This window comes from Pyrus communis, chromosome 16 (assembly GCF_041283825.1).
Source record: "Pyrus communis isolate YQ-2024b chromosome 16, ASM4128382v1, whole genome shotgun sequence".
Lineage (NCBI taxonomy): Eukaryota > Viridiplantae > Streptophyta > Magnoliopsida > Rosales > Rosaceae > Pyrus > Pyrus communis.
Window position 1 is genome coordinate 13,164,698 of NC_142580.1, and position 63,434 is coordinate 13,228,131.

Here is a 63,434-nt window from a genome sequence, read left to right on the forward strand (position 1 = left end):
GAATACCTTACCCCCAATTTTCAAGATCATGCAAAACAATGTGACATTGCCTCTCTGTTTATCTTAACATTGCGCCTCTGTTTTTGGTATCTTTGTTTATCTCTATGAGAGATGAGTGCATGGTTGTCACATAATCACATTACATGTTTCTTTATCAAGCTGTATACGATTTCTGATTCTTTCACGTCTCAGACAATATAAGGATCTTGAACCCGAAATGTTTACCTGGACTCCGAATTGAGTTGTGCTAGCCGACACCAAGAAGGTGATGAAACCATAAGTGTAGTGATAAGGAAAATGTGAGTAAATTTAAAGAGATAGTTTAGTTGCGGTCCTTGATTCCTAACTGTTATAGACTCAAACCTTATGCATTTTAGGTTTTTTATTGAAGTCTCTCTCTTGCCACGTAAATGAGATAATAATAAAAGAGATGCAATAATACTAATAAATACTCAACTGTTTTTTGGCTTTCATTTACACTACCAATTCAATTATTCAAATTTGCTTATGGGTTTTGATTAAAAAAATAACAATAATTGCTTATGGGTGCATTCTAGATTTAAAAAAAAAAAAGGGATTTTATTTTATTTTTTTAAAATATGAGTACATGTATATGATAAAATTTGGCTACATTTTACATATAAAAAATTTGGTACATTTATATAAAAATGTGGGTACATTTTACATACCAAATTGATACATTTAATACAAAAAAAGGTGTACGTTTTATATAACAAAAAATGGTTACAATTTATATAAAAAACAATGGGTTGTTGTAGGCCTATTTGATTGAACTAATCTAGGGGATTAGAGAGAGAGAGGGGGCCGGCGGCAATTAGAGAAAAAAGAGAGTGATTTACTTATGAGGTGTGTTTGAGTCACCCCATTGTGCTTTTATTTGTACTAGTAGGATAGGCAAAAACCTTTCCATTTAGGATTACAACTCTTAATAGGTAATCACTCCTAATAGGAATATAAGATACATTCTCATATCTAATAGGATTTACACAATCACATTCTTATTCTAAATATGATTGCAACATGGGTACATTTTATATAAAAAAATCAACGGTACATTTTAGATTAAAAAAATAAATAGATTTACATTAAAAAAAATGGGTACATTTTACATAAAAAATGGTATTTACAAAAAAAAAAAAAAAAAAAAGGAATACATTTTGCGTATAAAAAAGTGGTACATTTGTAAAGCAAAATGGGTACATTATAAATAAATTATGGGTACAAATAAAAGGTTAAAAAATTATGATTACAAATAAAAGTGTAAAAAATAAGGGACAAAAAGAAATTAATATATGGGTACAAATTAAAATTTAAAAGAAAATTGGTACAATTTAAAAAAAGGGTTGCAAATTAAAAATGGGTACAAACTAGAAATAGAAATATATGATAAAAAGTTTAGCCATAAATATAAATATACCTAATGAAATGGTTCGAACACTAAATGAATACATTTAAAAATAAAATTTAATTATCTTGATGTGACATCCCACATCGCTCAGGGGAGTGATCCTTAAATGTATATTCTCATCCCTACCTAGCACGAGGCCTTTTGGGAGCTCACTGGCTTCGGGTTCCGTAGGAACTCCGAAGTTAAGCGAGAAGAGGGCTAGAGCAATCCCATGATGGGTGACCCACTGGGAAGTTGCTCGTGAGTTCCCAAAAACAAAACCGTGAGGGAATGGTAAGCCCAAAGCGGACAATATCGTGCTACGGTGGTGGAGCGGGCCCGGAAAGTGATCCGTCCCGGGCCGGGATGCGACAAATTGGTATCAGAGCCTAACCCTGGCCGCGTGTGTGCCGACGAGGACGTCGGGCCCCTAAGGGGGGTGGATTGTGACATCCCACATCGCCCAGGGGAGCGATCCTTAAATGTATATTCCCATCCCTACCTAGCACGAGGCCTTTTGGGAGCTCACTGGCTTCGGGTTCCGTATGAACTCCGAAGTTAAGCGAGAAGGGGGCTATGGCTTCAGGTTCCGTAGGAACTCCGAAGTTAAGCGAGAAGGGGGCTAGAGCAATCCCATGATGGGTGACCCACTGAGAAGTTGCTCGTGAGTTCCCAAAAACAAAACTGTGAGGGAATGGTAAGCCCAAAGCGGACAATATCGTGCTACGGTGGTGGAGCGGGCCCGGGAAGTGATCCGTCCCGGGCCGGGATGTGACACTTGACATGGAAATTTTTATTTTTGAAATAATTAATGATGTTTATTAAAACTCAAAGACCTTGATCAAAAATTAAAAATGAATAAGGTTTTAATCAATGGAGTAGAAAAAATAGGGATGTGAACCTAATTTCTCCAAATTTAAACCTATAAGTGACTAAATGTAAGAGTGCGTATGTGAGCGGGATTGAACCCAATTTACACTTGATGTTAGAGCAAAAGTAAACTACAGTAAAGGTAGGATAAAAATTATACCATCGAAGGTAATCTCCTAAAGCAACATTTGCCAAGAATCCTCATAGACACAAAAGCTCTGCCACTAAAACCTAGAGGGGCGAAAAACAAGGGTGAGTGAGCCGAAAAATAAAGCTTTGTAAAAAATTTTCAAAAATGTAATAACCCCTCGCCATAAAACAAGTATAGTTTCCAAAATAGTATATTTCATATAGTATGAAAATACTTACTATAAACCGTAATATCTCAAGAATGCAATACTTCACAATATTTCGTAATAAACACATAACATCCGGTAATCACAATATCTCGCATAAATGAATATTTCACATCGAGTGCTCATCGACATATGCTGACACACGAGTTCATGCAGAGATATTTTGTCGTGAACATGATTGGTGTAATAATGATTTACGCTCTAGTACTACAATCACATGAAGACGCACTACGCATCACATATGTGTCTTAATTGCCTATAGCAATCTAGGACAGGACTGACACCTACAATGGATCCAAAGTGAACGTACGATGCGATGTGAACATATACGTGAAGACTGAACCTAGCTCGAGCGAGTACTAACACCAATGTAGCACACGATAAGCTAATAATGTAAATATGATCATGCAACGATAAATTGATAAGTCTAGTCGACATAATATTATTCATGGCCGTAAATATAATTAAGGTGTCTCGTAGGATTTACAATGATCTCATAATCTCATCACTACAACATTTCTTATAAACATTAGTTTATTTATGGCATCACGTAGAAAGTGCATTATTAATATGTGTGGAAACTAAATAAATTTATATACTATATAAAAGAAAAGACCCACTCACAAATACTTGCAAGATCATATCCATTCGAGCTAGGAAAGCCAGAGTCTCCAATAGTAATTGCACCTAAGTATAATATTGGGTCTCATTAGTAGAACTCAATTAAAATGTTTAAATTTAAAAAAAAAAAAATGACAGCAGATTCGGAATCAGGGCATTGAAATACGCTAAGAATGGTCCCGACAAAATTTTGTAAAAAGTCACGGAAGTCAACAATCAACCAAAAAGTCAACTGAGCCGCCCAGGCGGTCAACTACGTTAAAATTTTAGAATTTCACTAAATGGATACCAAAAATGGACTCGGGGCATCGAAATTAGCTTAGGAAGGTTTTCGACAAAATTTCGAAAAAGTTAACTAATGGTCAACAGTTAACTTTAACGGAATATTCAATCCTCAAACAGAATATTTTGTTAAATTAATAGGTCCGAGTTTGGATTGAGTCAACGGATTGGATCCCGAATTGGATCCGGGTTTTAGGCTATTGGGTCAGGTCAACTCGTTTGGGCTCGTGAGTTGGACCCGTCGAACCTAGTGAAGAAGAAGACTAGATTTCGTAGGGATTTGGCCGGGAAACTTCCCGAGCTCCGTTATGGGTCCAAACCCAACCTTTTTCAACATACTATATATGGATTTGAAAAGCTATGGAAGAGTAGATTAGGAATATACCAATATGGGAATGAGTGGTGGCCGAAAACAGCTAGGAAATGGCCTGCAAAACTCGTGGACTTAAAATAATTTCCCCGACTTGGTTCTGCGTTCAAACATCACTAAAAATCCTTAGAGATACTAGTAAACGTACACTAAAACATGATCCAAGAAGATTTAGGTTAGTTTCGAGGCTCACCATTGTCGAAAACTTGAGAACTCGTCGGAAGAAAATATGAACAGTGGCGGTGCCACTATGCAGAGAGAGACCTCAGCCTGGTCTAGGATCGTGATTATGAGGGTCTTAAGGTAGTGGTTAGTGGTGAAGATGCTTGCTAGAGTAGCGAGTAAGGTTGGAGATGATGCTGCCAGTGTTGCAGTAAAGGAGAAGAACAGGTGATGAGAGAGAGACGAGAGTGCTGAGGGAAGATAAAGTTCGAGAGAGTGGGGAGAGGGACATGCGGCAGGGAGGGGAAAAAGGAGAATGGGGTGTGGGCCCCACAGCCACAAAAATCCTACCTAAAAAAATATATATATATATATATATATATATATATATATAAAATACTAAAATAATTAAATAATTAAAAAAGTAATTTTACAAAAATATCAGATTCGTAGTTCTATCAAATCTTCGTTGTAACTCTAATTTCAGTTCTACTTACGCCCACACATTCGTAGTGACGAGTACTGCAATAATATGCTAAGAGAATGGTTCATACATGTTACGATACGATGGTAAAAAAAAGTCAAAATCCTCGCCTCTAGGGGCATTTTGGTAATTTCACACTTTTAATATTAAAACATCATAAAAATTAGGGATGGGTCCTAACAGTCTACCCCCCTTAAGAAAATTATTTCCTCGAAATTTGCGATAACTTGTTGTACTTATAATACTCAAGAGGTAGGAAGAAATATATATATATATATATATATATATATATATATATATATATATATATATATATATAAAGAAGAGATTGAGTTAGAGCGGTTGCATAAAAGATAATGCCACTTCGTCGCGATCGGATTGTAATGATTCCTCTTTCATGCCTCTAAACTCAAACTTTCCTCCTCCTTCAATACAATACTATAACATAATACCTTTATAAAACATAAAGTCAATATATATATATATATATATATATATATATATATTTATATAACATCAAAATACATATACAATAACATAAAATTAAATAATTATACTAAAATTAAACCGAAAATAGAAATGATTTTCACCTACACATATATTCTCCGAGGATATGTGTGTATTATCTTTGTGTCAAGCCCAAACAACAAATAAAATACTAACGTGTACAGGCTTACTTGTCTACTTGCTTAATGAACCCAACGAATAAGTCATCGATATTACAATCTGCAATCCACAATACTGACAACTCACTGTTGTCTCGATAAGCAAGTAATAAATTCTTGAGAGTGCAATATTACCATCTTGTCCCTCGTTGGGAAATACACATAAATCGTCTAATTAGTGCCTCGATCGCACTCACGTATTACCCTTTCGGGCGACATCGTCAATAGTACATAATTTACTACATCGTAATCTCGACCCTTCGAATACCTGTTCGTAATACTCTTATGTCAATCATGTACTGTGCATAGAATTTCTATACAACGTCTCAATGGTACCATAGTCAAACTGAAATAATAATCGTCATTGTATGCGACTCTAACAAAGATAAGTGTCTATTACAACCATGCTAAAATTGCATTATAGACAACACACAACATGTCCACTAAGGTCTGGATAATTCGTTCAGACTGGCCATTAGTCTGAAGGTGATATGTGGTATTGGATAACAATTTAGTACCCATGACTTTCAAGAAGACTTCCGAAGATTTGGAAGTGAAATGACATCACGATAAGATACAATAGTGACATGCACACCATGTACCCGAACAATATGGTACACAAATACCTCAGTGAGCAGATCCATTATGAATTTCTCTCGAATTTCGCGAAAACTACGCCAAGAAGGCTAAAAGAACAATAAAAAATTTGAGGGTCAAAACAAGTCCATCAAATCTAGAATACAAGGTAACTGGATTGAATGCATAACATCTTGCTACAGCGATAGCTTCGGGAGATTCAATCACCAACGGTAAAGATTTGTTCAACAGAGTACTTGTTGGGTGATTGAAGAATTTACGGTCACAACTAAAATTTAAATGTTTGAGCTCCAAAACAGTCACAACTAAAATTTAAATGTCCAATTCTTCTCCACACGCTCCAAAATTCTAACATGAGCATCCCCTGCACACGTCACCAATGTCATCATGATCAATCACAGATTGTAAGACGGGGTCCTCTTTGCCTTCACAATGTGCCAAGGGCAATCGAAGAGGTCTTAAGTATTAATAATTATTTTTAAAAAGCTTTTTTTATTTTTAAAATGTATTTTCTTAAATTGGTTATTATTATGTTTATGTTTATGAAGTTTTTATTTTTATTTTTTAAAGTAATTAATAATGATGACAAATTTGTCTTTAAGAAAATATTTTAAGGTGATCTCAGCCCTAAAAGGTTATGTGAAAGTGAATTAGAACCTTAGTAGGTGTTAGTGTAATCCTTTTTACGTGAGGGGGTTATGTGAAAAAACGATAAACCTCAAAGGGTTTAGTGTAATTAATCCCAAATTTGATTTAGATCAATAAGTATTTTTATATTCGGATTTAGCCTACAAATAAAGATGACTGGAGCCTCCAAATCTTAGACACAATGGACAAAATTTTCCACATACCACTAGCACTCTTTTTTGTTATGCAGTCCACAACTCCCTTCAAGTCACTCTCAATGATCACTTCAGGAAAAGTGCGAGGATATGTAGGGGGAATTCCTTCATCTCTTGCAGGAAGGGTGGGGCTAACAAAACATGAGTAATCTCACTAAAAAGAGAGGAGCTTCTCTGCAAAACTCGAGCAGGGGAAGGATCTAGTCCATTGAAAGGCATGACACCTCTCTTTCCAAATCTCCCAACCATTAAACTGAGAAATTTAGAAAAGTGAAGGTGTAGGATTTTCGTGTTTACAGAGGGTTCGACAAAGAAGGCTTTGTACCATACCTAAGAACCACGAACCCAATGTTGTAACTAGTTGAGGATTAGGCTTGTAGTTTAACAAAGAGCCAAACCAAACACACATCACTCAGGGGCATAAAAGCAGCACGCGTTCGATAGATTCCTCAAACATTTTACAAAAGGGCAAAGAGGATTTGAGGCAACCTTGCGAGAAAAAATGAGAAAGCTTTGTACGATGGCATTGGTTATCGCTCTCCACAGAAAATCGTTCACCACTGGGACCGCTCTGATGTTCCAAATCAATTTCCATACCTTGTTGTCAATTTGATGAAATGAATGCATCGCGACCCAGCTCGACAAAAATTTGGTTAAATTTGATGAGATGAATGCATCGAGACCCACCTTTATCAATACTAGTCAAAATTTGACCTCAGATACTGGATCCACTATATCCCTCGAAATTCAGGTGGATTTAAACTTCCCAAAGAAATTTCATTTGTTGAGGTTTTCCTTGAGCACTACCAGAATGGTAGTGTTGGTGCTGTTGTTTTAGACTATCAGTTAGCTTTTCGAGTATCCTTCCAACATTCTCTCCCCTAGCAGAATTGTAAGGACTGCTTCCAGTAACTACATCTCTACACTCATTAGGTTCTCCCATTTCCATAAGAAAGCAGTAATGGGGGCGATGGGGTCAGTTAAAAACTTCTTTAATGAAATAGCAAAATTGACATAAACCCAAAAGCAATAACGTATTTAAGGCAAAATCAAAAAAATTGAAGTTTTCAAATTAAACCTTTTGACTATTTTTTTACGTAAGCAACTTAACTTATATTTTTGTTGATAGACTGTCTTACAGTTGCTATTAAATTAATAAATTTTGTCCTTCTCCTTACTTTTTGTTTTGATTTAATGTTCTTCAACAAAAGAGTTTTTTTTTTTTTTTTTTTTTTTTATCCTTTTGAAATGTGATGAACCATGCTATATTACTCTTTTCTCAAGTGAATCACAACACTTTCATTTCTAGCAAGCCATCTGATGTTTTCATTCATCAATCCACAAGTTATCTAACAAGTAGGTATAATACAATATAGGTTCATATACAAGTGGATGACAAGTAATGAGAATTTGGCAGGAAAGAAAAAATAATAGGGCAGAGGGTCACACAGATGGCTGCAATATGGTGTAATCATTCCATGGCTAATATTTTGCTAAAAAGTGACTACACAACTCATCTTTTCATTGTGGGAGGGTCCAACGACTCCATTGTTGCTTGCTTGCAGGCATGTAGAAAGGCTAAGAGGGTTCCAAAAACAATGCACAGCTATCATCAGCCCCTATCCTTTTAAATTATGTAAGCATCAAAGCTTTGACATCAAGAAACCTTGAAAGAACAGACCCACGCACCCATTTCTATGGCGGAAAGAGAGAATATTTGCATCAGCACCCTATGCAAACCCAAAGTTTGGCCAATTAGCACTTTACACGTGGCTCGTGCCAGTCCGCCAGAACCAAGTGTCCTTCCCTTCTAATCATTTCCCCCTAATCTCATAATCTGGATGTTCACACAATTTCTAGTTGATAGAATGTTTTCCAAGAGTTCTTTACATGTCCCAATGTTCATTCCGAAAAAGTAGTGCTGGCAAGCACAATATGAATATAAGACGAGCTGTAAACTTAAGTATACTAAATTCCGACCACCGTCACGTATGTGAAACATATGCAGTTTGTTGTGATTGGATGTATTTGAAATCAACTGTCTAAAATGTGAAAAAGAAAATGGCACAAGTACAAAACATAGTTGATTCTAATATAGTGTTAGTGTTGTGTCACTAGATTGCACAACACAAAGCCGCGTATGAACGCCTCATCCGGAATTTGAGCAGCATCCATTTAAACGCCGCTTGTTTGTTTGCGCGGCGCATCTACAAATCTGGTTGCTAAAAAAACTTAATTAGCTAGGTTAATTAGCGTCCTTAAGATAACATAGCCTAGACTTTTGAATAAACAACAATTTAAATATTAATTAAACATTTGGCACAACATAATCATAGTGGCAGGTCAAGAAAAACTAGTGAAGTAGGAGTGGTATGTTTTATCAAGTGCTACACCCTGGAAGGGCAACTTAATAGAATTAAATTACGTTCTTCTCAAATGTTAATAGCAGTTTGCAAGTGAATACATCATTCCATATGGTATTAGAACTTAGACTCAGATTTTCAATTGAATTCCTCTCTATCCGACAATAGTCGAGAGGATTCGTAATGTTTGCATTGCTTGTACTGCAGGATTTGGATTAGTTGATCATGGGAAATGAGATGGGTAACAACAACACATCAGGTTTGAGAGGTATGCATGCATGGCAGTTTGAAGTTTTTGAAAACATTTTATTTGTTTTGTGTTTTGTTGATTCATATATCTTGAGATTTGCAATTACATTCTCCTGCAGATGAAGAGAACACAACAGTTGGTGAAGTTGCCGATAAACCTTTGGCAGAAACTATTCTTGCAAATGACATGAAAGAAGAAAATGGAGTAGTACCGGAAGATGAAGGAAAAGATTTTCATGAAAATATTACCGACTTGGCTTCCGATGATCCAAAGAGAATACAAGATGCTTGTGTTGATGATCAGACATCAGACAGAACAGGTTAGCTACTTTCTTAATACTGAATTGCTGATTAGAAAAACTATTGTCACTTAACATTTGGTCTTCTGTCCATAGAGCAAGAAGCTATTGAAGTTAATCCTCTTGATGAACCATTAAAAGTTCAACTCGAATCGAATGAAGCAGGTGAAGAAGACGGTAAAATGCAACTAAATCCATCAATTAACAATTCGGGATATGAGAAGCCGGTAGAGCGAGAAATAGAGGAGAAAGATCTGCAAGGAACGATCGAGCATCATTTTGAGAAACAGGCTTCTTTCAACAAAGGTACGTCTCCATTGTACTAGTTGAATAGTTTCTTAGATATTTCAGTAATTAGTCTTAGTACAAGTAATATATCTATTTGAATTATTTCTGTACTTTTAATTGAACTTTAATTCTATGCATTTCTGAATAAAATTTGACTATATATTTAAATGAGAAGGAGAAAAAAAATCCCAACATAATACTTATATGCTATAAACTGCAACAGAGGAAGAGGGAACAATGTCCACTTCACATGATCCAGAACCTAAAGAATCCACACATTTGGAGTTAAATCATCATGAAATGGCTACAGTTGATGCTGATGACCGCACTGTAGAAGATGTCAGTGGATCATTAGAAGGAGGAAGTGAAGACTCTCTGGGATCAAATCCTGATTTTGAGGTGAATGGCCACCTCTCGGATGCTGAGGCGTTGGAAATTGTGGGTGAAAGTGTTGATTCTAACACTGATCCAGTTATGGAGAAGCAAAGGGATGACTTATTACTGGAGCAGAAGGCATCCCAAGAACAATTTGAATCCTTCGAAGATAAGTCTGAAACTACACATGTCGGTGGATCTTTAGAAGGAGGAAGTGAAGACTCTCTAGGATCAAATCCTGATTTTGAGGTGAATGGTCACCTCTCGGACGCTGAGGCGTTGGCAATTGTGGGTGAAAGTGTTGATTCTAACACTGGTCCAGTTATGGAGAAGCAAAGGGATGACTTATTACTGGAGCCGAAGGCATCCCAAGAACAATTTGAATCCTTCGAAGAGAAGTCTGAAACTACAGACGGAGGTAAGGTTGAATGTGGATTCAGCATCTTTACAGCAATAGCATCCAATGGTGGTCTGAGTGGTTTAGGACACGAAAGTCATGAGGAGTTTCCAAATGAGATGGATTTGATTGGAAATTCTTGCTCTGAATTAGAACAGGAAGCCTTTAAGTCCCCAAACTCCCATCTAGAAGCTCCTGAACCCGAAGACAAATGCATGATTGTAGAAGAGGAAATCATACTAATCGAAAAAGAGTTGGAAAATGGAGAGAACAACCATGATGGTAACACAATCCAATCTTCTGGAGAACCGGTGATAGAACCAGATTCTTTCAACTCAACTGAGCTTCAATCTGAAGCTGCAATGATTGTCTCTATACTTAAAAGTGGTGAAAGGGTAAGTGTAATTAATCCTTTAAGTGACAGAGATTGTCGAATAGAGGAGACAAAAGTTGATGAGAATGGCAACCTAGTTGTCATGTGTGTTGGAAACCAAAGTGAGGATTCTGAGTACCAATTCTCGGACTTGGAAGAAAAAGTTGAGTTGTTTCCTGAACTTGTTATGGTTCCAGTGGAGTTAACTGTCGCGCTTTGCAAGGACGATGAAGAGGAGGCAACAGAGAAGACAGCTGTTGAAGAAAATGGGAATAAAACTGAACCCTTGTGTGCAATTGCAGTTGATCATGATCAAGCAGAAGCTCTGCCCCCTCAAAGCACCGACTCAATTCTAAATTCTAAGCAAGAGAATTGTGGTGAGTTCTTTGCTATGAAAGCTTCCACTGTTGATTTTAATAACTGGATAGCCGAAGCATTAGACTCCATGAACAAGTTGGCACTTGATATGCCTGGTCAGCACGTTATAAAACATACTAAATCATCTCAAACAGAAGCAAAGGCAGAACCAGAAACTAAAGTTGCAGCCAGCCAATCCAATGGACAATGTGAAAAAGTTGAAACATCTGAATCTGTAAGCTGTTATTTTGAAACACAAGAAAATATGAGAAGGTTCAGCACTGAATCAGATGCTGATAACCTGAATGTTTGTGCTCAGATACAAAAATCTCCAAGCTTTAGCCTTGACCTCCAAAATGAAGCGAGAACTGAGGAATCAGATTCTACCCCTTTGCTGTATCATGACAAGGCTGCAATAGGAGGCTCAACAAGCCAAGGTGATGATGTTACTCTTGGAAGCTTTATCGAGTACACTGGATATGATCAAGAGGTTTCGCAGTACCAAGCAATGCCGGTGGAAGAGAAAGTCATCGCATTAGAAGCAAGTAACTCAGAGAAGTCAAATATTCCATTCATAGGATTCTTGAAGGAAGAGGAAGAAGCACGTACTGTTGTTACACCACAAGAAGATGATAAGCATTCGACTGCTGAAAATTCAACCAAGAATTTATTGGACTCACATACCAAAGAAGCTGCTAGGGCTCCAACTACTTCATCAAAAGGTAAAGCGAAGCGCAGGCAGCGGTCTTCGCTCTTTACCAACTGCATGTGTTGTGCAACTGTGACTAACTGAATGCCTATTAATTCATATATATATTGGTTTTTCTTGGTGATTTTATTTTCTAATTAATTTGAGTTTTCTGGGAAATGGAGTTCTGATCAAGAGTGTTTGTTTTCACTTGTTCCTTCTGTTTATTTATTTCATTGCCTTAAAACTTATATTACCTTGTCATGTAAGTTATCCTTTAATGTAATTCCATCTATTTATATGATTGAGAGATAATTAATTTGTATGGTTTTGGAGGGAATTGTATTATATATGCTGCTTCTGATTGTAATATTTGTTCATTTTTATTCATATTTTATAATGGCATTGATATTGAGGGTTTATTCCTCATCAACTTAATATTGAGGTTAGTCACAAATGTCTCCATTTTGTTATAATTATTGCGGTCTAAACTTTTGATGATGCATCGTGATGATATGAGCTAAATTGTCAACCATTGCCATCAGAACTTCTAGTATGACCGTCGAACAGAATCTTAGATATCACTAGTTATATACAACTATGAGTTTCTCTCTTATCATTTTTTTCACTATTGTTTTGAGAATGATATGACAAATTTTCTTCATGAAAACACTGCAAGGTTACTCAGTGCAGTTATTGAGGAAACATCAAAGCTCCCCATACTCATAATTGAGCCACTTTTAATTCTGGATTCTAATAGAACTATGGTTGGCCTAAGCAAACTGGGGCCAGGTCATTAGGGCAGACCAGGATAGACAGACGTGATGCGCTTGACCCATACCACCTAGCCCAACCCTATGTTGCTTCACATAAGACAATAAAAGGCCCTATCTAATTTTAAATCTTTCACGATACATTAAGTTTCTTTATCGATGCAAGTGATATTTTATTTTAATAGAGATGAAGATTTAAATTCAGATGCATAAGAAGGAGCATATTTGCTACGGTTAATATGGCTATTTCGGGTCTGCAGAGAAAGTCTTTGGAGGGATAAGACATCGTCAAAGAAGATCATTCGCAATGTAGGTTTTGGGCATATAGAGACACAGAGGAAAATTTCCACATTCCACGCGGTTTTGAGGACGGTCTAAAGTTTGATCCTTTGAAGATATAGCAAAGAAAACATGAAATTCAATTCATATTGGAAACCACATTTCCAACCTTTGATCTTCGGTCAAAGTCAGACTTCACAACCAAAAAGGTTGGAGAAACTTCAAATCAAGAAACCCCTCTTATGAGTTGGAAGATAATCTTAAAAAATACCCAAAAATTGAAAAAGAAAAAAGAGAAACGACTTCCACGTCATTATTTTCTTTTTGTACATTTCTATTTTTTTTTTAACAAAAATATCATCTACACTAAAGGATAAAGAATGGGTTAAGCCTCACAATGAGCTAGCAATAATGTGGTTTAAATTCGCATTTGTCTAGAATCGAACTTAAGAGCTCTCACTTATCAATGAAAGGAATATCACTAGATCGCAATATTAAGTGACTGTATATTTCTACTTTTGAATTGAGTAAATCAAAAGAAAATCTATAAAATAAATATAAAGGAGTGTACAGAAGAGAAAAATTGGGCATAAATCATTCTAAAATTGGAATGAAATGAATACAAAACAGACGTAGATAAATATATCCCATAGAACAAAGATTTTGATACATCATCACATTGAAACACACCATGATATTGAATAAGTAGAAATTGAAAAAGAATTACAATGTGGAATTGAACAAATCAAAGGGTACAAGTCAAGTCCTCCTACATTTTTGGTCATTTGACAACACGAATACAAGTTTATATTGCCTGAGGGCTAGTGAGGATGAATTTGAATGAGAGAATTTTGTTTAAATGTATCATCCAATGGTCATCATCATCTTCACAAATTCATCGTAATTCACTTGTCCATCACCGTCCAAATCTGCTTCCTTGATCATCTGCTCGACCTCTTCGTCCGTCAATTTTTCCCCTAGATTGATCATCACATGCCTCAGCTAAAAAAAAGCAAGAACAAGAACAAACACGACATGTGAAGGGTTACATTATGTTGGCAATAAAATGTCCACGTGGAAAATAATATAAACATTGTCTAATGAAGGTTTGGTTGGGAAAAAGGTACAGGGAATCAAGATACGGATGGATCCTCAGAATGAGAATTTTTTTTATGACGGAAATATAAGTGGTACACCATGTGTTTTTATGTAAGTGGTAGAAAATCTTATTTTTTAAGTTATTAACTTTTTAACATACATATTTCATCATTTGTATAATAACATGTGATATAACATCTTGTATGCCAATCATACTGAAAAATTTCTTTCGAAAGAACTTGGGTTAAAAGGATGTGATTTACTTGGATTAAATATTGGGAATTATTTCACGAATACCCAAATAAAACATTTTATAAGCAAGCATTAGCATCACTTAAGCTATATGATTCTCCCCAGTATTTTTCTAAGTGCATCTTATCAGAAACCATGCTGGCAATCCCTGCTACCAATGCTAGAAATTTAAAGTCAGTGCAGTGAAGCCATCACTCATTCTGAATTTGGAGGTGGCCTCTCACTGCTCAATAGCTGAAAGCTTGTTTAGGCCACTAGTTGGTATTATTAATATTGTTTATTGAGATAACAGAATTTAAATGCAGAGGTAAACGCTATTAACTGCTTGCTTGCTTGAGTTATAAACTCCAAGCAAGTAATTGTCCTTTAGAAACCAATGTAACCTTGTCTTCATATGTGACAGTTTCTTCAATATATGTTTTTTGAGTCTCATAACTATGTCTTGGTGCTAATATGTTCTAAATTCTAGTGCAACACTATGAATAATCATTTCAAACAAATGAAAAACATGTTTTGTTTTGTGAGCAAAATTGACAACCGTCTTATTGACAAGTGCATTTTATTTGATAAATGCAAATTAAGCTGATAAAAATTAACCCTTCATCCAGTTAATTAACTTTTTGTAGAGAAAATGTTGCTAAAAATTTAATTAATCAGTGAAATTTTTATTATGTTTACCTCAGTAGCTGAAATATAACCATTCTGATCCTTGTCAAATACTTTGAAGGCCTCTTTGAGCTCCTCCTCTGCATCAGTTTCCTATTGAAAAAAAAATCATACAAACATAATTCAGAACATTTAAATAACATTTCAGCCTAATTAATTTTTATATAGTCAAATTATATGTATCTGCAATGCCATGCGCATATATTATATACCTTCATTTTGTTTGCCATTAAGCTCAAGAACTCTGCAAACTCTATGGTTCCATTTCCGTCAACGTCCACTTCGCTTATCATGTCCTGAAGCTCCTTCTCCGTCGGATTCTGATCCAGAGACCGAATCACCGTGGCCAGTTCATCCACAGTAATGCAACCTAATAAAACACATATTCAAAAATATTTTCCGTCAATGCCGGTTCATGGTTATTAAACGAGTGCTTAGTTTTTGTGCATACACTGCCAAATCTGAGAAGGTAAAAAAAACTATATATAGCTGTCTAATGCTATAACATGCTATATGTGTGTATATATTACAGAGAATAAATACCAACCAAGAATGGAGGATATGATTGTAGGAAACTCACCATCTCCATCCTTGTCAAATAGACAAAATGCTTCTTTAAACTCAACAATCTGTTCTTCGCTTAGTACGTCTGCCATCTTCTTCTTCTTCAAGTTATACAACCAACCTCCCAAGTCTAGAGAGATAACGAAAGAGCTCTAGAGAAGAGTTTTAGAGAGAGAGAGAGAGAGAGAGAATGTTGAGTATAGCTCAATCTTAGCTGGGTTTAAGTAGGAAGAAGTCCTCCTCCATTGGGGTATTTAATAGGCAACTGAAAGCACATTTTTATTTTTTGAGATTTAATAAACTAATATCTAACAATAATATGTAAGAAGAAGAAGAAAGTGAAATTAAAGAAAAAGGTGGTCAAATCAATGCTTATATATGCATGACTGGAATTTGTTGTTATATTCATGGCTTTATTGAAAAGAATCATACGACTTTTAAATCTTTGGCTTAGTTAGAGGGAGGGAAAAAACACAAGTATATATAAATATGGGGTTCCATATTTTAAAAATCCAATCGTTTAATTTTATTTAATTTAATTTTTTTTAGCTTTCTAAAGATCATGTCTACTTAATATCATTCATATCTGAAATCATATTACGTTGAATTAAATGATAGTCGTTTTAGTATTTATTTACAATACTGTATTCGCTTATTTTCTTCATTATAAATGAAGATATCGATTATTTTGAATTTGTCTAATTTTTTACGAAAATAATTTATAGTAATGAATTAAACTATAAACTGTTGGAATCTTTGAAAATTTTAAACAGTATATATAGGTATAGAAACTTTTAGGGCAGAAATGGTAGTTGCTTGACTGTAAATGCAGATGAATAAATATAAGGATGGACAGCTGTACGGGTTTGATGTTTGGGAGACAAGGGGCATTCAAAGAGCATGACGCTAAAGGGTATGGAGAGGTGTGTACATTGCTCCCACATTCACATTTTCAACCCCAAAAAGCACGCTGCGTTGCTTGCTTGCACGAGGAGGCCAGGACTAACAACTTCTTACTTGTATTCATATGTCGTACCACAATTCCAACTGGTTGATTTTTATTTAAATGAATTAGTTTCACATTTATTTTAAATTTTTTCAAAGTTAATATTTAAATTACGTAAATTATAAACATTTTGAATTATCGTGATATTGGAGGATGAGAATAAACACTAAAAAAGAAAAAAACGAAAATGGGCGAGCCGAAAGGTCGCTAGCACCCTTAGATTTCGAATACATAATACAATAATATTGGTTGGTATTTTCAACGCGTTTATATAGATGGTGTCTGCATTTTGCAAGTACGTTTTGCCTTTAGAAAAGGACCAATAGGTTTTCCAAAACTGCAAAGGACAAAAAATATGGAACATGCTTCATTAAATAAAGGAAATGAAAGCTTAGCATTCAACATAACACTTATCGTGGTTCACACCATAAATGTCACTCCTTTATCAATGAATTAATATATATATATATATATATATATATATTTTTTTTTTTTTTGCTTGCGAACCAAATCATGGTATGGCAAATTGAAAATCAGAACATCGGATGCAGTGGTGAATGCTTTTATCTGCTTGAGCTAAAACACCTTGAAAATTTTCATATCGACTAGATGCACTTATTTACTATCACATAAGGCCTACATTTACGTAGAACTTAAAATTTGGGGTTGAATGTTTCTTTGTTAGTTTTTCTATCGTGTTATTAGAGAACTCAAATTTTGATTACCTGTAAAACCAACTTCCATTGACTCTTCTAGTACTTGAAACCCACGAACACTTCAATTTTGTTCATCATCTTCCGGCTAAAAAGCATTGACACATTCCAACTTTGCCAAAGACTACCACAGTCAAGTCACCTTCATGTAAAATTACAAATCACCCTGTCATTAGTAAAACCTGGTGAAATAACATGCTCCTTGCTTCGATAGAAATGTAGAGTAACGAACCCGATTCTACAAGGTCCCAAGTCTTCGAACCAAAACCGACTCCTCAAGACTTACCAGGACTCCACCATCCCACAGAATCTGTTCAATGGCATCCACTGTTTCATTGGCAATCAGATCACGGCTAACATTTCATTAAGGAAAACAAAAATTACGGCTAACATAAAAACTAATAAGTAGGTCAGGAGCAAGGAAATTTGTTCCTTAAATTTATCCCATTTCTACAGCGTGAATGGATTGACGGCGTTACAAAACCAGTGAAATGAAATGTGTTGACATAAAAAACGACGACACTGTGGATCAAGTAAGTCACTTGTACTACGCAGTTCCAAAAAACTTAAGCAGTAAAGGTGCATCCCCGCAGCACAAATGCCTAGAGGCATGTATGTCATATGGAATAGATTATCTTAACTGGCTAGCTTCACAGCAAACGGGGGAAAGATGGATGCAAACTGTAGGAATTGCTGACAATCCCTTCACATTTTGTAACTCCCGTTTCAGATAGGTTGGCCTTGTGGAACGACTTGATCTTTAATCCACATGTAAATTGGAACCAGCACATAGTAAGCTCCCGCAGTTGCACCGAGAATGAGCCGAAAAAGAAACACCAAGGGATTCACAGGCTTCCTTACGTCCTCCACCTTTGGACCAAGCTGCACCAAGGAAAACATCGTAAAATGTGACAAGCGAATGTATCAAAGTGAAAACAAGCTTCCTAATATAAATCTACAGCATCTTCTGCTGCAAGTTGAACTGATAATCATCTAGGTACGTGTGTAAAACTAAAACCTCAATAGCACAGTTGAGCAACTTCTGATTAAATGGTCCTTACCTGTAACTACTCACAAAAAGAAGTGTCCTCAAATTTTCTTTTGAACTAAATCTAGTATGCGCCACATCTTCATTGTAGACCGTCATATGATCTCAATCCTAAAATCTTAGATTGTATTAAGTCGCATTGCTTCTTCCTGTTTTCTGTAATTGTGTTTAAAATCAACCAAAACCAGCGTTGTCACCACCAGCACCACTACTATTTACCAGTTGTTGCCAAATACCTTTACCACAGCCACTAGAAAACCCCCACCAACATCACTTTTTCCGCTAATTCAAGCACCATCGTGACTGCCCCAAAGTCACATCTGACATTACGATTTCCTCCAGTATCACCATTTATGTCACAATCACCACCATTGTCACACACTGACACTCGTAGCTAAGCTAGTACAAGAACTGACCACCATAACCTCCACGACCAAACAACAATTTCTATGGTTGTGTTTAAATTCCCACATATTTACTGTTTCCGGTAGAATTTTGAAACAATTATGAAGAAATAGGAGATAAAAAAAACTCCAATGACATTCTTGCAGCCACCTCCACCTCCATGGCCAATTGCTTCTTGTACCACAACCGACCACTATAGTCGTGTTTAATTTCCAAACACATCTAGTTTCCAAAACAATTTGGACACAAATATTAAAACAAAAAAGCATTAAGTTTTAAGAAAACAAGAACATGGAAAGACAAATGTATGCAAACATGCTATCAGGGTAATATGCAGAATCCATGTCATATCACCTTCTGGGGAACAAACTTCATTCTTAAGGTGCCAGCTCGAAAATAGAATATTGCCGCCTCTAGACAAAATATTTCAAGAGTATAGCAACAAGCAAGTCTCTAATTTGAATTGGAAGAAATATATTACCTGAAGAGGGGAGTCCCCACTTAAGGGCTTCACACCTGTCACGGAGCAACCCATAATCAAGCCATGGCGGCGGACACCACGGTACCATTTTGGACCAATCCTTTTCAGTTGAACATCTTTGAAACCAGCATTTTTGAACCACTCAATGTACTCCTCCTCCTTTGGGAAGAGCATCCACACATCTGCAAAGAAACGAGACAGCCAAAAGGTTGGGTACACGGGGCCTATGAGGCAAGCCTTTCCTCCTATTTTTAGTACCCTGTATGCTTCCTTGATTCCACGCTGGGGGTCGGGCCAGTACTCAATACTGAGGAACAAAATAATGAAATGGTATAAGATAAACAGAACCAACAGCAGCATGTAGACTACACATTTTGTATAGTATTACAGCACCATCACTGTAAACATATGCTTTGTATTGGAATACACCAAGTTTTAAGAAATGTAAAACGTAATATTCCCTTCGATTTTTCTTTGCAATAAGTACTAATCCTTCCATTAATTAAGATTAACCACATAACCAGTATATAATCCTTCTCGGTCACCTCAATGAAATCTGATATAAGCAATAATAATCTTGGCTACATTTAGGATAAGATCGAAGTTCCAATCACAAAACTCATCTGAAGTTCACACAAATAACTCCATTGCTCAAAACCCCACTTGAAATTGCTTTAAATGGCAACAGAAGACACAGATTACAGGAAGCAAAACAAGCAGAAGTGTTACCTTCCAGCAGAGACATATCGATCTGCATAATCGGTTGGGAACGGCAGATCCTCCGCATCCCCTTCAATGATCTTACATTCTTTCAAGGGCTCCTTCTCCTTAGCCTTGGCAAGCTGGTGCGGCGATTGGTCGAGAATGGTCACATTCTTGGCATCCACATGCTTAACAATGCCAAGAGTCGTAAACCCAGTTCCACCTCCAACATCCACCACCACCATATTCCTATCGTAAAGATCCGCGGGCTCGAGCGCGTCATTCCGCATATCCTCAGTCCAATGCCCCGGGTTTATAACATGATCATACACTATAGACAAAAACCTATAGAACCAGAAAGCCTCCTGCTTGTGCTGGATGAACCTAGGCTGGGAAGCAGGCCTCGACGATGACACACTGCATATGGGTCCCACCAAAGTTCTGGTCTTTTGACTCCTGCAGCCATAGCTCACTAAACCCTTGTGCGAAAAACCCCCATAAGGGTAATTTTTCCCACCAGAACCTAAGCCGTTTGGTGCTACTGCTACTATTCCATTGACAAGCTTGAGATTCTGAGGTCCGTAGAGCATCGAAATCGCCATTTTCCGATAAAAGAAGGAAAACCCACAATTTTGAACAGGTAAATTTACACTTGTTGTCACTGATTACTGGAAACTAAGGTGAAAAGTTGCAGTGAGGATTGAGATTTAAAGTGAAGTGGGCATGCGAGCAGCAAACGTTGTGGACTGCTGGTAATTGGAACGGTGGGGATTCATATATGCCAGGATCGAGAAGGGAAAGGATTGGGAAATTGGAAGGGTTACAGGCAGAGAGTGTGTATGTGTGACTCTAGGTCCGACGCGCGCCACATGTTGCGGCACTACTGCTGTTGCCCATCGTTATCAGGTGAACGGCCAATACGGCGACGTATTATTCAATCAGTATGGGACAAAGCGTTTAGTGCTTCATTGGGGTAGTTGTCAGTCATGTGACATTTGCATAGGGACCAATCTTCACTCTAGCAATTTATTTTCAAGTGACATTTGCATAGGGACCAATCTTCACTCTAGCAATTTATTTTCAAGTGACATGATAGGATAAAATTGACTTGTCCCGTTAATTTTGTTGAAAAAGTGAGAGAGTTTAATTCTTCTTGTTTAATTGCAAGGACTAGTAAATTACGCATGGTGTAAATCGGAACGATTGAAATTTTGTAGAACCAAGTGAAACTTAAACCGCATGACCAGAATCATACTCGGGCCTTTGTAAGCAATTCCTTCAAACAATACCCAGAATCACAACTCTCTTCTGAGATTAGATATGCAGTGGAAGTGGAACCAAACAATACCTTCAGAGTAAAGCTTACAAGTGATATCACACTATATTATAACTCCATTCATTATTTAGGTAAGGGGACCCTACGATTGTGTATATAGGCGGCCTTCGCAGTTAGCACAGATGCCAGTCTATGACATCTCGGATGGCTTTGGAACTTCCCGCAGCTTGACTGAGTTTTCGAAGCAGTGGTAGAACCCGAAGTGGGGGAATCTCTCATACCATGTGTCTTGCTGCTCATGTGTATCCCAGTGCTCGCCGCTGCTGCTCTTCCCATACTTGTGAACCCACCCACTACCATTGTGGCCCTCGCCCCATGTCCGGTTCCAGCGCTCTCCAAACTTACCTTCCCACCATGTTTCCCCCTGCTTCACGCCGTGACCATTTGGATCAAAATGTTCATCCCATTTGTCACCCCATTTTGCCCAGCCATCACCCTCACAGCGCTCAGCCCATTTGTCAGTGTATTTTTCGCTGCCACCATGTCCATCATACTTTTCGCCCCACCTGCAACAGATGCAAAGCATGTCAAGATAAGAGCACGTTGATTGACATATCTGCAGGAATATTACAATTTCTTGAAATCTACTGCCATGCGGAAACAATTTGACCGGACGGCACGAATAAATGAGACAATGTTACTGGGGACATGGCATCAAACAGTTAATCAATTTAATTTCAGGGAGTTTGGTACCTTTCATGCCAGATGTGAGCATGACCAGCCTCAAGGGGTGTGTTTGGGTCAATACTACACCACTTATGAGCCCATTTCTCTGCCTGGCCTGAGGCATCATAGTGTTCCTTCCATTTCTCATGCCACTCATCGCCTCTACCATTCTTTCCCCACTTGTCTGCAGTTTTCTCCATATGCACAAGTCCACAATTCTGCAATCAAATCAAAACTTTCTGTTCAGTTTGTTCTAAGATTTGTAACATTCATATTCTCATCAGACGAAACTAACATGCCCAAAAATGATAACACGACAAGAGATGACAGCTTTCCATGAAAATCATTAAAAATAGACTATGCCTACAGAGATGCAGACAGATAGAGGGCCAGGGTTCTAAAACACATTGAAGACGGTTCGCGTACATTCAATATGTGCGGCCAGTTGGTGCAGGGAATAGGCATCCTCCCACAATCATGAAAGCATGAGGGTTTTCGGTGTAAAACAACATTTTTTAACCAAAACATTTCATCGCCAAATCAAACCTAGCACAATTTATCTCATAAATTCATTTGGAAAATGAGTTAATAGACTCTAGGACCACTCTCTGAAAAATAATATCAACTCTGTTAGCAATAGCAAAATTGTTGTTGAGAAGTCAATGGTACGACAAATAAACTAATTGCTACATAAAACTTCTTATGGCAATCCTGTTGATGGAACACAGCATTTCTAAGGGGCATTTCCTCGCTTTTATGAACAGGAGCCTGCATTTACATAGATTAATATAATTTATAGCTCAAAAACTACACAAATTGAAACAAATTCTAAAAGTATGTCGAGGAAGCAATTTAGACTTGCAATCACAGCAGAAGCTAGGTAGGGTTGTTTCTGACTGGAAAGCAAAGCTAAAATCCATTAAGATTGTGATATTGAAAAAGAAGGGGAGAAACATTTAAATTTAGTTTGAAGTAGCAGTGTGTGTGGAATAACCTGCCACATAGATTCCGTCCAAAACTCACGCCAGACATTTCCAGTTGCATCACGACCCAATTTTTCTGAACCAAGCTCCTTGTGACCAAACTCATCCGCAGCCTCCCAGTACTTATCTTGCCATTCAGTAACTTGGTCAGCACTAACACCTCTGGTCATTGTCCATTTGCAAATCACCCCATCAGGCCTTTGCTCAATTCCAGATTCCTTCCACCACTTAGATCCATCTGTATTCACTCCATATGATGACACCTCATCCACCGCATCAAGAGCTTGAGCTGCCTCTGCTGCATGTGCTGAAAACTCATCACCAAGTTCATGTTCCTCTTTCGGGGAAAGTGCCCCAGAGACGTCCACTTTCTCAACCTCCATCAGTGACTGGAGAGGAGGAAGAGGAGGGTTTCGATTGGGTTCATGAAGCTTACTCTCTAAGGGAATTGAGAGATAATCCACAGATCGCTCTTTCTCCAACACAGGATTGCTGACATTTAGCTGTGCTGAAGTTTTCATTGCTGTTGGCAAGTCAATGACATCGTCTGAAACTTTATCACTACCCTGAGGGGGTTCCCAGGACCAAAAATCAGGACCTGGAGTCCAGGTTCCTGAAATTTCCGATTGAGGCACTGGCACAACTACACTCCTAATCTGTGCTCCTGTTGAAATTAAATTTTTTTGATAACGAAATGCTCAAATTACTGACATGCAAGTTATAAGAAACAAAAACAAAAAGTATTCAATTCAATTGATCACAAAATTCAGATGCTCATCCACTACCTTCTAAAAAAATACCGACATATGTTACAAATTCACAACTCTAACTTTTACAAAGCCATTTACAATTTGATATAATGCGATCTCCGTGAAACAATAATCCCATCAGCATCCAAAACATATGCAGGATATCAAACTCTAACTTTTTTGTTCTTGGAAATTCTGGACTTTAATTAACAAATAAAACAGTGATCAATATTTCTCGATAGCATCAAATGTACCTCAAAACTATACCTATCTTTATCTTCATTATCCCAAATCAAATTCCCATATTTAAACAAACAATCAGAAATTCAAATTGCCTAATTAAAAATAAAAAAACAATGTCCAAATCTTTACCTTCTTGACGAGCCCCAATTGTTCCGTCACCACCCCCGCCACTCCCACCACCGGAACCTCCGCGATCCCCCGCCTCAGTCCTCAACTCCTTATTCTTGTCCTCCAAAATGGCGCGAGCAGCCGCGATCGCGGCCGCAGCTCGATCAACAACCTGCATTCGCTGAACCCGGTCCCTTTCCTCCTTCGAAACCTCCAGAATCTTTTGGAACTCCTCGCTCTTCTTCTCCAATTCCTCAACAGGCTCCACACTCTGATCATCAACATCGATTTTTGCAGAGTTCTCAACGATCCTTTCGAACTCGGCGACCTTCTTGTCATTCTCGACGGCCTTCTTCCACATGCCGAGGTACGAGTCCCCACCATCGGAAACCCTAATCCGCAAACTTTCCCTGCCTGTAATTTTGGCTCTCCCAAACGGCGCCATTTTGAGGGATTCTAGCGGAAGAATGAGCGGGTGTTTGTGCTTGTGGAGGTAGAAATGGGCGGCCCGTGGAGCACAGGCGCCGAGCTGAGACGCCATTTCGTGCGGTGGCGGGAAAAGCGGTTGCCTGTTGGCGGAGAGAGTGGAGAGAGTGGAGCGAGCGAGCGAGGAGATTTGAGTTACTGGAGAAGAAGAGACAAGTGGCGGTGGATATTTCAAGTGTTTATTTTATTTTATTTTATTATTATTATTATTATTATTTTTTTCCTGCTTTTTCAAAAAAAGGGGAAAAGGTGCCGTGAGATTGGAGGAAGGTTTTGGGTGCGTTTAATTGATAGTACGTGGACACGTGGCGGGAACGGGAGAGAGATAAGGACGGTGAGTGACGGAAAAGGATGGTGGCGTTGGATTCAAAATCCGGAGAGTCTCGGACCGTCCACAACTTGGATCCTGAGGCAAATTGAGATAAGGAAAAAATTTGTAACTTAAATGATCTGTAAATAATAAAAATAAATACATTTATTCAAAATTAAGTAATAATTATATTTTTGAAGCAAATACGATATTCAATAAAGTAAACAGAATACGTACAAAATAAGAATAGTGTGTTAGTTCTTTGGTACCTTGACATTTATCCAATAAAATTAAGTAATAATTTAATTATTAGTATTTACGTTATTTAGTAACAAATTTTATAATGAGCTTAATTTTTCTAACATTATCGACAAATAGTATGCTCAATTATTAGTTGATTGTTATGTCCAATCAATAAAAATAGCATGATGACAGAATAGGCCTTAATGTTAAATTACAAGAAAAGTTGATGTCGGCAAAATAATGGGATTTCAAATGTTTTAATATTCTGATCAATTAGACATTGATCAAAGTAAGAAAAGTTGATGTCGACAAATAGTATGCTCAATTGTACACTGATCGTTATAATGCATCTTCTACTTTTAATAATCTGATCAAAATTCAAATGTTTTATTCACTTGTTTCACGATTCAATCCAATATTAAGTAATCAATTCAAAAAAAAAAAAAAAAAAAAAAAGGGATCAATTCAACTATATTGTATGTTGTTTCATTTGTTGTTTTAAGATTACAAAAAGAGTGGTAATTCAACAAGGCATATATTCTTCACATCAAATTTATCGATAGAGCATATATAAGGGTTACGCCAATTTGCAGCAAACTCCTCTACCCGTAAGTTAATTACAGTCTAAATTTGCAAGGGCTCCAACTCCTTGATACCGCAATCTAATCTACCAAGGCTCACATACGTATTCTGATTGAACATATGAAATTTTGGAGCAACACACAATTATTTGTATTGTGTAAAAGTTGAGCAACATCAAACGATCTTCATTACCTCTTGTTGAGTAATTCCCAAGATATCTATTCCATTCTTCCAATTACTCATGCAAAATCAAGTAAGCAACTTTCCGCTACCAGAATTTGAACCAAAAACTCAAATTTCAATTTTTACATTGGCTCATAGATAAATTTGTCGACTATTAAGAAAAATAAAACATACATACCATTATATGGTCTCAACTCTCAACCAGTGTTAATCTCACTTGAAGACAACAAGTGGCTCAATTACATATTGGTTAAGGAGTGTATTCTCACTCACCACTCTCAAGTGATGGTAATGCTCACAACCCTATTTATTTCCATTGGATGAGCATATATAAGTCCAGAAAGGATGATATTGGCGTCCAAGTACTCCACATTCGCTAAACATTTGAATTCAGTTTTAGACCTAACTTCTTTCACAAAACACATTTCTATAGTAGTTTTTAATGGCCAGGTCGATTTGAGTGGTTCGACATATACCAAGATATTCAACAAGGAAATAAGTGTAGTGAGTGTTGCTGGGAAATATTTCCTATCGGGCCATGCAAGTTAAGCTGGGAGCATGACAAGAAATGGTGCCAATGACGATTTCCATAAGTGGAATGATCAAGCAAACTGATTATTTTATTACTTTTATGTTCACAAGTAATGAATTGTCTTGATAGTTACGATCTTTCCACTCAATTCACCGCTTCTTGGATTCTAACCTTCTCCCTATTCATAATTTAGAATATCCCTCGTAATAAATTAAAAAAAAAAAAGGTATCTTCAATAAATTAATTTAAGGGGTTTTCGAAATTCGATAGTTGTTTCCAAATCCAAATGAAGATATTATCTTTGATGTGTTAACAAAGTTATAAACAAAGGTTCTCGTAATAATAAAAACTTAAAAGTAGCTCGGAAAAAGGATTTTGGGTTTGATGATGAGGAAGAAGAAACTTAACAAAGTTTTAGGCAACTTATCACAACTGGTGCTCTTGTTGTTTTAGTTGATTTTAATTGTTTTTCTTCAAATTTATCGAGATCCTATTGGTGGTCACAATTATCCATGTGAGTGTTGGAACTCTTTGTCAGTATGAAAATATTTTTGGAAGCTTTGAGTAGGCATTAGGCTCTTTTAAATGAGTTATTTGTTATCGTCACGCGTGCCACTATTAGCCAAAATCATCATAAAGGTTAAACAATTTTATTCTTAGATTGTGAACTTGCCCCACAAATAAATTGAGCTTCTAATCAGAAGATTGTGTATAGATGTGTTAAATTTTTGTTAAGTTCTTTTCCATGCCTTGTTAAGGCAAGGACTTTAATTATTTTCTTTGTGTATGCCAAGTGATAATCATAAACTGATCGAGTCTTGGTTCAACTCAGTATGCAATTTTTGTCACATCCCGGCCCGGGATGGATCACTTCCCGTGTGCGCTCCACCACCGTAGCACGATATTGTCCGCTTTGGGCTTACCATTCCCTCACGGTTTTGTTTTTGGGAACTCACGAGCAACTTCTCAGTGGGTCACCCATCATGGGATTGCTCTAGCCTCCTTCTCGCTTAACTTCGGAGTTCCTACGGAACCCGAAGCCAGTGAGCTCCCAAAATGCCTCGTGCTAGGTAGGGATGAGAATATACATTTAAGGATCACTCCCCTGGGCAATGTGGGATGTCACAATCTACCCCCCTTAGGCGCTCGGCGTCCTCGTCGGCACATCACGGCCAGAGTTAGGCTCTAATACCAATCTGTCACATCCCGGCCCGGGGCAGATCACTTCCCGGGCCCGCTCCACCACCGTAGCACGATATTGTCCGCTTTGGGCTTACCATTCCCTCACGGTTTTGTTTTTGGGAACTCACGAGCAACTTCCCAGTGGGTCACCCATGATGGGATTGCTCTAGCCTCCTTCTCGCTTAACTTCGGAGTTCCTATGGAACCCGAAGCCAGTGAGCTCCCGAAAGGCCTCATGCTAGGTAAGGATGGGAATATACATTTAAGGATCACTCCCCTGGGCGATGTGGGATGTCACAATTCTCATATAAATGTAAGAGCAAGATTTATGACAAGTTATACGAAAATGAAAATGCATGAAGAAAAGGGAGTTACATACTTATCAAATATTCAATGACGAAGTAATAACTTGAAAGGAAATGCAAAATGCAAGCGATTAAGAAAAGATTAAACCTACTCGGGCAAGTTCCTACTACTACTCGGGCAAGTTTTTTCTAGTAACTAAAGTGCTTTGAAATGAAGTTTTTATATAGGAAATCGATAATACATGCAATGTACAAGAGATTGTAAAAAAAGAAGGCTGCATAGCTTTAAAGTCTTTTTCATGTGAAGAGTTTGGTGTCTTTGTCTTCTGCCTTTCTGCTGTTTTTTTATAAAATAGACTTTCCTTCTAGTTTAAGCCTTTCCTTCTTTGATTAATCTGATTTTAACCCAGTTGCTTATGTGACTCTTGTTGGAGAATAAGAATTTACATTGAAACTTAGCTTTTATCCACCATGAACTGCCAAAAAAATGCTATCGGAAAGCACTTTTGTTCTATAAAATCGACAAAGTCAACTTTGAAGAGGGTCCTGTTACCCATAAATACCCATTAGTACCTTCAACTGAGAAATACCCATTACTGTGAAAGAGGGTATTGTCACCCATAAATGTCATGTGTAAAGTACTTGGAAATCTTCGAGCATGCACATCGTTCATTTTGTGTAAAAATAAATACTCAATAGTTCCTTGAATTAAGAAATAAATGGATTGGACCTTGGTCAGACCCAATGCTCAAGTTCTTTCCAATAACCATTATCAAAGCACTCAATCTAGCCGCTGCAGAACGTAACTGCACTGGTGCAGGGCTTGCACCACAAATCTTTTTCACTCGTAGAGAGATTTTTCATTGTGTTCATATCCAGAGTAAAGGACGGTATGTCTTATGTTATTATGCAAGTGGAGAAAAGTTTTTTTTTTCAAACATCTCTCCACTTGCATAATAATATATGACATATGTGCACGTGTTCCAAGCACATTGAAAAAACATTTTCGATTCCAAGTAAACATTACGCTACCATCTGTGCTCAAAATTATGTCTATAAACATATTACTTTCCAAAACAATAATAAAACTTTGTTAGAAGTCGAATAATGCCACCGTCTACTGAACCATCTTTTTGCCCACGTACCACATCATGACTAACATAATAACCTGCAAAAGTCGCCGTTGCGATATTACCACTGCAAGGCTAACAAGTTTTCCAATTGATGAGGGCAAAACATTGATGGCAGTGTCGGATAGATCCAAGTTTGTTAAGCATTCCATAATAGTCCCAATCCGGGGAAATACTGGAACATTCTACAACCCCCAAGATTTATATATTTTGCAGATTTCAAATTGATGACTTTTGGAAACCTACAAAGGTTACGGCATCCTTTAATACTCAAGGCAGCAAGATTACTAAGGTTTCCAACAGATTCATGAACCTCAACTAAACTTGTATAGTAGTTTAGATTCAAATCCTCTAAATTTGGGAATCCAGAGGCGTCGGGGAATTTTTCTAGCATTTCACAAAATTCCATATTGATATATTTCAGATTTTTCAACCCCTGTAATGAAAAAAAAAAAAATTGTAAATATTTGGAAACTAAAGGATCACATGATAAAGTCTTTATCATAAAGATCAAAGAAAACCACAACCTAGTTCCGAAGTATGTGTGTGTGTGTGTGTAATGTCTTGACATAAAAAAGGATGAAAACATATTTAAAACAATACCTTGAATCTATCCCCCAGTTCTGACATGCGGTTGTGAGGCATATTGAGTTCAACAAGCTTCTTTGGATGAAGATTTAGTGGCAAAGATTGGAATGGGAATTTCGGCCAATCAATAAACCTTAACTCACTTGGTAGGTCGCCAATGTCTCCAGAAAAGTGTGCATTGCTGTTTATAAACATTTTAAAAGTTCTCATCTCTGAGAAGGTTGAAGTAGTTGCACTCAATGATGTCCCATCAAGATCGGGAAACTTTACAATGATGCTCTTAATTTTTCTAGTTCCCTAATAAAAAAAAACAGTAGTAGAACAAAGAAAATTCTATATCAAATAAAAAAACAAGTTTTCCATAATCTTAATAACAAAGAAAATTTTGTGTAAGTTGCTGCTTCTAGAAATATATATGTATAGAAATGTAGATACTTACTGTGTCTGCCATTAGAGCTTGATATATGTCCTCGTGAAACAACAATCTGCTACGTTCTTCGGGTTCATCTGGCAACTCTTGGCGAACTACTTCTTTACTCATTTCTTCTATTAAGTCATGCATCCATATATGATTTTCTTCATTAATTTTTAAGAGTGCCTTTTCTTTGAGTATTCTGATACCATTCTTGGGGTTCAGGCAACAACCTTCTAGTATTTGTATCACATGGTCCTTATTTTCACCTTTAGAGAAGCACGCGATGTCAAGAAAAACTTCTTTCACTGGATTTTCCAATGAATTATAACTTATCTTCAGAGTTTCTTGAATGCTTGCATTTGGAACTTTTTTGTAACCATCTAATGCATCTTGCCATTCCTCTGTACTTCCACAACAGAAAACTGAACCTAAAATTGATAGAAGAATGTTAGGTAATTTGACTAGCCCACCATGCTGGATTGATTCTTCTCTAACATTTTCCAGAAAACAACTACCTTCAAACCTATTGGCCACCAAATTATAAACAGCTCTAACTATGGTTGTCTTACCTATTCCACCGATGCCCCATATGCCTACCATACAAACATCATTTTTCTCAGCCCTTAAAAGATTGTCCACATCATGCACACGAGACTTGATTCCAACTGGGTACTTTGCCACATTAAGATCGGTAAGATTTAATAAATGTACTGAAATCTCTTCAATGATTTTATCAATGAATTTAGATTCGTATCTGTAATTTAAAAGAAGACAAAACATTTAGTTCACAGAACTTTTGTATATACTTGTTTACAAATTGCAAAGAGTATAAAAAAGTATCAGGATTAAAAAAAAAATTTAGTTCAAGGAATTTTTGTATGTGCTTATTTAAAAATGTAAAGAGTACGAAGAAACAAAAAAAATACAAAAATACAAAAAAAAAAAAAAATCTAAAAAGAAAAAGGCTAATAGTGAACTTCCAAAACATCATAATATATTCTCTAATAGCGAACTTTCAAAAGGATACAAAACAAACCAAACAAACCATCGTAATATACATCCTCTAATTCTTTCAAACAAATTAGATAAAATACTGTACCACCAAATAGTTGCTAGTGAACTTCCAAATTATAATAATTAAACAAAATCTAAATAAAATAAAATGTCAATTTCATGTCAATCACTTGAGGCTTGGCTTTAATTACAACCGCACCACCTAATTTCAAGAGTGTGATCTCCACGTTTCAGAAAAAGGGTTAAATTCGTATGAAAATATGCTATTGCAATAGAGGTAATTAGTTGAAGAAGCAAAGCTAAAGTTTTCCCTAATAATAAATGGCTCATAATAAAGTTTAAAAGCCACAAGAAATATACCCGCCCACGAAGTGACACCCATGTATATTTGTTGTCTTTGTAAGAGCTGCTTTCTATCTCAGTGATAATTATGAGATTTTTACTATGGAGAAATGCAGAGAAAGCAAGAGAGAATTCGAAGAGAAGAAGTAGTGAGAGAAACTGTGACTTTTCATATATCTAAACTATTACATCATTTGCCTTTTATAAATACAACCACACATAACTAACTTCTAGAGTCACCAATACACTTGAGACACATGGCAATACCTAACAACTCTATCAACTAACAATACATCATTTATTCTAACATTCCCCCTCAATCTTATTCTGGACATTCCCAAGCTTAAGATTGGAACAATGAGAACTAAACAATAGAAAGCATAAACCCTTGGTAAGGATATCAACAAACTGTTCTGATGATAACAAACTGCAACAAAATTGTTCCTTGCTGAACCCTTTCACGCACAAAATGACAGTCTATTTCAATGTATTTAGCTTGAGAATGCAAAATGGGATTAGTTGCTAGAACCATGCCAGATATATTGTCACAATGAAGCAATGGTGTAACTAAAGAAGAAAAAGACAGATCCTTGAGTAATTGTTGAAGTCATACCACCTCAACAGTTGTAGTTGCCATTGCTCTATACTCTGCCTCAGTAGAAGAATGACTAACAATATGTTGTTTCTTCGAACTCCAAGAAATGAGCTTGTTACCTAAAAACACAACGAAACCAATTGTTAACCTTCTGTCATTGAGATCCTCAACCCATTCAGCATCTGTGTAAGCTCTAATATCCAAATTGCCAGGTTTAAAACACAATACAAGATGCATAGTCCCTTTGAGATACCTCAACATTTTCTTGACAACAACAAAATGACTTTTAAGGGGAGAATGCATGACTTGACGGACTTGATTAACTGAATAGGCTATATCAAGTCTAGTAAAAGTCAAATACTGTAATGCACCAACTACACTTCTGTAAATACCTGGATCAGGAACTGAAGGACTACCATAAGTTAAGTGTTTTTTTATTAGGATGACAATGAGTTGTACAAGGCTTACTGTCTAGCATATTTGTCTTGTGTAGCAAGTCCTTGATATATTTGGACTAATGAATAAGTAATCCCTGAGATTGATACTCAATTTGCAGACCAAGGAAATAGTGTAGAATTCCTAAATCCTTTATACCAAACTCCCTGGTTAACTGGTTTATTATAGATTGGACATGGGAATCATCATCTCCACTAAGAACAATGTCATCAACATACAACAACAATACAACAATTGAATGACCATTATTTTTTATGTCACATCACAGCCCGAGCACCTACCATATCCCGGGCTCGACTCTACCGTAGCACGATATTGTTTGCTTTGGGCCCTGACCACGTCTTCACGGTTTTGTTTCTCGGAACTCACACGAGAACTTCCCAATGGGTCACCTATCATGGGATTGCTCTTGCACAAACTCTACTTCAAAGTTCCGATGAACTCCGAAGCCAGTGAGCTTCCAAAAGGCCTCGTACTAGGTAGAGATGGGAATATACATATAAGGCTTACATGATCCACTCCCTTGGGTGATGTGGGATGTAATAATCCACCCCCCTTAGGGGCCCGACGTCCTCGTCGACATACTCGCACCGTACGACAGAGTGGCTCCCAAAAGGCCTGGTGCTAGGTAGAGATGAGAATATACATATAAGGCTTACAAGATCCACTACCTTGGGCGATATGGGATGTAACATTTGACATATAAAGATGGATCAGCATATGATGCTTTGAAACCCAAACTAAGAAGGAATCTGGATAACCTTTCATTCCACACTCAGGGAGCCTGTTTAAGTCCATACAAAGACTTTTCTAGTTTGTGCACAAACTCTGGATGATCCTTGTCAATAAACCCTTGTGGTTGAGACATATATACTTCTTCATCTAGAAATCCATGCAAAAAAACATTTTTGACATTTAATTGTTTAAGTTTCTACCCCTTTGTAGTAGCCAATGATAACATCAATCTAACTATAGTATGTTTAACTATAGGACTAAAAGTCTCATAATAATCAAGACCAATTTCCTGAGAGAACCCCTTGGCCACTAAACGAGCCTTATACCTTGCAATAGAGCCATCAAGATGTCTTTTCACCTTATAAATCCACTTACAACCCACTAAGTTCTTGTGAGGTGGAAGATGAACTAAGGTCTATGTTTTCTGTTTAATAAGAGCCTTTATCTCCTCATTCATTGCCTGTTTCCACTGAGAACACTTTGAAGCAGCATTGAAAGACTAAGGCTCTTTATCCAGAGAGGAACCAATTAGAAAGGTAGCTGAAAATGCCTTCTTTTTAGAGATCCCAAACTTGGACCTTGTTTGCATTGGATGCTTGTTAATATTGATCAGAGGAACTTGTTGCAGATCTGGAACTTGAGAGGTAGTCACATCAGGATGGTTTCAGATGACACCAATGAAGATGTAAAATCTGAGGTAATTGAACCTTCAATAGAGACAAGATCACCAAGTGTCTAAGAGTAGGACTGAGTAACAGGGATTTGAGAAGAGGATGATAGATGTGGGAATGGTATTGGTATGATTGGAGGATGATGAAAAGTATTAGAGTGACTAATCGAGATTGAGAGTGGTTTAGTGGATAGATCGGACTTGAGACAAGAAATGGACAACCCATTTGCACTAGGAAAAACAATTTCATCAAACAAGACATGCCTAGACACAGTAAGCTTGTTATCCCTTATAACATAGCATATATAGCCCTTATATTGAGTAGCATACCCCAAGAAGATGCATTGTGTTGTTTTAGGTTCTAGTTTATGATGTCTATAAGGTTTCAAGGAAGGGTAACAAGCACAACCAAAAATCCTTAAATGCTCAAGTCGAGGTGGAGATTTAAACAACATCTCAAATGGAGACTGCATCTTTAACATAGAAGTAGGCATTCTATTAATAAGGTAGGTAGTTGTAGCATAGGCATGTAACCAAAAATTAGGTGAAAGGAAAGCTTTTGAAGCAATGTAATAGCAATTTCAACAAGATGCCTATTCTTTCTCTTAGCTAGACCATTCTGCTCAGTAATGTATGGACAAGACTTTTGGTGTACAATGCCTTTGGATTTGAGAAAATTTTGAAATAGAATACTAGTATACTCCCCGCCACCATCACTCTGTAGTACTTTAATATATGCAGAAAAATAGGTGTGAATATAAGCTTGAAATTGTACAAATATCTAAAGAACAACAGCTTTATTAGTCATGGGAAATATCCATGTATATCGTGTACATTCATCGATAAACAACACATAATAGCTATACCCTTCTAAAGACTTAGTAGGAGAAGGACTCCATACATCAGTGTGGATGACTTCAAAAGGAACAAAAGACTTTGAAGCCACTATGGGAAAAGGTAACTTGGTAAACTTGCCTTGTAAGCAATCAATACAAGTGTGAGGAGTAGAATCACAGGGAAAATGAATATCTGACTTACTAAGAGCTACTTGAGTTACAGAGTTGGTTGGATGACCCAATCTGCAATGCCAAAGAGATGCATTGATTTTCTGTCCAAGAAATGCTGCAAGAGTTAGCTTTGGTTGTTTGAGAATGGGAAGTGGATAGACAACTTGGTTACTTAGTCCTTGATAGAGTACCTTGTTGGTGACCTTGTCCTGTATACACACAAAAAACTCATCAACAATACACCTACAATTGTTGTCTTTGCACAACTGATACATAGACAATAAGTGTTGGGATGAGTATGGAACATGTAACACATATTTTAACTCAAGTTTATGAGATGAAGTAGATAAACTAGCTTGACCAATGTGTGAAATTTGTAAACCTTCACCACTAGCACTAGTAACAGTCTCTGATGAAGAATAATGAGTAGCAGCTTGCAAATTGGACAGATTAGAGGTCATATGATTGGTTTCTCCAGAATCCAGTAACCAATACTCTCGTTGTGGTGCTGTTGAGGAGAAATTGGTTCTTGTAGTAAAGGCACCAATTGAACCATGTTGAGGAGAGAACATCCCATTTGAATACTGAGAGTAAGACATCATATTAGGGTTCTGCACTTGAGATTGAAATGGATTTGGAGATTGAAACTAACTGTGGAGTAGTAAGGTAAAATGGATGTTGCTGAGTCACAATACGAGATTGAGAGAAGTTCTAAGATTGAGGCACAGAAATAGGTGCAGAATTGAGTCTGTCGAAATAGGTTGCAGCAATATGTCATTTCTGTGACATATTTAACAGCCATTCTGAAAACAGTTTAAAGCTACATGTCCCTTTTTATCACATATTTGACAGATGAGTAAAGGTTGCAATGATTGGCCTGAAACTATCTGAGAGCCAGGATTCTAAAACTGAGACTGAGGTTGGAAGCTAGGTTGTGTAGAACCTTGATATCCAGAAGGTTGATGAAAAAAATTTCCCAAACGGAATAATCCTAAGCTACATATTACATACTAGAATATATATATATATATATATATATATATATATATATATATATATATTAGGTCAATGAAAATTAGGTCACCTCAATGAAAATTAGGTCCTTGAACTATCACCTCAATGAAAATTAGGTCACCGAATTATTTTTTTGGGTAATAAAGTCCCAAAATTCGTTAAAATTGCTAATTTCATACATACTATTATATTCAAAGCTATTTTATCAAATTTTTCAACAACTTAAATCACCTGACACACTTTAGAGTGTAATACCATCATTTTCTCGCCTATAAGCCCTTAGCATTTCCTATAGGTTGTGAATCTAACATCTAATTTACCCTCCAAAGTTAACTCCATACACTATTTCTTTATGAAAAATTACTAATCTAACTTGCAATGTGTATCACATACAAGTAACGTGACTTAAATTGACGGAAAATTGAATATAGCAGTTTCGAGTCTAATATTAGGGATGTAATTGGCAAATTTTTATAATTCAAGGACTAATTTTTCAGCAAAAAAAAAAAAAAACAAAGAAAAAGTTTAGGGACCTAATTTTCATTCAGGTGATAATTTAGGAACTAAATTGACAATTCACCCACACACACACTAACTAATTGCGAAGATACTCCATGCTAGAAACTCTCCTATAAATTCATCACATGGCGTACAATCATATTGATAGAGATCATATAAAATAAATATGATGAAACACACTAGTCTTACAAAGAAGAGGCTCACCGCCACCACCAGTTACAGGGCGTCTTAAAAAATCCTAACTTGAGCATATAAAGGCTTCATGCCGAATGTCTTTACTCCAAATGGCAGACATTCACATATAAGTGATTAAAAGTAACAGGATGTACCTTTACATAAAATGACTTAGACTTTGTACTCTTCAAGATCCATCCACTTTGTAGATTACTACTCATCATAGGGCATCCACCAGTTTGGCTACAACCAAAACACCAAATGCCATAAATTTTCTGTAAGAACTATATAATCTAAACAACATTTATGCAAATATATTTTCATATATCAAGTCTATTGGTTATATAGATTTAGCCATAACATAATCATTTACTGAACAATATTTCATTTAGAGAATGGAGCTCAAAGATTGAACTACGAACTGATTGTGTGAACATATCCTATCTTGATATGTCAAAATAATTTCCTAGTTTGTGTTTAGGTCTAAATGAAATACAATTGATTCCAACCATTTTTCAGGGAAAAGAAAAAAAGAACAGAAACAAGTTTATGGGCTCTAGTTAAGGAAAAACTTTGCTTAAACATACACAATTGATCCCAACCTTCACATTTGCTATAAGTTCAGATGAACTAAAAGGGTGCGTTTGTTGCACCGGATTGTCTCGGACTGGACTAGCTGCAGAGACTAAGCTGGATTGGCTTAGACTAGACTAAGTTGGACTAATTTAGTGAAGCGTTTGGTGCAGTTTCGGACTAAGAAACAGGATAATGAAAACAGTACTGTTCACCAGATTTGTGTTTGCTTAGACTAGGACTACATTATTGTTCTATTTTAATAGCTCCAATACATGTGCCCAATGCCCTAAAAATTGGAGGATTTGGAATTGGAATTAGGGTTGGCATAGGTGTAGCAGCATTGAAATTGAAATGGGAGTAGCAATCTTACAAATTACTACAAATATTTAGGCACATTGCCCTGAGTTTAATCTCCTGAATTGTTATTGTAATCAATCCACAACTTTCCCTTAAGTTGATTTAATTTGTTTTCTTATCACACATTAAACGTCATTAGCCATCAAATACTTATATCAACATAACTTGATCCAAGGATTTCTTAGTCCGACAAATGCAAGTACATAAGAAGATACTTGTGACAAGTCAATCTTTGCCATTGATTGACTCTTAAAACATCATTCACTAAACTTTCATCTAGGATATTTTACAAAATGCCAGTTAACTATAGTATAGCATTCCAAAGTAGATCTCCATAATTTACAAAATCCTAGTTAACATTAGCCAAAATACCTCATAGTGCAAAGCTAAGTTAGAAGCCATAACCTAAGATTGTACGATTAATAAAATACATCCATGTCAAAGGGCACCACATAATATACTCATCCGCTTGCTTTGTCGCTTAAAAGCCTTTGGACGAACACTTTCTTGAGTTCCGAATTGATTGCCCTAAACACTCCCACATTTTGTGGTTTTTCCAAAATAAGAGTCAATGCATCAATTTGATCCATAGGAGAAAGACCCATTGCTTCAAGTTCGTTAGCTATGTCAGTATGATTTGCAGTACCTTGAACTAAAGCTTCAGTTACCATTTGCATCCTCTTCCCACTTTCAACATAAAATTCTTTCAGTCCACTAATAATTGCCTCAGTTCCATCACTTGAACTTCCCATAGCTCTTTTCCTCTTTCTCTAGCTATTTTCAGATAGGGTGCTTTGTTGGCTTTGTTGATTCATTGAAGATGCAACATTTTCACCTCCAATACCACTTGCACCAACCTGATCATGACTTTATTCCTTCATCATTTCAGCAGGGGTTTCGGCTACATTACCTGTATCCCGATCTTTTCCAAACATATATGCAAATCTATCGTACAGTGAAAAGGTTTGCTTTTCCATCCATCGGCTTGTTTATTTTTCTAAGATTATATCAACATAACAAAACTAAAATTTAGCATGCATAACAAATGTAGCAGCAAGAATATAACTAATTTATTAATAAAATAGGATATGAACTTGCACATAAGTTTGCCATGCGTCATCACTGTCAACTTCAACGCACTTTTTGACATCATTCCATGCAAATCCACTTGTGTTTATCATGTCAAGGACCAAACTATATGTTTTTTTTCCATTTCTTCAACTTTGACTCAATATGTGGAGTTGCCTTTATATTTGAATTAGGACATAAAACATTGACAGCTTTAGCTATTTCAATCAAAGTACCTTGTTTGAAAGCACATGTGTCACACCGTTGCTTCCAAGCAACAAAATCCTCAAGAACGGATAGTAATACTTCTTCCTCAAATGCTTCCTATTTATGCCTTCTTCCTTTTGGCTCTTGAGCAACATTCAAATTATTGTGGTTATCCATACCTGAACAAAAAATATTTGAATGTACTAAAATACAATACAAAGAATAAATTTGCATAATATCCAATTAATTTGCATACCATCCAATCAATAAATCAAATGACATTCATTGATGAGCAATGTAATCATTTTGCTAATATCCAACATATGCGTGATAAAAAAGAAAACTAAAATAAAATGTTATCATTAACACATATAGCTAGTTCGGTTGCTGGTTCCTAATTGTTCTCCACTCATTATACATTTCCTGAGCCATGGCATTCCTCATTGCAGTCCACTGGTCAGATGTTTCAACACTACCAACATATTCACCCTCTTCTGTATTTTGTCCATCTTCTATTATTGACACATTCTCCATTGGATCTACAGACATCTCTTGCCTAATAAGATTGTGTAGTAGGCAACAAGCCGTAATTATTTGACCTTGTGTCCTTATCGGATAGAAAGATGGACTCCTTGGTATCCCCCACCTTCCTTTTAGCAAGCCAAAACAACATTCAATTACATTCCTTGCATTAGAATGCTTCATGTTAAAATATTCTTCCTTATTAAAAGGTGTTTGTCCCTCCCATTCAGATGAATGACAAGGTATTCCCCTATAGGGTGCAAGGAATCCTTCACCATTTGTATAACCACCATCTACAAGGTAATAATAACCTAATAAAAAAAAGACCTTATATTAGTATTTCGTAGTTCACAAACAAAATTAGACTTAACTTACAAAGTTGAGACTAACTAATAGTCTTACCCGCTGGTACCTTAAAACCATTAGGCTTAGTAATTGCATCATGTAGCACTCTAGAGTCTGATGCGGAACCCTCCTACCTCGGAAACACATATAGGAACTGCATATCTCCTGAACACACACCTAATACATTAGTTGCGACTCGACCCTTTCTAGTTCGGTATCTTGGTTTGTCAATTTCAGGTACATGCACATCAATGTGTGTTCCATCTAATGCTCCGAAGCAATTCTAAACAAAAAAAAATAAGCTTTTGTTAATTTATACAAAGGGAATGAAGAGTTGAGTTAAAGCTTAGGGAAAATGAAAATAATTATCAACATACCTTAAAACATCACCACCTAGGATCTGTAGAATCAATAGGCACATGCTGAGGGACTTTTAGTAGGATACCTTGTAATCGCAAAATTCCTTGCAATACGCTATTGAAATACCTACTTATAGTCTCTCCCGACCTATAAAATCTACCACCAACACTACGATTCTTAGTATGATGTGCTAGTATTTGTAAAGTCATACACACCTGCTCCTCTACAGAGACCAAACCATCCGTTTTTACCCTCCCATCTTGACGAAGTAAGTCATATAATATGCCAAAAGTCCTATCCATTCTCAATTCGTTGACACATTCAACATCAGTATTCCCTAGGGTTTAGTCAAAGTGTGTCGTTCAACATGTCTCTGTTTGGCCCTTAGCATCAGCAACACAAGAATCGTACAAATGCAAATTGTCTCTAAATGAGACATCTCTAACAATAAGATCAATAAAAGCTTCCTTTGATCCATATCTATCCAAACAAAAGAAAAAAAGAAAAAAAATTAAGGACATTATATATGTAATATTTATTGTTATTAACGGTATACAAACAATTCTGAAACAACTAACTACATCAACAGCCCAAAAATAACCAGCCAAGTCACAATTAATGTTGGATCAACAAATATACGGCTGATGTTGAAATCTCGTATGTAGCATGTGTGTTACATATGGCTGATGGGAAAAAGACAGTCTCCCACATGTAGCATGTGTGTTAAGATTAGTCAATTAAGAAATCATGCCCACAGAGCTTAATCCAAGAAATTACTATGTTCAAGAATGGGGATTAAACAATGATGCAAGCTTAATCCAAGAAATCATGCCCAGAGAGCTTAATCCAAGAAGTTACATATGGCTGATTTGCAAGTTGAAATTATCCAAACTATAATTTGCATACATCCAAAATATATGAAATGTGAGCTTGCATATTTGCAAGTTGAAATTATCCAAACTAATACCCCCAAAACTAGGACAAATGCCTTGCTCCTCATGGACACAAGTCTTGATGGAGTCAAAAACGCCTCAATTTTGCATAGCAATGTAACTTAGTGTTCAATAGAGCTCCACAAGGCAATTCAAAGCCAAAACATACAACAAAAAAAAAAAAAAAATATCACAAAACCCAATTTTCAATCACTTCAAATTAGATCTACAGAGAGAGAGAGAGAGAGAGAGAGAGAGAGATATATATATATATATATATATATATATATATATATATATATATAGAGGTACATAGAATGTGAAAGATGAACAATTGGATCGTTGAAATCACGTTCCGAAATTTAAGGTTTGCTCAAATATTGCTCGTTGTTTGTTAAGTTTCTAAAATGTATAGAACATAGAGCTACATAGAATGTGTTGCATTCCAAAAGGATATGAAGTTATATACCTGGACACTCACAAGGATACAAGGTCATCTGATTCAACAGGGGAAAAAAAAATAACGACCTTTTATTCCATTAAGCAACCAAACCAAATGCAAGTATAAAAACATGTGGAAACTACAACTTACTAGAGTAAATGTCCATATTGTAACATAATTTCTATATTACATGGATGAACATATGAAAATATTCAGAATAGTATGTTCATAGATAGCTAGAGCACCCGCATCAAAATTTGATTCTCAGTAAATATGTTGAACTCCTTGAACATTGAATTCTCTGAGAAAGGATCAAACATATATCATGATAGAAGAAATTCTCCACAGATTGATGCGAGCCTTTAATCATATCAATAAAAAGTCTACAATATCTTTCAGCAAAAATATTATTTAATCGAAGCCGTTTAGTGCACATAAGACCAAACTTTAATTATATAGGCTCAGGTTTAAGAACTGAAGAAAAACCTATAGGAATAACTCCTACAATTTTAACAACACTGTTGGAAACATTGATAACAAATCCAGCAGCTGCAAGACTAGAATATTTAACAGATCCATCAAAATTCCACCAACCCTAATTCCAAATTTCCAACAATACGAACAGTTTGGTTTTTCTATAATATCACAGAAGTCATATTCACAGAGATGCAACGCAGACTTTCAAACATCCAAGGACTACATTCTGTCCAAAATTGATCTATGGGTTTAGGAATTATACCTTCTTCCAGACTCGAGGGTTTTGAGTCGTTTGTTACTTGTTTTTCCTTGGGTTATGAGCACTGCCCACTTCCGTTTATGCTCCTATTCTCTACAACTAACAACCATAGAATATTGCAGTTCAGCATCAACCCCACACGGTACAAAACATTCACATTGTAATATCATGGTTGGGCATTGACAGGACATATGGAATTGCTTCCTGCCTATCTCCAATGCCATTTAAACAAGGTGGTCCGAGGAAGGTAAAAGGAAATAAAAAAAATGCAGAAACAAAACGAAACAGAGGATACGAGTTTGAACATAACCATAAACCATTAAAGAGTGCATAACAAAAATTTCTTCAGCTCACATAATTTCTCATCCAAACAATTCATAAACATCCAACCCTACATGCAATTTAATAAAATAAAAAAAAAGAAACTGATAAAGATTTGTGAACCAAGAACATAAAAAAGAAAAACCAAACAGATTTATGCTAACATAACAGAGATAGAAGTATGTGTCCCTTCTGCAAAAGAAACTTGTCGATTTTATGGCCATGCATGGTTTCTGAGTTCGGATTTGAAAGAAAAGTTGAAATATGAAAACCCCAAATTCTAATCTCAATTTGACCTAAAAATCAAAACCCTAATTTGTTCAAGTGCAGAGGTCTATGATTCAAAATTTCTCAAACCCAAAACAACAAAATCAAATAAAGCTTAGTAATATCACGATCTGCAAAACAAATGATGAAATAAATCGAAGATTCGAAGTTTACCACACAATTCGGAGCAGATGAGGGCGAGCAGATGCAGACGAGGGAAGACGCAGAGATGAGGGTGAGGAAGACGACAATGAGGGAGCAGGGCAAGGACGACGATGAGGGAAGACGCAGAGATGAGGATGAGCAGGAAGTCACTCTCTCGCGATTTTCTCTGGGCTTATAAGTCTACCCGAAATTGGGGATCCTTGTTAAGACCTCGTAAGGAGGTGTATAATCCGAGCGAGTCCCACCTAAGGTCATTAAACCTAATCCTGCAGCAGACCAAACAAGGGACTACAGTCCAGTCCTCCGTAATCCTGTCAAACAAACGGGCCCAAAGAGTACTTTTACAAAGTTGTGATCCAAAATTCAAGTCACTTCCAACAAAAAAAAAAAAAAACAAAGCATCATAGAATTCATGTTAGTATAATGTTTGACAACATATTCCAAACAATCTAAAAATTGTTATGAGTGTCCTATGAATAGCTTACTTGCATGAGTGTATATGATTGGTTTGACTCCTGCAAGTACGTTCTTACATTTCAAATGTCATTTTGACAGGAGGTACAACCTGCAAATTTATAGAGAATAAACAAAGAGAACAAAAGTGATAAATACAACAAAAACAAAAATATGAAGTGCTAATGCAATTTTCAACACATGCATAACAGAAAATTGCTACTTGCATATGATGCAGACAAAAAGACTAATCTAATGCACAATCAAATCAGCCGAACTCTACACAATTTATGACAAACTATAAATTTTGAAGTGGTAAATCATATCAGACCAAGGTTAGAAATTATACCTTCAGTTTCATAGTTTTTATAAATGTATCTGATGCAACTTGTTAACGAAATGGAAATTAAGGAAAAACAAGGACAAATCGCGATAAAACTAACGACGTGATCAAGCTTCAAGTTAGACAACAAGAAATTACAGAACTAAAAATCGTAGCAAACAGATGGAGTTTTCTAGCTCATCAATGTTGAGCTTTAAAGCATACATAAACTTCAGAAATTCAAACAACAAAAGAAACAAACTTAGAGTTGTGATTGATAAAAATCTAACCATATCCTACTGAATCCTAACCCTAGCAAATCAAATCACTACGAGTAGACGAATGTCTTGGCGATCAAAATTTGGAGATTGCGATCTCAGGACTCAAAGATGAAAATTAATTTACCGAAATTCTAATGTATCTTGTTTTTAATGACGATTACAGTTGTCGCGGCTATTGAAATTTTGAGAATGAAAAAGAACTCGGAGATGGAGATTGTAGAATAAAAAGCTCAAAGAATCGGACATGAAAATAGTAGAATGAAGCCTTAAGAAGTAGAGATGGAGGCAATGAATTGCGATGGCTACCAAGTGAGAGAACACGCCAGTGTCTATACGGCGAGCTATGTGGTCTTGAATGCTAAGGTCAGTGTCCACAGGGAGAAGTAGAGGGTCTTTCATCTGAGAAACTAGTTGGTACTAGTTGTTTAGGGAGTAATTTCTTGGATAACGTGGCAGCAGACAGTAGTACTTCATTTGTTTTAAATATGAACTCATGGAATCTCCCATACAGGTCATCCCTAACTGTTGCATGTCTTATATTATTCTCTTAAATTTGTTGTTAGTTTTAGTCTTAATAAAATATTCAACCCAATTAATCAATTTCTCTTTTAATAATGTTTTGCATGATGAATCGTTTAAATTGCTTTCAATCATTCCTTGTAGGATTGACCACGTCTTTGTCCTTGCTATATAATATTGTTGATCTAATATGCCTATGAGTATTTAATTGTGTTTAGTATATCTATTTTGACTAGTGAAGTCAGAAATGAAAATAATTTCAATATTATGTAAAATTAGTAAAGTTTATAATTAATACATAAATAATTACTATGTAAAAAAAAAAAATATATATATATATATATATAAATGAAAAATATTGAAATTTTATAATAAATGTATAAATAACTAATATATAATTCTATTATAAAATTTATTATAAATATTTTGATGTTAATATGTATTATTTATTAAATATGGATTGTTTAGGTTAATATGTCGTCTTTTTTTGTTTTCTTTTTTTGTTTTTTTTTTCTTGTTCATACACATATGCGTAGACTTTTTCGTATCTGTGGAATGTCAATTCAATCTTAGGTTCATTATGTTTATTAACTTTTTAGATATACTAATTGCATGGAGGGCGTTGAAAATCGTTTGATGACATCAATCATTGAGTCTTAAAGAACATCAAAGATATCTAGCTAATAGCACATGAAAAAAAAACAAGAAACTCCAATTGGCATCCCCCTGTAATATACAACAACAAATTCTTGATATTTATTTCATATTCATCTTTTTATTTTGATTATACTAATGTAAAAACTAATTTCTAATTTCTAAATTTTTTAACTATGCAACAATAGGTCCCGGTAATAAACAAGAACGGATTCATTTGGGTAACTATAATGCTGAGGTTGACTCCACTAATATACAACAACAAATTCCTAGTATTTAGGCACAATTTCTCTCTTTGTATTTGTTCACACTTAAAAAAATTAGGTAATTTCTTTTGTTCGATACTCTCGTATTAAAGTTATTTTTATTAGTAGTCTTACGAAATATTAAATTCTCACAACTAAATATATTAAATATTAAACACAAATTTTTTAACTAACAACTTCATAATGTGGTCGATTTATTAGAACAAGTTGAGCTTGAAGCGCGAGTTTAAGGGTTCTATAGCACAAATACGGATGACCAAACTTCTGCTAGAATGCGTACTCATATAAAACAATTGGCACGTTTGATGAGGTTAGAACTATCTAATGGGATACATTCAATTCCTTCCTGCAATGGTGAGCTTAATATGTAATTCAATAATATATATATATATATTATTAGTTACAAAGAAAATTCTTATACTAGGTTGCTAATTACCTGCTCCAATCACATGTTCGTATAGCTATGCACAATTGTTTACTTGAAAAACTTTGAATATGTGTTGCTTGAAAAGAAGAGTTGCTCTACCCCTAATATAGTCTTTATCAGGAATGGTTGCTCTATTCTCTAACCAAACAACTGAGGGTAGACACTTTAGACAAAATATTCGAGTTTACAATCACGCATTTGCATTCACTTTAATGGGAGCACACGTGGATGAAAGAATAAATATTGGTGGTTGCACAATTTACACATTTTTTGCTCAGGTGCAATATATCATAAGATTGGTGGACTTTTTCCAAATCAAAGGAGCAAACCATGATTTTTGCAAGCTTATATATGTGACAGTAAGCATGAAGTTGAAAATTGAATGTGTGAAAGTGAAGTTTTAGATAGCATGTGGTTGAAATGATACAACAAATCTTATATGACCATAATTCTTTTGTCCATACATTGCGAAGACTCGGACAACACCAAGATTTGCCCAATTGCAAGTTGATTCTAAAAGGGCAACCAATAGATTGGCGTCAATATAATTTACCACTAGTATCACAAGTTGTTGCAATTATAATAGATGGAGATAATACCATTATTGCAAATAGAAAGGATATCATGGTGGAGACAATTAGTGCAAGACTTTATCACGCCTGAGACTGTCACATTTTATAATTCGTTACAATATCCATTATTGCTACCATACATTATGTATGATTGAGAAGTTAATAGTCATGATGCGGTGGAAGAGAAATAACATGTTGCGACTATTATCTGTACATGTTACAAGTTCGTGCCGATAACATAATTTACTTCCCAGTATATATGGATGTACGATGAATGCCATATCAAAAGCAGATATGAAATTTCATAAAGTCAATTTAGGGAATATTAGAGAATATTTCATAAGGATTCCAAAGAATATTCTGACCGGCTCGGGTCGATAGGTCAACGCGTCGTGGCAACCTGGCCCATCGGAAAACCGGTCGAAATCTGGGTTTAATGGCCGGAAATTTGGGCAATCTTCAAATGGCCATATCTTTATCATTTTTCAACTAAATTTGACCCATAATATATCAAAATGAAGATAGGGAAGTCTAGAACAAGTTTATACCTATTTGGAAGCCAAACGGTGGCCTGAGATAGCCGAAAAATGGTTTGGAGGTGATTGGTTTGCGAGAAAACTAAGGAACTCGTCGAGAAACTGGAAAACTTTAAACGTCCATAGCTTTGTCAATACTCAACAAAATTGAGTAATTCAAAGAAAATCATACCTTGGAACGAAACGAACAAATTGGTACCCTTCACAATGGCTAACTCGCCATGGTTTGGCCACAAAATGGCTTGAAAGCCGTGGAGGTTGCCAGAAACTGGGTAAACTTTAAACATTGATAACTTCTCCAATTCTTAACCAAAATCGACAATGCAAATATGAAAATTCATCTACGAAGCATGAGTAATCAATTTATGCCTATTTGGAGTTCAAGATCTGACCAGATATGGCCTGAAAATCGCGACAAAGTATTAATTCCAAATAGTGGCTTCAATATTTGCATCTGGGCATTGATTTCATGAAACTAAAGTTGGATTTATGTTCGTAACGGTGAGATAAACTTGATGACAGTGACTTCATCGAGTTTTGCTAGAAAAATTGTTGGTTGGTGATGGTGGGAAGGCTCGGTGAAGAAGAGTGAACAAAAGGGAGAGTAACGGGAGAAAGAAGAAGAAGAGCAAAAGAAGAATCCAGAAAAATGAGGACCAATCTGTGGGCCCCATGTGGCATACAACCAATTTCAAATGTGTTCTAAATGTCAATTTACCAAAATGCCCTCAACATTTAAAGGTTTGTAGAATCTTCGTTATAACTCTGAATTACATTCTGTTTGCACCCACGCATTCATATCAACGAGAACTACAAGAATACGCCAAGGAAATGAGTCTTACGTGATACAAAAATATGGTCAACAAAAGTCAAAGTTTTTGCCACGAGGGGCATTTTGGTAAAATCACACCTTTACATTTATAAAACCCGTAAAATTAGGGATGGGCTATTTTATTATTAAAATAGTAAAATATCCCACCAAAATTATTAATTATGAAAGATATATAAAATATAAAATAGTAATTTTCACAATAGTATTTTTCGGATTTGTGGTTACGTAAAACCTCCATTGTAACTTCGATTTTGATTCCTCTTGCGCCTATGTGTTCGTACCGTCAAGTACTTCGAAAATACGATAAAATAATAGCTTATACGCATCACAAAATGACGGTCAACGAAAGTCAACAATCTCACCACTAGAGGTGTTTTCATCAATTCACTATTTTAAAATTAACAAAATTGTAAAATTAGGGACGGTTTGTTATAGTTTTCTTGAGACATTAGCATTGAAAAAGTTATACCATAAGTAGAAAACTAATTGTTCAAAAAAAATGGTGGCAACACACTATATAGTGGACCTCATTTCATAACAGATATAATTTTCTTTCAAAACAATTGCTCTCAGAAATTTGAATACGTGTAGTGCTAACAATTTTGTAAAGCAATATGCTACATATGATGGAGTTGCAGAAGGGGCCTAGGCCTATTATCGCTTCACATACATATATAATGTGTACATTAAGGAAAAATATGGATTATGTTTTAACTTGCAACAAGATGGAGAGAAAAATCTTTTTTTTTTTCTTTTTTTTGCACATTGACGCCTCATCTACAAATTGCTTAGAAAATGATTGTAGATGATTCACGACTAATTATCAAGGTATGTTGTTGACGTATTTCTCATTAATCGTTTGTGCAAATCATGGATTCAAGATCTTGGCTCACAAATCGAATCTCATGACTTTTACCCGGTTTAAGTTCACAAAAACGTAGTAAATGACATACTTTGGTCTAAGAAACTCATGCCAAATCGTGAGTTGGACACGTGATGCCATTCTCATGGGCCCAAATAGGTCACTGAAGGATGCAAAGCTTGGATCTTGATGTTGGATTTTGCACATTTCAACTTATTCTTCAATTCACTGGCCATCCTATCTACCTACGTCAAATACTCATATGAAGGGAGTGAACGTGCCGGAATGAAAGATTTAGAGTGCGTTTATTAATCTGTAATCAAATTGAGAGGAATTGGATTGAGGAGAAATTAGATTGAGGTGAAATCAGAATCGGATTCTTGTTGAAGTTGTTTACTGAAACTGTCTGGAATCGGAGTAGGAATGATGTTGAGTCCATATAAGTTGTTTACTAATTCACTTCAATCAGAATGAAAACTTGGTTGATTACTATATTGCCCTTACATAAATAAATTATTTTCACACTAATTAATTTAATTAAATTCTTGATTAAATTTATATAATAAAATTTAGCTATATAAAAATATATAAATAGGTTTTATTTATTTATTAAAAGATTACATGAATGATGTTGAATCCATATAAATTGTTTACTAATTCACTTCAATCGGAATGAAAACTAGGTTGATTACTAAATTGCCCTTACATAAACAAATTATTTTCATACTAATTAATTAAATTAAATTTATATAATAAAATTCATCTATATAAAAATATATAAATAGTTTTTATTTATTTATTAAAAGATGGCATAATGAGTGTCAAATGAAGGGCAATGTTGGGATAATCAGAAACAAGTGAGGACATAATTGGTAAATAAAATCCATTCCGGATTCCTCATGTCACAAGGAATTGAAATACCTCCCTTATGTAGGGAGTTCAATTCCTCCAAAATTAGGAGTTGGATTCCTTAATGCGTGTGTACCCTACATGTATTTTGATTTCCCAAGATTATGTAAACAAAGGTGTATGCCGTAGTAGGAATCTAATTCCGTAAATTGATTCCTATTACGGATATGTAAACGTGCCATAATTGTACATGTATTAGGTGCATTTTTTTTTTCTATTCGTAGAAACAATATTGGAGGAGGTAAATCTGAATCCCTTGAATGCAGAAGTAATTGCTCTTAGCCACTTGATCGTATACTGAAAAAACAATTGACCTTCTATTAAAAACCACTTTACAGTCTTCTTCTGTAGAACATAATGTCATTATACCACACTGTCACATAAATAAAATTGTCTTGATCGACAATAGTGGATAACCTACACCATCACTAGAGAAACTTGCACACCACAGTTCACAAACATCCGTTTTAAAATCCATTTAATGTCTCTTAACACGAGAAAAATTTACATTTAAAAAATTTACAACCACATAATATCCAATAATCAAAATGCTACAATAGGGACAAACCGGTTCCACTTCCGTATAACTTGGTCTCTTCCAACACCAACGAACAAGTAATGGTTCCCGCGGACTCTCTTCCCCTGTCTACATTCTAGTACCAAAACGCGTGAGCAAAAAATTGTCCTGTCCAAGCCCACAGTACCATGCGCGCAAACATCCACAATTACAGGGCGCAAAGTGGGCAAATAAACGCCGCGTGGGGCTGCACAACGAATCTGTACGAGTCTATGCCTCCTTGGACTACAGAGCAGAGAGAAAGAGAGAGTAAAAAGCAGAGAGAGAAAAAGAGACAAAAAAGAGAGAAAATTGTAAAGGTGGAAAAAAGAAAACCAGCTTTCATCCAACACTCCCTCCACTACCAGACAACTAAAACTCAAAGAAAGAAAAATAGCTTCTTCCCCTCCCTTTATTTCCCTTCCAAAACAGCCAAACCCAAAAAACGCAAACTCTCTGTCTCTGTCCCTTTCTCTTTAACTAGTAGATCCGTTCCTTTGCAAAAGGGCTTTGTGTCTCTGGTGAGAAATTGATTGTGGGGTCCATGAAGATCTCTGCGTTGTCGTTGGTTTCCACTCCGATGGCGTTTCTGCGGTGATCAAATTGTTTCTTTGTGATATATGTTGGTTTTTGCAACTGGGTTTTTGCTAGACAGTTTGAAGCTTTAGTGGGTTCTGCGATACGATGCAATCGGATAGGTCGGAAACATTGAGCCCAACAACCCTACGGCTGCAGTCTTTGTCCGCCGCCGATACCAGAGGGAAGCACAGGATACATGCCGAGTTGAAGCGGCTCGAGCAAGAAACTAGATTCTTAGAGGTCAGTGTGATTCTTTTTACTTTGTCTATGATGTTGGGAATTTGAGTTCGTCTTATGTTGTTGGATTTTGATTGTCTTATGTTTCGTTTCTGAGTGTGATTGGATGCATGTGCCAGTGAAATAGTGAGAATATCCAATTTTTAAGGTTGAATTCAATTAGCTGCTGGATTTGTACGGTCACTGGATTTTCTGTTCGTTTGCTTGGAGTTTGAAGGTTTAGAGAGTCGATGATGGAATGTAGGATTGGGAATTGATTAAAAAATCATTTAGTAGAATTGTTAGGTTTCTGGTGAATGTGTTAAAATGGTTGCAGAGTTCGAAACGATTGGTTTGATTTGATTGTTTACTAGATTGTGGTCCTGTTTTTTCAATCCGTAGGCTTGGTTTCCTAGTTCTGTAGTGTAATGTGAGCGTTTGGGAAGTTTATGCTGCACGCTTTTGAGTGTATTCTCAGCTTTGCCTATTGCAGCCATGTGACCCTCTTATTCATTGTTACCCAAAATTTATGAGGGTTGTTGTTCTATTAAATATGACCCTCTTCATCAGGTTTTCCGATTGCGGCCATGTGACCCCTTTCTATCCATATTTTTTGCAAAATTTGGAAATTTTAGGAGTTATTAGTCGTTGTCCAGTTATTACGTACGTTTGCATTAGGAATAGTTGATTGCCTTCTCGGTTGTTATAGTTCCTTATCACACGTGCACAAGGGCAATTTGATTCACAACAGATAGATAATATATTAATAATCGGATAATGGACGTGGTTGGTCCAGGACTCTTTGGTGTTGAGTTCGCTTGCATTGGGTGAGTACATGTTTCTTCTGAACAACTGATTGATTTTGTTGGTAATGAAAGCATGATAAACTTTACAGCTAAGAGGTGTACCTTGTATTTTATTTTAGGGAGTTTTAACAAAAAGCCCACGGTACTGTTTACTTTAACGAAAAACCACATTTTTACCCTAAAAAGTCAATCATGGTACTATTCACTTTACCTTTTATTTTGTCCTTATCGTTAAAACTCAAAGTTTTCAAGCCCTTTTCATTAGTTTTCCTTTTATTTTATCTGCTCACTTTTAACTTTTGAGAAGTGAATCGTTGAGCTTTACACTTTGTACGGTGGCTCATTTGTTTGGCATGCGTTGTATACATATTTCAGTCCTGTACATCAAACTCTGAAGTTAATGCTTTTGATGGTTGTCTTGTTGTCAAATTGTTTTGATAACTGAAAATGCGGTGCAAGACTACAAGATTTTTGTCTTTAAGTTGTTCTTGAAGACAAAATTTTATTGAATTGAAAAGATAACCGGGGGTGTTGTGGAATAAGGTTTCCACCAGATGTTTGTGAAAATGCATGACCTATCAAATTGTTGACAACTGAAAACTAGAATAAAATTGAAAAAAATTAGCAACATAATAAGTACCTATTTATCACGAGAAGAACCGGAGTCAAATAGCTTAAACGGCAGAACACTCGGTTGAATCTAGCAATCTCCAATGCTATCTTAAAGTTTCCTGAGGCTGTATAATAACAGGAGGTTAGTAATAGTCAACTTGGCCAGAGCTACCAACATTCAGAGTACCTCTCACCTAAGTTTCAACTTTTCAGCTGTAAAGTTCACAGAAATGATAAAGGCTAGTTAAATGGTATTGGAGTGTTTGGAAAGATGGCTTCTCGTGTGCTGAGTAGAAAAATTATGAATTTGTTACATTTATGTTTGGATATTTTAACCTCTTTGGACTTTTGACTGTTAGAACACTCCATCCACTAACCTAGGAGCAACTGCTATTATTGGTGTCATTGTCTGGCTAAAAGTTGTCAAACTTGCTGCTAACGTTATGCTTCAGATAAGATTTTTGAAGCCACATATATTGGTACAAGTTGTTAAACTTGCTGCTATCATTTTGGTTTGACGAGCAACCACATATATTGGTGGGAAGGTCATGTCTGGAGTTATTTTCAAGTTTTGGTTTGAGAGGTGGTCTAATAAAGCTGTCATTATCTCAATTGATGCCGCATGCTCTTGCAAGTTACAAAGCATATGTTCTTTTAAGAAATGCAACTCCATATTCCTCTGTCTTCGGAAGCAACTAATGCTTAAGATGTTTTGAGTTTCATTACTCACTCTTCCACCATGTGGGTAGGGCACCTTGAGGAAAGAGCGAGGCATACAAAATGTTCTGGTCAAAAAGTTGGATGTTAATGAACTGTGCAGTGATAAACTTTTCTTGTTAAGATAAGTTTGAAATGTGATTGTGTTAAAATTTTGCTTTCGGAACTTATTGGCTTCTCAAATGTTTCTATAATAAAGCTTATCTACCACTCGTCATTGTCAAGCATCTAGTGACATGTTTTAGCCTCCCACGACCCCGAATTTTTATGGCAAGCATCTAGTGACTTTTCACATTAGGTTTACTTGGGAATTGGAGATTTATAGTGGTTATTGCTTTATTTGTTTTCCTCTCTTTTTGTTGGGCTTTCCTAGTTATGTGATTTGGTAATCTAAAGGCACCCCGAAAAAGGGATTCAGCAGCTTGTTGTGTGCGTGTTTGTTTGTCATGATTTATCAGCATGACATCATCATGAAGGCTGCTGAATGGATTTTTTGTCTCCTCATTTTGTTTGTGCAGGAAGAACTGGAGCAACTTGAAAAGATGGACAAGGCATCATCTGCATGCAAGGAGTAAGCAAGGAAGCGACTTTAGAATATTTGGTTTTTTTTCTTTCTGGAAACCTAGTTTTGAATGTGATCAATATGTTTACCAACTTTGTTTGTGCTCCAGAATACTAAACAGTGCAGAAACAAGGCCTGATCCATTACTCCCAATGTAACACCTCTATTCTACTTGTTTGCGTTTTTTCGTTAACTTCCCCGTCATTTCTGATTTTCATCCTCTTGTGATTGACAGAACACACGGCCCTCTTAATCCATTCTGGGATCGATGGTTCGAAGGCCCCCAAGACTCAAAAGGTTGCAGATGCTGGATATTGTGATGATTCTTGCTGTGTTCCAGGCTTCCATCTTCGTTTGTTCACACAGGCTTCAATTAGGACATTTTAAAGATTTTGTGATTACTGTTACCCGCAAATGTTCCGCAAAAAGTTTCTTTGTGCAGATGACAATTTATGGCAATGCTTTCATATGGGAGTCTTTAATTTAAGGCAAATGTGCAGAGTAACAATTTTTCAATCAAAATGCTTCACTGTATCGGCTGAGGATGACAATTTTCCAGGCACATTGTATTGTTTAATGAAATGCCTAATGATTCAGAAGGTAAAATATTCTTCAAGCAATTGAAATTGGAAACAATCTACAAAGTTGCTCAGAGCAAATAGCTTTAGATGATACACAACTGACACCATTACATCACTCGGCCCCGAAACCCCAGATAATTGAAAAAATCTCTCTTGTGCTCGTTTCTTCAAGTGGGCGCTTTCCCTGTAACGTGCTGGGCAATCCAACCTAGACCATCATACAGCCCTTCTCCTGTGAGGGCACAACAGGCTTGGATGTGCCAGTCATGATTCTTGATGCTGTGAAGAGAGAGTGTGTCGGTGATCTCTGCTGGGGTCATTGCATCCTTGAGGTCTTGTTTATTTGCAAAAACCAGTACAACAGAATGTTGAAGATCCTCATGTGCCAGCAACCTGAACAGTTCATCTTTCATAATTGAAATTCTGGCCCTATCTGTACTGTCTATAACCGCAATGATAGCATGAGTTCCACGGTAATATGTTGCCCATGAAGTCCTCAGTCTTTCTTGTCCGCCAAGATCCCATACCTGTCATTGACATGATTTGCAGGTATCTTCTTTAGATCTTAGCGTCTAACACCAAGAAAACTTAAGCATGTTATAATGCCTTGAATGAGAGAGAATGAAATGAAAGCAAGGGAAGAGAAATCTGAGAGCATGACTAACATTTGATCGAGCTGAGATGTAGAGCATCACTTAAATGGGGTAGCTCAAAATATTTAATGAGCTAAAAAGACTTGGACACAGGCCAACAATATCACAATACATGAAGGACGTCACTATCTTCTAAGTTTTAACGACAACATTCAATTCCTTTCTACACTTCTTTGATCACCATCAGCAAAGTCATAGTTATCATGCTCAGTTGGCAAGTAATGTTGAAATTTCATGCTTCCTGTATAGGTGGAGTTATTGTTGCTTGACATGTTAAGACATATATTTCAGAAACACAGCATCAAATCTATGCCATTTTAGATGTACAAATGATGCCATTTTAGATGTACAAATGATGACACACGCGTGCACATGGCTCTAGTAGGTAACTAGAATAAAACTGAAAGAAAAAAAAAGTAACAAGAAGAACAAACAATCCAAGGAAAATTTACGCTATCCTAACGACTGTTATAACATTAGTTTCTTCATTCTCAATAAATTCATCATATCAAAACTGTTATAAACAACGTGAATGAAACTGAATGATTTCTTATAAAGACCATGAATATATTAAACAAAAACATAAAACAACTCTAATCATCCTTCCACAAAAGAATGTTCAAGCACTTGGAGTCAAGTACTCTCATGGTAAACATACCTAAACTGTGAGAGCTTTAGAGCATATAAAACAACTAGTGTGTTTCCAGTTAACTCTTAACCTTTCAATGCGTCAAGCATGGTATACTTCCTTTTAAAGTACTTGACACAAAATGATTGAACACATTGTATGCCTATGGTTAAAAAAATTCTGCAACCCAAAATAAAACATTCCTCTTCATTATTAGAACAGATAATCAACTTTGAAAGTTACCACGAAAAGGCTACTACTATTATGCTTCAGATAAGATTTGTGCAGAGAATAAGATTTGTGGAAAGGGCTAAAAGCGCATGCTGCTGTAAATCTCCCAATACAACACCGATAGTCTTAAAAGAAACAAATTTCACCAAACAATTTCCTCCCCTTACTACTGCAGTGAACTATAACTCCATTAACTAAATGAGTTTGATGAGTAGGATTACTGTCAAAGGCATTGCCATGGGTAGGATTATCAGTAGCAGTTGGGGAACTGCAGGCAATTGAGGAAAAGGAACAGATACATCTAGTCACTATTAAGAAACCAACCAATTGGGCAAGATGATTTCTTTACACAACCCTATCAACTGCATGGCTATCTCAAAATATCTATCAGAAGAACAAAAAATAAAAGAAACTGAGAAATTCAAATGAATAGCCAAATACAGTATTAAAAAGTCTACCAAAAAGGTTGTTAGAAAACAACAAGAATCCAATAAACACAGATAAAAGGACACCTCGACAGCTCGACCACGCACAAGAATACCCTAACTTGATCAAGAAACTCACCCATCCTAAAATGGATAACCATCCGTAAACGAAATTGAAAAAAATAGAACATAGAAGAGAGAGGAATGGCTAAGGTACCTCGAATCGAATGTTCTTGTAGACAAGCTCTTCGACGTTGCTGCCTACAGTTGGGTTCGTAGTGACAACCTCTCCCAAGTGTAATTTGTAAAGAGTAGTGGTCTTCCCAGCATTGTCCAACCCAACTACAACTATCTTATACTCTTTTGCAGGAAACAACATGAACCAAAACTTGGAAATGAATGCCCCCATCTTCTATCCCCAACCCAAAAATCCAAACTTTACCTACAACAACCAATATTTATCAGGGAAAAAAAAAAAAACAAGACAATTTACAATCGAAAAACATCTAAAAACAAATAAATTACATGAATATATTGATTTCTGTGTTAATTCTGGATGGTTTGGTCAAATCAAGATTTAACAAAAAAAAAAACAGTAACAAAAAATAACGATGACAAACTAATGTGGCTTCGATTCGAAATTAGCAGATCGATGAGCAGAAACATTTCAAGAATTAAAAAAAAGTGAAAAGGAAAACGATCGAACCTGGATTTGGGTATTGGCGGAAGGGTGAAAGATGGAGGAGGAGGTGGCGGTTGATCGGAGGGGAAGGGCGGTTTCCGATGGTTCGGGAAGCGGAGGATTGGAACCAAGAGAAACCCCCGAGATTAATTTTGGGTTTGGATCAGTAATCCACCCAAAAGCTTTGGGGTTTCATAAATTTTGCGATCTGTATGGGGAAGGCTTAGCGGTGTTTGCGAGAAGGCGATAAAGGAAGCGCCTTTAGAGTTGTTAAATATTTGATTAGTCGTTGAAGTACCCACCAAAAATACTTGATATATAAAAAGTGGGTATAAAAAAAAAAAAAATTGAGCTTAAAAAGAGTGTTTGATAAACATTTACAAATAAGTTATTTTCATAGTTTTAGGTGAAATAAAAGTTGAAAACGTGAAGCAGTAAAAATGAGTTTATTCTCACAGTACAGCAGAAACAGTTTTTTTTTCCAAAGTACAACAATACCAAACCGTTCAGCAAGTGGTGTAAGAGGCCGCACAGTTATTTGGGACAACGTAATGACGTGTGTTGATTAGTATGATCCTTTGACATTATTGTTCACTATTATGTAACATTATATAATACGAAAAATAATTAAAAAAAAAAAAGACGAACATTAAGTAGTTGTAATCCTAATTTACTGAACTAGAATAAGGACATAGAGAGAGGGGTGTGGCAATAGTAGAGGGAAGATAGAGATGTGTAATTGTGAGGTGTGTTCTATTCCACCCCATTGTGCCTTTATTTATAGTAGTAGGGAGTTAATTCGTTACCCTTTTAAGATTATAACTCTAATAGGATATTAATTACTAAAATGAATATTCAAAGATATCCCTAGATACATTAGGATTTACACAATCACATTCGTTATCTAATAGAACTGCAGTACTCTCCCTTGAGTGTGTAAATACTCAAATAAATGGCGCATCAGGTCTTCAGTGAGTAAGTACAGTTGATGAAGTCGTTGGCACAATGAGCGAATACGAATCTCAGATCAATGGAAGAATGCATAAAATGGTAAAACTCACAAAACCTTGTTATGGTAAAACCCAAGGTAGGAGAAAAACTCATAGGCTAAGGAGAAAAGTGAGAAGTTGCATTAAGTCAAAACTATACGTCTTATGGACACAAGTAGAAGAGCTCACAAGGGTATGATTAGCCCGGGATGGGTGCCTCGTGAAAACCTAGTTAGGTAGCAAAAGCCCAGTGGGAAAATGCTCCTAATCTTAGAAAAAAAAGAGTACATTAAGATCAAGTGAGTATACTTCTGGATACTCCCCCCTGAGTTTGACAGAACTTCCAAATGAGAACTACAAGCATTGTATATGAGTAGTTAGGCATACCAATTCCTCAGACAAGCTTCTGGAAGGTTGACTTCAATAGTGACGTTGTGTAGAGGTCGGCAAGGTTGTTTGGGATTAGCTTGCATGACTTTAATCTCATGATGTCTTGCTAATGTAGATATAAATGCAATATGTCTTGATGTTGACTTCATTGATGTATTATGTCTTGGTCGGGTTGATACATGAGTCATAATCTTCATGGATCATTGTTGGGACTCAATAATGGATGAAAACATCACAAGTACTTCAAATATGCTCAACAAGAACTCTCAACCATGTCTCACGTATGGTGTTGTGAAGTGAGGTGAGTCTTGGAATGATTCGAAGATTTCGTAACTAAGGTTATATCGTGGACCTCTAAGATATTGCGATATCCCTAATGGTAAAGACATAACCATTCGGGGATTTGCCTTGTGCGGGTTTGATAAGTAACCAGCGTCAGCATAACAAATAAGGCAAGCATCATTCTGAGGATCAGGAGGATTGGATCCGCTCGAGATGCATTGGAATTTGCCTAAATTTGTAGTACCTTTCAAGGTAGCAGAAAAACGTCTTTAATACCAATTTAGTGGTTACATGTAGGCGCGGTGTTGCATCTTTACCAATAGATCAACAGCAAAGGAGATGTCTTGTCTAACGCAATGAGCTAAGTACAACAAAGCGCAAATTTGAAATTAGATATGGAATTTCAGATTTCATAACCTCTTCAAGGGTCACATTTGCATATAACGTATAGAAGATCATAGGTATACTCAAAGGTAATGTCTTCAGGGTGTAGTTTGACTGGTACCAAAGTGCCGTCAGAACAACGCTTGAACTTCATGTCAAGGCATAAACAAGTTTTCCCAAAATCCATCATCTCAAATTCCGTCTTCAGGTGCGAGACAGTTTTCTTAAGCTCTTCAAGAGTCTTAGTGAGATTCATGTCAACAACATAAACTGTAACTCTAGTAATTCGGAATAAGACTTCATAATTTAACACGTAAAGGCATTCATTTATATCCCTAACTGATTAAATAATCACTTAAACGAGTATGCCACATCCGTCGGATTGTTTCAATTTGTAAATGAATGCCTCAAACAAGTTAAGAGGGTGTTCTGTGGTTTGGAACTATTTGAACCAGTTCATGTAATTCTTCGGGAACTTACATATAAATCTCCTTATCAATATCCCCAGGGAGAAATACTAACCACATTTCATAATGCTGCAATTAATCATAAGGTGTTTGAGAGAAACCTTGTGCTGTAAGGTGTGCATTATATCGCACTGTTTCATTCATCTCATTACGCTTCCTTTGCCACTTGTAACACAACAACGTTACCTAGGGCAGTGTAGGAATGATGGGTCCAAAACACACTTTGGTAAGGAATTTAACCTGGATTGTAATTTCGATTGTCCAATCAGTTCTACGTTGTCACTTAATCAACGAAACACAGTTCGATATCGTTGCTTTCATTTATGTCGGTAGCTACCATATAAGTGAAAACATCATCGATGGTAATCTCATTTCAATTCCATTTTCTCATCTAAACTAGTATATTGGACCAAAAGCTTCAAGTCTCGGGAGCAATCCAGATTAATCTCATGAGATGGAAATGATTTAAGAAAGTGATCAAATATAGATTCATGGTTGTGCCGTGTCTTATTCTTATAGGGAAATGAATCCTATGAATCAAGTGATATGTCGTGCTCTAGGCTAAGACAGATTGATTGCTATCCGCCAGTGTACTGGGTCGTCTAACAAGGGCGGCCAAACCATCCAACAGGGGCAGCACATACTTCGAGGATGTTGACTCGATGTCCATTTAGTACGTCTATCCTTGCAGGCATGTTTGCAGCTGGTATATGATCTCGTCACTTTAGCTAGATTAAAGGAATACGTTTGGAGCAACATTCTGAAAGCTAAAATTCATCGCACTTGCTTATCACACTTGTGCGGTATGGTGATCGAGATGAGACATAGTGGGCAACATTCACGCAAATTCGCGTCGTTCTACAGGAACGTTAACATTCTTATTGTAGACATCGAAATTTCGGTGAAATGAATGTTGACCAATAATTAAAATTTCAACGCTCACGTGTCACATAAATTTTACATGTAGCGTATGACTCAACGAAAAATCGAAATAAATTGGAAAAGTCATCAAATAGGACACGTGTCAATACCTGGCAGAAATGATTTATTTCATCTGATTATTTAAATCCAAAAATCAAGTTTTGGAATTCTATAAATAGGAGGCCAAAGCATTCATTTTGAGGAGGAAGGAGGAAAGGAAAAAGAGAAAAGAAAGAAAGAAGGGAATTTACATCACACCAAAACCTTGAAGCTTTGAAACTCTAAAGCTCTCAAGCGAATCCCGAAGGATCAAGAAAACACTCTTCGTTCTTCGTCAAATCCTCCTTCAAGGTCAAGCCCCAACGGCCCTTGAAGAACTTCCACCAACTCAAGATCAAGCCCCGACGGCCCCTTGAAGAAAGTGTTCATCATCCGTTCATCCCAAGATCAAGCCCCAACGGCCCTTTGGATCAACAACCTCAACAAATTCACACATCCAATCGTTCTTCAAAATTAAGCCCAAAAGCCTTGAAGATCCGTTCATCCATCAACCTTCAAGATCAAGCCCAAAAGCCCTTGAAGAAATCCACACAACCATTATTCAAGATCAAGCCCCGACGGCCCTTGAAGAAAGTGTTCATCGTTCATTATCCGTTCATTCAAGATCAAGCCCAAAAGCCCTTGAAGAAATCCACACAACCATTATTCAAGATCAAGCCCCGACGGCCCTTGAAGAAAGTGTTCATCATCCGTTCATCCTTAGATCAAGCCCCAACGGCCTTTTGGATCAACAGCTCATCCACAAACCTACACCCTACGAAGATAGAATCAGAGGATCAAATTACAAAGAGATTGTAACCCCAAAATCATTAAACACAAAAATATATTTTGTGCACGTATTCTTGTCTCTTGTTTCAGGAATTTTCCGTGTTTACACTTATCTCCCCTTAATGGCGGGAAGACTGTCTTATTGAAGTGACATCTGCAAATAAGTGGTAAAGATATCACTTGCAAGGGCTCTAAAAGACCTAATGAAGGAGAATTGTAATCGACAAAGATTCATTTTCTTCTTTGAGCACCCATGTTGGTACGTTGCAGCAGTGCAACTTGGCATATGGAATACACACCTAAATGCATAAGTACGAAATGTCAGGTTCGTACCTGGTAACCAATTGTAATGTCAAATAGGTTAAGTGGCAATAGGCTTCAAGGCGGACCAACATAGCTGCGTACAAGATTGCATAGCCTTAGGCAAAAACTGAAAACTTGGTACATTTACCAAGGTCCAGGAGATCATTTAAATTGCGCTTTATGATCATTATGCGAGGCTATTTTGGGTGAACATGGGAATTTGATGTCCAATTATAAACCCAAAAGACATGCAATACTTTATCAAAAATTGTCGATATAACTCTTCGGCATTATCCAGTCCCCCAGACTTTATGGGATAAATATGGTAGTTAACCCTTCAAATCGGCCAGGAAGTTTAGCAACAATGTGTGTGGACAAACATGTGACTAGTTTGTCAATTCATCAACCAAAACCATAAGTATTTATATGGTCCGCATTTTGGTTGAATTAGTCCATATATATTCCCTTGAATCCACTGTGAAAAGAAGGTCGTTTCGTAGCTTTGTGAGGGATGATTTAGAAAATCAATTTCCCCAACGAGTAGGCTTGGCAAAGTGTGCTTGTAAGCACATAATCCTTACTTTGGGTAAGGAAATGCTTTATGACATTATTGTTCAACCTAAGTGTCCCAAATGGTCATGCCAAAACAAGTAAACTGCTCAATCACTAGGCTCCAGGCCGGCCACATGTGGTGTGTTCCTAGTTGGGAGATAACCTATTAACCCCAAATCATTTTTGGAGGTGGTGCAAATATATTTCACTATATTTTCTTTAATGGTTTCATTGATGATACTTTTCATCTCGAATATCCTTTAAAACTCAACGACGTTCTTCTGGAATGGGGAAAAGATAAGGTATCTGACATGGTAATTCAGTACCATTCATACAATGAGGAGTGTGCCAATGCTCTTAATCAGGTTGGATAGACTTGAAGTCGTTGCTAGAGATGTGATTTAGGTGTAAAGTTAGTGTGCGTAGTATCGCATTCATCCAAACAACTAATTGTCCCACATTCGTACCTAATCACGTGCTTAATTGAATTCAGTCACATGTATACTAAAAACATGATTCAATTAACTCATATTCGAGGACAATATCAATAAGATTATCCATAACGAAAACATACACCAAACTTGAATCCAAGAGCATGGAAAAATGTTCACAAAGTAAATGGTTTACTAAGAGGATTCGGCCAACAAGGTCATCCATATCAAAATTCTGCTCTTCTAGTGTTTGGTGAAGCAAAATTAGTCTTACATATTGACGATGAGAATGGTACTCCTTAATGACATTGGTAGGGGCACGAACAGGTGCATAACCAATAATCTATTCCATCGAGATGGAAATAGATTCTCCAGGGTTGAGGTTCGGGAATACTATCCCTTATTCTTGAAGTTTTAGGTCTTAGGTACCAAGGATCATGGTTTGGGCATGATTCTACATCTTGGCAGGCCCTGATTCTACCATATGTTGTAAAAAAACAAACTCGAAATTGGAGTGTGAGAGAGATCGACCCTGAATTGGGTTTGATAAGCTCTAGCCAAAGCTGTAGGGGTCTATTTGGTAAGCCTCTGCCAAAGCAAAGTAGTACCATTCGGTGCATCCCTGCCAAAGCAGGGCATCACCATTCGGTAGGCTTTGACTGAACTGGGTTTAGCCATTCCGTAGACTCCAGCAGAGCTAAGTTATACCGTTCCGTAGACTTCAGCTGAAGCTGTGTCTATACCTTTTGATGAGTATATTTTATATTATATATTTTACCCTATTCTTAGTATATTTTAGTTAATAATTTGGAAGAATTTTGATACTTTGAATTATATTTCCAATATAGGATTTTCGACTTCCTCTGGAGCAAAACATGGACAAATGGACGAATTTTGGAGTAATTCTAATTGGAGGACGTTCGTGAGTCACTTAGCTTGATCTTTTCAAAATATCAGTTTTTTTCTACCAAGCGATGATTTTCTGGCAATAAAATAAAGGAGCCATGCGCAGTGCTGGAATAGTGACGTGTTGGGCTTGAATTGCGTTTTTGGAGCCCAAGATGACCTCGGATGGGTTTGTGGCCTTCTAAAGATGTGCTCATAATGT

The 63,434-nt window shown here is 36.5% G+C and overlaps 6 protein-coding genes and 2 pseudogenes across 9 annotated transcripts; 3 read left to right on the top strand and 5 right to left on the bottom strand.

Moving 5' to 3' along the window:
• The first annotated feature begins 9,043 nt into the window (after positions 1 to 9,043).
• LOC148690005 (uncharacterized) lies at positions 9,044 to 12,416 on the top strand. The gene is made up of 4 exons (XM_088687432.1): positions 9,044 to 9,288; positions 9,389 to 9,589; positions 9,665 to 9,874; positions 10,080 to 12,416. The coding sequence occupies exons 1-4, from the start codon at positions 9,246 to 9,248 to the stop codon at positions 12,149 to 12,151; spliced, it is 2,526 nt and encodes an 841-aa protein (XP_088543558.1). The 5' UTR covers positions 9,044 to 9,245; the 3' UTR covers positions 12,152 to 12,416.
• Positions 12,417 to 13,731: 1,315 nt separating this feature from the next.
• LOC137732035 (calmodulin-like protein 11) lies at positions 13,732 to 17,798 on the bottom strand. Of its 4 annotated transcripts, none has more exons than XM_068471327.2 (6): positions 17,684 to 17,798; positions 17,410 to 17,539; positions 15,695 to 15,830; positions 15,327 to 15,484; positions 15,127 to 15,207; positions 13,732 to 14,100 (listed from the first exon to the last, which is right to left on the bottom strand). In XM_068471327.2, exons 3-6 carry the CDS (start codon positions 15,768 to 15,770, stop codon positions 13,963 to 13,965), a joined length of 453 nt encoding a protein of 150 aa, XP_068327428.1. In that variant the 5' UTR covers positions 15,771 to 15,830; positions 17,410 to 17,539; positions 17,684 to 17,798; the 3' UTR covers positions 13,732 to 13,962. The 4 variants fall into 4 exon arrangements, with proteins under 4 accessions (XP_068327428.1, XP_088543379.1, XP_088543378.1 ...); XM_088687253.1 differs by having other exon boundaries at positions 15,695 to 15,943; positions 17,630 to 17,728; XM_088687252.1 differs by lacking the exon at positions 17,684 to 17,798 and having other exon boundaries at positions 15,662 to 15,830; positions 17,410 to 17,540.
• Positions 17,799 to 17,803: 5 nt separating this feature from the next.
• On the bottom strand, positions 17,804 to 20,937 carry LOC137730981 (2-methyl-6-phytyl-1,4-hydroquinone methyltransferase, chloroplastic). The gene is made up of 3 exons (XM_068470009.2): positions 20,061 to 20,937; positions 19,332 to 19,638; positions 17,804 to 18,279 (listed from the first exon to the last, which is right to left on the bottom strand). Exons 1-3 carry the CDS (start codon positions 20,633 to 20,635, stop codon positions 18,124 to 18,126), a joined length of 1,038 nt encoding a protein of 345 aa, XP_068326110.2. The 5' UTR covers positions 20,636 to 20,937; the 3' UTR covers positions 17,804 to 18,123.
• A 286-nt stretch (positions 20,938 to 21,223) lies between these two features.
• Positions 21,224 to 24,811, bottom strand: LOC137730962 (protein LIKE EARLY STARVATION, chloroplastic). Its single transcript, XM_068469983.2, has 4 exons — positions 24,140 to 24,811; positions 23,030 to 23,682; positions 22,063 to 22,253; positions 21,224 to 21,875 (listed from the first exon to the last, which is right to left on the bottom strand). Exons 1-4 carry the CDS (start codon positions 24,657 to 24,659, stop codon positions 21,500 to 21,502), a joined length of 1,740 nt encoding a protein of 579 aa, XP_068326084.2. The 5' UTR covers positions 24,660 to 24,811; the 3' UTR covers positions 21,224 to 21,499.
• A 13,169-nt stretch (positions 24,812 to 37,980) lies between these two features.
• Positions 37,981 to 39,094, bottom strand: LOC137730964 (uncharacterized; annotated as a pseudogene).
• Positions 39,095 to 45,665: 6,571 nt separating this feature from the next.
• On the top strand, positions 45,666 to 46,666 carry LOC148690006 (uncharacterized; annotated as a pseudogene).
• A 3,721-nt stretch (positions 46,667 to 50,387) lies between these two features.
• LOC137731626 (guanine nucleotide-binding protein subunit gamma 2) lies at positions 50,388 to 54,185 on the top strand. Its single transcript, XM_068470788.2, has 4 exons — positions 50,388 to 50,906; positions 53,536 to 53,588; positions 53,689 to 53,733; positions 53,815 to 54,185. Exons 1-4 carry the CDS (start codon positions 50,772 to 50,774, stop codon positions 53,897 to 53,899), a joined length of 318 nt encoding a protein of 105 aa, XP_068326889.1. The 5' UTR covers positions 50,388 to 50,771; the 3' UTR covers positions 53,900 to 54,185.
• On the bottom strand, positions 54,172 to 57,070 carry LOC137731625 (uncharacterized). The gene is made up of 3 exons (XM_068470787.2): positions 56,804 to 57,070; positions 56,315 to 56,539; positions 54,172 to 54,687 (listed from the first exon to the last, which is right to left on the bottom strand). Exons 2-3 carry the CDS (start codon positions 56,504 to 56,506, stop codon positions 54,328 to 54,330), a joined length of 552 nt encoding a protein of 183 aa, XP_068326888.1. The 5' UTR covers positions 56,507 to 56,539; positions 56,804 to 57,070; the 3' UTR covers positions 54,172 to 54,327.
• Between the last annotated feature and the right edge of the window lie 6,364 nt (positions 57,071 to 63,434).

What these genes read in the sequence shown, in the direction of transcription:
- LOC148690005 (XM_088687432.1), top strand. Translation starts at nt 9,246, where the DNA reads ATGGGAAATGAGATGGGTAACAACAACACATCAGGTTTGAGAG. An exon ending in TCAGACATCAGACAGAACAG is followed by an intron (nt 9,590 to 9,664) that starts GTTAGCTACTTT and finishes TTCTGTCCATAG; the next exon opens with AGCAAGAAGCTATTGAAGTT. An exon ending in ACAGGCTTCTTTCAACAAAG is followed by an intron (nt 9,875 to 10,079) that starts GTACGTCTCCAT and finishes AAACTGCAACAG; the next exon opens with AGGAAGAGGGAACAATGTCC.
- LOC137732035 (XM_088687252.1), bottom strand. Translation starts at nt 15,770, where the DNA reads ATGGCAGACGTACTAAGCGAAGAACAGATTGTTGAGTTTAAAGAAGCA. An exon ending in AATCATATCCTCCATTCTTG is followed by an intron (nt 15,485 to 15,661) that starts GTTGGTATTTAT and finishes GTGTTTTATTAG; the next exon opens with GTTGCATTACTGTGGATGAA. An exon ending in GTTATATTTCAGCTACTGAG is followed by an intron (nt 14,101 to 15,126) that starts GTAAACATAATA and finishes GCTTTTTTTTAG; the next exon opens with CTGAGGCATGTGATGATCAA.
- LOC137730981 (XM_068470009.2), bottom strand. Translation starts at nt 20,635, where the DNA reads ATGGCGATTTCGATGCTCTACGGACCTCAGAATCTCAAGCTTGTCAAT. An exon ending in CGATATGTCTCTGCTGGAAG is followed by an intron (nt 19,639 to 20,060) that starts GTAACACTTCTG and finishes TTTGTTCCTCAG; the next exon opens with TATTGAGTACTGGCCCGACC. An exon ending in GTGGGGACTCCCCTCTTCAG is followed by an intron (nt 18,280 to 19,331) that starts GTAATATATTTC and finishes TCCTTGGTGCAG; the next exon opens with CTTGGTCCAAAGGTGGAGGA.
- LOC137730962 (XM_068469983.2), bottom strand. Translation starts at nt 24,659, where the DNA reads ATGGCGTCTCAGCTCGGCGCCTGTGCTCCACGGGCCGCCCATTTCTAC. An exon ending in AATTGGGGCTCGTCAAGAAG is followed by an intron (nt 23,683 to 24,139) that starts GTAAAGATTTGG and finishes TAATTTCAACAG; the next exon opens with GAGCACAGATTAGGAGTGTA. An exon ending in GCTCACATCTGGCATGAAAG is followed by an intron (nt 21,876 to 22,062) that starts GTACCAAACTCC and finishes CATCTGTTGCAG; the next exon opens with GTGGGGCGAAAAGTATGATG.
- LOC137731626 (XM_068470788.2), top strand. Translation starts at nt 50,772, where the DNA reads ATGCAATCGGATAGGTCGGAAACATTGAGCCCAACAACCCTACGGCTG. An exon ending in AAGAAACTAGATTCTTAGAG is followed by an intron (nt 50,907 to 53,535) that starts GTCAGTGTGATT and finishes TTGTTTGTGCAG; the next exon opens with GAAGAACTGGAGCAACTTGA. An exon ending in GCATCATCTGCATGCAAGGA is followed by an intron (nt 53,589 to 53,688) that starts GTAAGCAAGGAA and finishes TTTGTGCTCCAG; the next exon opens with AATACTAAACAGTGCAGAAA.
- LOC137731625 (XM_068470787.2), bottom strand. Translation starts at nt 56,506, where the DNA reads ATGGGGGCATTCATTTCCAAGTTTTGGTTCATGTTGTTTCCTGCAAAA. An exon ending in ACAAGAACATTCGATTCGAG is followed by an intron (nt 54,688 to 56,314) that starts GTACCTTAGCCA and finishes TGTCAATGACAG; the next exon opens with GTATGGGATCTTGGCGGACA.